Source organism: Anomaloglossus baeobatrachus, chromosome 3, assembly GCF_048569485.1.
Source record: "Anomaloglossus baeobatrachus isolate aAnoBae1 chromosome 3, aAnoBae1.hap1, whole genome shotgun sequence".
In the NCBI taxonomy this organism is placed as follows: Eukaryota; Metazoa; Chordata; class Amphibia; order Anura; family Aromobatidae; genus Anomaloglossus; species Anomaloglossus baeobatrachus.
Window position 1 is genome coordinate 568867335 of NC_134355.1, and position 72089 is coordinate 568939423.

A 72089-nucleotide genomic window follows, 5' to 3' on the forward strand; every position below is an offset into this window, starting at 1 on the left:
TACACTAGTTGGACTCTAGGCCCACCTCCCCCTACTCCCAGGGATGGAAGTGCCTCAAGAGGATATAACCTTGCATTTTAGGGGGGTGATTACCTACAGCAATAGAAATGTACACAGAAGTAGTTCAAATAAGACAATGAACCCAGCTTGAAATAGGAATCTGTACAGCATATACAGTGAGAGGGTAAATTACATCTTCACAATCCCTCCCCCTCCCAACTTGTGTACGTACTAGGGACCTCTACAGGTCACTGGTTAAGTACACACAGGCAGAGCGTTACTTACATGTGGCTTCATGCAGCCACGAATTGGCATCGTAGCTCTCCCACATCATTGCCCAGGAGAACAGCTGCAGGCAGACCACCCATCACCCCAACCACACATCGCCTGACCCCAAAACCAAAGCTCAGATCCACAGTGGCTGTGGGAATAGTCCTCCATTGTCCACCAGCCAGTTCAATGACAATCCCAGGTCCTCTATGGATTGCCTCAGGCCGAACCACTCGGGGATCAGCCAGTGTGAGGAAAGCACCCGAGTCACAAAATCCAACAAGTCTCTGTCCATCCAGCACAACCTCCTGCAAGTGCTTACCTCGATGAGCAGAAGTCGTCATAACTGCAGGTCGCACCCCGTAAACTCCTGGTGGTGCAACATGGGCTGAGTCACTAGGCCAGTCCTCACATAGCGGTGCCACATCTTCCTCCATGGCGCTGGGCTGTAAATAATTAACAATCCGATTGGGCGCAGGATCAGTCCTCATTTGAACAGCTGGGCAGGAGACTTGCCGATGCCCTGGCTGTCCACATTGATAGCATCTGAGCTGGGTCTCCCTCCATCCAAGGCGTCCTCTTGGGTAAGGGGTAGGGGAACTTGGAGGCCGGCTCCCACCTGAAGGTGCTGTAGGGGTTTGAGGATGATTCCTCCATGGCCTGGCTGGGCATGAGGCCTGCAAATGCCCGGGATGCCTACAAACATAACACCTGCGCTCTGTTACTTCCTCTCCCCGGCGTATTCCAGAAAGTGCAGTAGAAGCAACTGGAGGCACATTAACACGGGTATCAACATGTGGTGGCTTAGAGGAACGGGGAACAATGGGGACAGAATAACTGGGGGCATCCGGTGTTGTGGAGCTGTTAGGCGTCTCTCCATCCTCCAACAGAACCCTCCACTGAGGCTTGATGGTGAGCACCTCATCAGCTAGAGCAGCAGCTTCCTCCACTGTCGCTGGTTTTCTCTCACGCACCCATTCCCGGATCTCAGCGGGGCACTTGAAGTAAAACTGCTCTTTTAGGAGGACCTGGAGGACGGTCTCCAAGGTTAAGGCCTCCTCTGCCTCCAACCAACGATGCCACAGATGTTTGAGTTTGTGGGCATACATCTTGAAGGACACTTCCTCATCACATGCTAGAGTACGGAACTGAGTCCTGTAAGTGTCTGGCGTTACAGCATAATGTTCTAGAATAGTCTGTTTAATATCCGCATACTCACAGTTCCACCGATGGTCCATAGCTCTATAGGCTGCAGCAGCTCCACCCTCTAAGAGCCCAACCAGATGCCGGACGCGCTCCCTTTCTGGGACTTCCATTAATCGACACTGATGCTCAAAGTCCTGGAAGAAGCCCTCAATGTCACCAGCAGCCTCATTAAACTGCTTGAAGTCTTTGCGGGACACTCTGGGAAGTTCCCTCATGATGGGTGCTGGGGTTACAGTCTGTCTGGAACCTCTCGCGGCTTCCACAGCGAGCTGCTTATCCAGCAATGCCATCTCCTCCATCCTGCGCTCCTTCTCTTCAGCTCCACGCATGGCCTCCCTCTTATCTTCTATGGTGGCCTCATCTCCAAGCAGTGCCATCTTTTCCTTGTACCACACAACCCATTGACTTTTTTGGGTATTCACCTCCGGCTCCCGTCTTTGCTCCCCTTGCTGTGGAAATTGTTCCTCGGTGCCATCTTGCAGGCAAGCGTGTTCCAATGCCTCAATTAGTTGCTCCTTAGAGAGTCCTTTGTAGCCGACACCTAATTCACGGGCCTTTGTTTGTAGACTCGCCACAGTCCAGTTCCTGTATCCTGAGGTTCTGGTTTCAGACGTCGATTGGCTGTTGTCCTCCATTTCTTCTGCTCTGATCCCGCCGCTGCCAACCAGTTTGTGACGGGGGTGTACCACAGAGCAAAGGATGGACGAGGCCGAGCGACGATCCAACAGGTTTATTCACAAGAACACTGGAACAGCACACGATAAGTCCACGTAAAACAGATTCGGGGGCCCTTCCCGACAATCCTCGGACCGGATAACAAAGCAATCGTCCTTACAGTAGTCCAAAGAGTTCCACACAATCCCACGGGCCGCCACACAGGCCTAGCTCCGTCCGTGTCCACAGCCACCCAGGCTGGGGCTCCTGCTCTCTTCAAGTTTCAGCTCACTCTGCCTGAATCTCCCAGGTAAGCAGAGTTTACACTAGTTGGACTCTAGGCCCACCTCCCCCTACTCCCAGGGATGGAAGTGCCTCAAGAGGATATAACCTTGCATTTTAGGGGGGTGATTACCTACAACAATAGAAATGTACACAGAAGTAGTTCAAATAAGACAATGAACCCAGCTTGAAATAGGAATCTGTACAGCATATACAGTGAGAGGGTAAATTACATCTTCACAGAGGGATCGAGGAGAAGAGCTCAGGAAGTGACAGAGAGGAGTGTTGGGCAGTTTGAGCTGTAGTCAGTGGAGAGCTGACAAGAGGGAGTTGGAGCTCCCTGGAGAGAGTGGTAGTCGGGGTTGGAGCCCCGGACCACCGGACGACTGAACTAGCTGCGCACACTAGGTGGCAGTGAGGGCAACAGGCGACGGAGATCCGGTCGCAGGGAACCTGAGGTAGACCGGAGCAGGGTTGTAGCGCGCCGGTGCCGAGAGTGGGGATCCAGTCCAGAGGCCGTTTCAAGCGGACTAGTCCAGACAAGCGAGACAGACAGAAAGTGCAAAAGAAAAGGGCCCCTGGCTGTATATCTGTGTGTGGGACCAGAATGCAACCGCTGGAGGCTACCGCTCAAATTGGTTTACAATCCAGACTGTGTGTGTTTACTTACCGTCCAAATCAGCATCAGCTCATTCAGCACCACGACAACAAACTGTGAGTTGCCTGTTCCCTGCAATCCCTCACCATCCTCTGGGCCCCGAAACTACACCTCCCCTACCAGTGGAGGGGATCCCACCTTGCTGCCCTGCTCCATCAGCCCCGGGCACCCACATACAAGGCAGCGGCGGTGTCACCATCCCTCACCGCAACCCACAGGTGGCGTCACTGACAAAGACTTTATCCTCTGTAAATAACCCCTTTTCACTCGTGGGCGACGGACGGCTGCACGAGCCCGGATCCGGCTGCCACTCGAGCCACAGCCACTGCCCGTATCCGTTGGCCTCAATTGGCCCCCCCGGTTGTGTTTTGTCCCCTGCCCGTGACATTTTGGTGTCACGAACAGGATTCTTACCCCATCTACTAACCTCGGTGAAGTGCGCCTTTTTCTGAACTGTAAACCGTGAAACGCTCAAAATTTTTGGACTGCCGCCATTTTGCCCGCCATATTTGGCGCCAAAAACAACAACCTCACCATCTTCTTTCCCGAAAAGGGCACAGAGCTGAAGCCCGACCCCCTAAGAACGCGGTCGGAACCCGGTGATCCCCAGAGCAGGAAGTTGCAAAGGTGGGTCCCATGAGACTGCTGTCTAAAACCAAGGGGGTAGGTGGAGGATCGGTATGTAACCAGAACTGTAAAGTGCAAGGACACCAGGACTCTGCAGAAACCCGTTCCTGGACACCAACGTGGCAAGATGTCCCAGCAGCCTGGCAAGCAGAGTGCGGAGGAGGACCCAGTAACTGTAACCTCGGGCCTTGCACATACCACCGCCTCGGCACCCGTTTCGGGCCCAAGCCAGGCCGCAACCCCGATGACATCTCATCCGGCCCCGAGCCAGGCCGCAACCCCGATGACATCATCCCCGGCCCCGAGCCTGGCCGCACCTGTGATAACGTTGGCTCCGGCAGTCTGCCCAGCCGCAACGGAGGCGACACCCGACCTAAAGTCTATCCCAGCTGCAGCACCAACCGCTCCTAAGCACCCCGTCCCAGCTGTGGAGCAGCCGAAGTGCACCGGCAGAGAGGCGGAGCAGGCCACTGATCGGGGGGGTCCACGGCAGTATGTGAGGTCGGTCGTAGCCGGCGGCGAGGGCATCCGAGTGGGCCTGGTTCCTGAGCGGGAGGTGGAGCGCGGCACCCGTGCCCCATACTGGGAGCAGCAGCAGCGGCAGCTGCACAAGACGCTGCACTGGCAGCGGTTGTAAAATGTTGTTCTATGGACTGGGTAGTGGAGCTCAGCTACCTCTTTTCCTCAGGACAGTTTCATAACGTTAAAAATGTTTGGGTATTTTTATGATGTGCCTTCCCTCCGGGGAATGAAACGTTTTGAAATGGTTTACTTGTTATCTTTTTCAATTGCAGAAGCAGAAAAATAAACGTCAGTGGCCCGACAGCCCGAGGACGGGCTGTATTCTATCAAGGGGGAGTATGATGTCCTGGCAAAAAGAGGTTGTCACAGAGCCTGAACAAATCCACCAAAATGCAGGCCATCCTCCTCTTTGGCACCAACACAGTCCCCACACAGGGATACACCAGCCAATCAGGCCCTAGGACAATGGGAGGGATCGAGGAAAAGAGCTCAGGAAGTGACAGAGAGGAGTGTTTGGCAGTTTGAGCTGTAGTCAGTGGAGAGCTGACAGGAGGGAGTTGGAGCTCCCTGGAGAGGGTGGTAGTCAGGGTTGGAGCCCCGGACCACCAGACGACTGAACTAGCTATGCACACTAGGTGGCAGTGAGGGCCACAGGCGACGGAGATCCAGTCGCAGGGAACCTGAGGTAGACCAGGGCAGGGTTGTAGCCCGCCGGTGCTGAGAGCGGGGATCCAGTCCGGAGGCCGTTTCAAGCGGACTAGTCCAGACAAGAGAGACAGACAGTGCAGAAGAAAAGGGCCCCTGGCTGTATATCTGGGTGTGGGACCCGAATACAACCGTTGGAGGCTACCGGTCACTTGCAACTTGGTTTACAATCCAGACTGTGTGTGTTTACTGACCGTCCAAATAAGCATCAGCTCATCCAGCACTATGACAACAAACTGTGAGTTGCCTGTTCCCTTCAATCCTTCACCATCCTCTGGTTCCTGGGACTACACCTCCCCTAGCCCTGGAGGGGATCCCACCTTGCTGCCCTGCTCCATCAGCCCCGGGCACCCACATACAAGGCAGCGGCGGTGTCACCATCCCTCACCGCAACCCACGGGTGGTGTCACTGACAAAGACTCTATCCCCTGTAAATAACCCCTTTTCACTCATGGGCGACGGACGGCTGCACGAGCCCCGGATCCAGCTGCCACTCAAGCCACGGCCACTGCCTGGATCCGAGCGCTTCGAACGGCCCCCCGGTTGTGGTTTGTCCCTCGCCCGCAACATTTGTCAATCCAGACAGTCCGGTCCGATGAGCGTACTTGCTGTTGCATCTATCCCTCCTCTCCGCTGCTCATCGCTGTCCTCTTATTATGATTGACATGTTTGACGCCTCCTGCGACATCCACATAACTGGGTGAAATTTAACATCTGTGCAGAGCCAGAGCTTGCACACATGCACTAATGTATTACATTATCCCTCCCCACATTAGGACAGAGCAAAGTGTCACTGAGAGCTCTGCGCAGGCGCAAGGTTTTACCCGGCTATGTGGATGACGCAGGAACATAGAAACAAATAGAAGATATAAAGGTTTTGCAATGCAAAGTAGAAAAAGTATAGCACTCACCGGTTAAATTGCTGTGCAGAAAAACTGTTTATTTAAACAGCGGAGGTTACATGTGCGGAGAGGGCTGGTGGGGAGAGGGAGTGTGCGCTGTAGCAGACGACGGCCGTTTCGCACCTGTCCGGTGCTTCAGCTGGTCTGATTAGGTATGACATCATATCCTTTTTATCCACATCCAAAAAAAAAAAAATTTTTTTTTTTTTTTTTTTTTGTGGTTGATGTCAAATAATTAAAACATATGTTAAAAACAAAGAATATACATACAATACTTGAATTTCAGCAACAATTTTCAGCAAACATATATAAATATACATGGAAGAAGCCAAATGCCTCATAAATCAACCTAGAAACACACTAAGGTCATTTTTATCATTTAACCCTAGAGGGCCTGTTGCGTTGAATCTCATAATAAATTCAGCCTCTTTTCTTAATAGCATTTTATGCGTATCACCTCCCCTAGCGTTAGGCTCAACCAATTCTATCCCTGCAAAGGATAATACATTGCAATCAGAATTATGAAATTCTCTTATATGGTTGATTAACCTAGTTGCCCCTATTCCACTATGAATGGAGTTCCTATGCTCTCTAAATCTTACAAAGAGCTGCCGTATCGTCTTCCCAATGTAAAAATATTGGCACGGGCAAAAAATCACGTAAACGACCATTTTAGTCCTACAGGTTATCAAATGCCGCACATAATGTGAATGGCCACCAATTACAAAAGAATTGCCCGTCATATGAAAACTGCAAAATGAACAGTTTCCACATCTGTGATTACCTGTAGGACTCACCTGGTGTAGCCAGGTTTTAGGAGGTATATACCGTTTCTTGACTAAAATATCACCAATATTTTTACATCTTCTATGCGTTATTAGGGGTTTATTGAGGGCCATTTCCCTAAGTTCTGATACTCCTTCAATTATGTGCCAATTTTTATTTATGATTGTTTTGATCATCCGATCCATCGGGCCATATTTGAAGTTAAAGATGAATCGATTCATTTTTTTAACAGGTGTGATACCCCGATTTAAGCAGGAAATATTTTTCTCATGTTGAATCTTACTTTCAGCTTGTTTCTGCATTGAATTGATAAGATTAGAGGGATACCCCCTTTCTAAAAATCTTTGCTTGAGATCGTTCGTCTGTGTCACAAAAGCATCGGGATTATTCGTGATCCTATTCAGCCTTAAAAATTGACTGAAGGGAACAGATCTCAATACATGAGTCGGATGGGCACTATCAAAATGCAACAAAGCATTCACAGTAGTAGGTTTTCTATAAAGTTCCCGTATAATTCTCCCTTCCTGGGCCGTCAATTTAACATCAAGGAACTCCATAGTTTTATCACCAAAATGATGTGTGAACAGCATATTGTAGTTGTTATTATCATTCAGGTATGCCACAAAAGACTCAAATTGAGATCTGTCCCCATCCCAAACTATCAATACATCGTCCACAAAACGCATAAATTTCTTTATGCGTTTTATGAAAGGATTAGTAGGACTGTATATGAGATTATCTTCCATATGTGCAAGGAAGAGATTTGCAAAAAAAAAACAAATTTTTTTTTTTTGGATGTGGATAAAAAGGATATGATGTCATACCTAATCAGACCAGCTGAAGCACCGGACAGGTGCGAAACGGCCGTCGTCTGCTACAGCGCACACTCCCTCTCCCCACCAGCCCTCTCCGCACATGTAACCTCCGCTGTTTAAATAAACAGTTTTTCTGCACAGCAATTTAACCGGTGAGTGCTATACTTTTTCTACTTTACATTGCAAGATTTGTTATCTATTGATATAAGCACCCCGGTGTTTGCTTCCAGCCTCTGAATACAGGACTTTCTTTGTAATGGACAAATAGGCTTGTTGAATACTGAGTAGTGCCCTGGAATTCCTCCCTTTTTCTGAAGATATAAAGGTGTCAGTGGATTGAGCTTTCAAAGACATGCACATAGATTCCCTTTAATGACCTATACCAGGGATGGATTCTAAATATCCGATTGTTCGGGTCTGATACTTGGCATCTATCATCTGGATGTCTCATTGTGGCTGGATACTTAAGGGTGCTTTACGCGCTGCAACATCGCTAACGATATAACGTTGGGGTCACGTCATTAGTGATGCACATCCGACGCCATTAGCGACAGCAAGGAGTGACAATCAATGAGCGCAAAAACGTGAAAAATCGTTGCTTGTTGACGTGTCGCTCCTTTTCAAAATATCGTTGCTGCTGCAGGTACGCTATTGTTCGTCGTTCCTGCGGCAGCACACTTCGCTATGTGTGACACCGCAGGAACGACGAACATCTCCTTACCTGCGTCCACCGGCAAGGAGGAAGGAAGAAGGTGGGCAGCATGTTCCGGCCGTCCATCTCCACCCCTTCTCTACTATTCGACAGCTGCTGTGTGACGTCGCTGTGATGCCGAACGAACCACCCCCTTAGAAAGGAGGCGGTTCGCTGGCAACAGTGACGTCTCATGGGAAGGTAAGTCCGTGTGACGGGTGGAAGCGATGTTGTGCGCCTCGGCCATGTCACACAACCAACGGGGGCAAGTACGGTCGCTAGCTATATCAGTACCGATATCGCAGCATGTAAAGTACCCTTTAGTGTTCAGTGATTGCACCATTCCATGCACTGCAGTGGCTGTTCTCTATATTGATGACCTAAGGAGTGGTAATGAATATGTAATTACTCTACAATCGCATCAAATAATCAACAGGGCAATTTTTACTTGTATGTTGCAGATATAGTCAGTGGTCAGGTACAGGGCCGTCTTAACAGCATTATGGGCCTCTGGGCAAATCAGTGTGCTTGAGCCGCTACAACAACTACTCACAGGAATAAAAAGTAAATGGTGGATAATATTAAACATATTTATTTTATTGGCACTTCAACAAAACTGGTGTTAAAACATTAAAAGCAGCTGTACAGCTTGTGGGATGGAGGACGGTTGAAGCTAGAATCTTATCTGGCCTCTGTTAGATAAGATAAAAATCTCTTCTCTTTCAGGCCATATTTTGCTAGCTTTAAGGGTGAAGGAGGCAGCGCATTACCATGTCACCATCATGAAAAATGCTCAGTTAAAGGGAACCAACCATCTATATTTTCATAAAGTAAAGCGAGTGCTATACTGGCGCTAGGATGCTGAATGTAAACCTAGCTTTTATTCATATATTGAAGGTTTTATTTCAGAAATATGTGCAAGTAAAGTTCCAGAAATGCATTGCTAGTTGATTGACAGGTGCAAATTTTCATTAAACTTCTTGTTTTACTTTACTTAAATGAGTTATTCAAGCATAGTACAAAAGTTTGCCATTTCTCCGTGCGACTGCAGACTTGTGAATCGTCAAAGCGCGCAAGAGCTAGTCTCCGGGCCGGTCATGTGGCCACAAGTATGTGATATCAATACTCGCTGCCACACATTGACTAGCCATGCATGGCCTCGTTCAATATTAGTGAATTAAGGGAAATTGCACACATCGAGTGGGAATGTGGTCGAAAGTATGCATATTATATAGTTGTGGTTACATGACCGCCTGGTCTTGCTGCCTCCACTGGAAAAATTCTGACAGTGCACTCTGTATGTGCTGTGAGGATTCACAAGTCTACAGAGTAACTGCAGACTTTTAGGTAAAACCTGGACAACCCCTTTAAGTTTATTCCTTTATTCCTTTCTGTTTGAGAATTATGTAGCAGTTAGCACAAGTAATTTATTTTTATTTTATTATTTAATAGATTAAAAAAGACACTACGTTTTTTTTCCAGCTCTTATTTCTAAAAAAATAACAAAAAAAAACACATTTGACCATTCTTCTCCCCCAGGCGAGATTTGTTGCTTTTCCATTTTGTATCTTTTCCTTTGGAAAAGTGTAAACATTCTTGCTTAGTAATAAATCAGGCAAAAAAGCACAAAAAGCAAATGAAATACAGATGGATTGCATTTTTTCATCTATTTTTAATGGATCCCAATCTGTGTTGTGTACTTACTGTCCGTTTAAAGGAAAACAGATGCACAATAAAAGCTGATGAGTGAATATGCCATAAGATCAATGTCATTAACTATATATCAAAGGAAATGCATTGTGCCCCCTTCCCAAAAAATAACTTTTACGTCATCAGATAATGAGATAATTGGGTCCAAAAACATGATGTGATTTTAGCAAAAGAGGATGGTTATGCCAACTGAAAAGCAATGGTATTCCAGCTGCAGTTTGAGGTTGGGCCATTAAATATATATAGTGTTGAGCACGTAGGTAACTATTCGTACTCGCTATGCTGTTATCGAGTATTGTCCGCTACTCGCATATTCGTTACGAGTAGCGGGTGCAGTGTAAGTCAATGGGAAATACTCGCTAAGTAGCGAGTAACCCAAAAGCCGTACTTCTCGTGTGAGTAGCGAATAGCATGGCTTTCGGGTTACTCTTTACTTAACGAGTATTTCCCATTTACTTACATTGCGCCCGCTACTCGTAACAAATATGCGTGTAGTAGACAGTACTCGCTAACAGCATAACGAGTGCGAATAGTCAACTACACTAATTATATTCTGTGAATTTATCTTCTGCGTTTAGCTTCATATCAATGACTTTATGTTATGTGCTTGTTTCCAGCTTCCAATCTCGCCTCGTATCTGATTCATGGGTGAGTCACAAGTCAGTTGTGCAATCACACCGGTAGAGCTTCCAGCCCACAGCAAGTCTTTTCACGATTTCAGTTTAGAAGGAAAGAAAAAACTAAGCGCCGAGCTCTTTGCACAGGGGGTAGGTTTCAGAAATGCTAATATGTGAAATCTGAACTCTGTGCACTTCTGCAGATTTCAAGTCATACAGCTGTTCTGAATTTTCCTTCCACACAGACACACGGCTGAGATCTTCCTGGCCATTGCTGGATGTCGGAACAGACATGGACCGAAGGTGTGTAGACCGTACATAAAGCCAACGTTCTCTGCTTCTTATGTTTCAGAATGCTATGGATAACTTTTTGTAAATCTTTACAGAAACCCCCAAGTCAGTAACTCTATGGCTATGACCTCACAAGTGCTGTATCTTGTCTCATCTAACAATGGTAAGAGAAATCATATGTTACATGTAAAGAAAATGTCCAAATATTGCTCAATTCCTTGTAAATGTCTTACAAATTAATAGTTTGCGCTTGCAAATTAGTGCGGTTGAGCTCATCTTAACCACACCGACAAATCTTATGGAGCAACTATATAAATATTATGCTCAAATGTCACTTAATGGGAACCTGTCAGGTGCAATATGCACCCAGAACCACAAGAAATTCTAGGTGCATATTGCTAATCGCTGCCTAACGGTCCCTGTATCTAGTAGCATAGATAAAGAGATCTTTAGATAAAGTATTTCTAAAGTTCCTCTATGATATGCTAATGAGGCCAGGGACTAGTCCCCTGGGCATTAGTTCCTGCACTCATTCCGCCCTATTAGCATGTTAGAACGCCCACAGGGGCTAACATGGTATTCAATGCAGCATCACCTGTGGTAATGCGCGTACCTGTGTCCGCTGTCACCGCTCTTCTGAAAGCCGGGCATTTCTGGCCATGCACAGTACTAAGCCGAGTGTACGCGTCCCAGGCTTCAGAGAGGTCTAATGCGCATGACCTTAAGTGCCAGGACTTCAAATCAGTTGTGACAGCGGACACAGGTAAGCGTGTCACCACTGGTGATGCTGCATTGAGTAGCATGTTAGCATGCTCCTGTGGGCCCCTGTGGGTATACTAACCTGCTAAGAGGGCAGAATGAGCGCAGGTACTAACGCCCTTGCAACTAGTCCCTGCGCTCATTAGCATATCATAAAAGATCTTTAGAAATACTTTTTGTAAAGATCTCTTTATGTTTGCTACTATATACAGGGACAATTAGGCAGTTAGGTATAGGGATTAGTAATATGTACCCAGAACTGCTCGTGGTTTGGATGCATATTGCACCTGACAGGTTCCCTTTAAGGAGGAACTGTATAAATATTATGCTCAAATGTCCTTTAATCGTTTGCAACAAGGGCAAACATTTACCTTTCAAAATTATGTATGCTGAAGCTAATATTGTTTTCCACTCCCAAAAAAAAAAATCCCCATTGAATCTCAATCATACGGCTGAGACGAGCGCTGAACTTTTTGGACAAGGTGGCGCTAAGTGCACAGGTGTAGAAATGTCCTACCATTTACAGTATTAGTCTGATTCGTAAAGAACAAGATTTAGTGCATTCTGGGGATTTTTTTTTACATGTGGACCTGAAATGCAGTGAGGTATGTACACAGAGAGCACATGGACCCAAATGTCTAAGGCCACGTGCACACATTCATTATTTGGTCATTTACCTCAGTATTTGTAGCCAAAACCAGGAGTGGAACAATTAGAGTAAAAGTATAATAGAAATATGCCACCACTTCTGCATTTTTCACCAACTCCTGGTTTTGGCTTACAAATACTGAGGTAAAAAAGTCACCGATACTGAACGTGTGAACGTGGCCTAAAGCTCATATACTGCACCTTCTTATATGTGCTATATACAGGGAGAACAGATACTGTAAAATGGTTTATAGGTCAGAGTGATCAGTCATACAAACTGTATCTAGTTAAAGGGACTGTCCTTTGAAAACAAGCTGTCACCTATGATTTGAAAAAGTGATATCTTACTGACAGTGGGGAACCAGAACAGGGATTTTTTATCCCAGACAGGGCACTTTAATCTCCATTAAAAAAGGGTAGATGCCCACCCGACTGCTGCTCCATTCATTCTCTAGAAAAAGCTGAGCACAGCACATGGCACTCTCACATGAATGGAGTGGCATGCGAAATAATGCTCAATAACAACTCCCCATCCTGCTGATCTGTGCGGTTCTTAGGGGTTGGACCCCAACCTATCAATAATTTATGACCTTTAAATAAAAAATGACAACATTATTAAATAGAAGAATGATGAGCAGGCTTGAACATTATATAGATGACTTGTCTTACATACTGAGTATGTATTACTGCATACTTAACATTTCTGGGAATACTCATAACATCACTTTGAGGAAGATGAATAAAAAATCCAAGAAGAAGGCCGGAAATGAAATATTTTCTCTTGATTTGACTTACAAACTCTGTTTAGTATTGTTCAATCAATTTCATAACATTTTAAATCATTTTACTTTACCAAAGGTTAATATTTTATATAGTTTTTTTCTTTACGTCTTAAAAATATCAGACATTGTGAGAAACTTCTAAATGTTCGACTGATGTTGTCCATGCTAGTCTTAATTGAGGGATCACTGGAGTAAGATGTGCCTAATTTAATAAAAGGCACACACCTTAATGAATTATGCACATCTTACAACAGTTGTGTTCCTCCACCAGAAACTTTACTCCAGTCTCTTGTACATTTCTGGTGTAATTTATGCAACTAAAGAGGCATAAATTTTGATGAATTTTCAGGGTGGGCTTTGCCACGAGCTGTCCCATTTCAGTTTTGTCCACTTTGACGGAGCTGGCCAGAGCTGGGTTAAAAACTCCAAAAGTTGCAAAAGTTTTGAGCAACTTCAAGTTACAAAAAGGTTTCGTGAAATTTCAAGTGGTTTTACACCCGAAATATGGCAGTTTTTCATTAAAAAAGTCTGCTGGAATTTTTCACGCTTTTTGTAAACATCTATATAGGTTAGGTCTCCATACACACTAAAGTTGTTTGAAATTGCCGATAAAAGCAAGATCAAACTGGCATTTAATATGTATGGGGTCCTCTTGGCCTAATGCCGAGTGCTTTGTTGTGCAATCCTTTGTAGGGGGTAAGCTACAGTCCCTGACAAAAGTTCTGTCGCTTATCCATGTTATGTAAATAAAAGCTTATAACCTGACTTTAAATTCATCCATTGGTTTCATAAATTACTCTATTAAAAGCTGAAACCCTCGCAAATTTGGTTTAGGCTATGAAAATAAAGTTGCTGCAAAGCTGAAATATTGATCATTTAATGAACACAGAAAGGTCAGATTTTGGCAAGACAAAAGTTTTGTCGCTTACAGAAAGTAATGTGAAATTCAAACAAATAATTAACTTTTAATACAACGATATGTTGCATAACATTGGTGAATGAAGTTGTGGGGCTATTCAAGCCATATTTAATATTTTGTGTGACTTTCATGAGCTTGAAGGACTGCATCCCAGCAGTTCAACAATGTATTGATGAAGTCATCTGGAATAGCAAAGAATGCAGTCTTACATGCCTCCCAGAGTTCATCTAGATTCTTTGGTTTTGTCTTCCAAGCTTCCTCTTTCATCCTACCTCAAACATGCTCAATGATGTTCATGTCTGGTGACTGGGCTGGCTGGTCCTTGAGCACCTTGATCTTCTTTGCCAGGAGGAACTTTGTTGTAGAGATGGATGTATGAGATGGAGTACCATCCTGCTGCAGAATCTGACCCCTTTTATGATTGAGAATGTAAGAGGTAGCTAATACTTCTTGATATTTTAGGCTATTGATATTGCCTTCCACCTTGCAAATGTTTTAAAGGCCCCATACTGAATGTAACCCCAGACCATGATCTTTCCACGACCAAACTTTACTGTTTTCTGGATCCCTATGGGATCCAGTAGGTCTGCTGCAGTATTTGCGGTGGCTGGGGTGTAATTCAACTGAAGATTCATCAGAGAAATCCACCTTCTGCCACTTTTCCAGCGTCCATCTGTTTATCAGGCTGTGGGACTTGGCAAATGCCACACGGTTTTTTAATTGCCTTTTGTTTAGTGCTGGCTTCTGGGCACTGATTCGACCTTGGAGGCCATTTCGAGACAGAATCCTACAAACTGTTCTAGTTGACACAGGGACTTGAGGTGACCAGGCCTTTTGGAGCTCTGCTGCAGTGGAAGAGAGGATGGCTTTGGATTTTCTAACCAACAAATGCACCTGCTAAGCAGTTGTCTTACGGGGTCTGCCAGACCTGGGATTGTCAAAAACCTCTCCAGTCTCTTCAAATCTTTTTTTTAATTCTTTGTACTTGACGCTGAGATACATTAAAGGTGCCAGCCACCTCTGCAGTGGATCTGGTCGTTAGCCTCTTGATAATCAAGACTTTGGTCGCAGGGTCGATTTTTGGCTCAGAGGTCAAGTTGCAGTTCAAGTGAAGGTCTGGGGTGCTGGGTTTCTTTGTATATACACCCACTAATTAACCGATCATTTCCTGAGCACAGGTGAGGATGTAAACTAGTATTGGGTGCATTATATGACAAGGCGACAAAACTTCAGTCTTGCAAAAATCTGACCTTTCTGTGTTCATTAAATGATCAATTTTTCAGCTTTGCAGCAACTTTATTTTCATAACCTAAACCAAATTTGAGAGGGTTTTGGCTTTCAAAAGAGTAATTTATGAAACAAATGGATGAATTTAAAGTCAGGTTATAAGTTTTTATTTACATAATATGCATAAGTGACAGAGCCTTTTTCAGGGACTGTATCATTAATGTGACACAGTCTAGCAGCAGCTCACTCTATCCATGTACACATGATTTCTGAGCGCTCATGTTCATGGGTCATTTGTGGGAGAGAGCTTTCTAAGATGTGTGGGCACTAGAGATGGTGCATATTGATTTTAGGACCAGGTCTAATGGCCACATGAGTAACCTGAAAGTGCTGGACATGAGCCCAGCAAACCTCCTCCTGCTTGCCAGTATCCACGTCTCTTCTTTTGATTAGCTAGCCTGGTGCAACATCCCATGTATCATGCCAAAATGTTGACATTGGTCTGCTAATCAAAAGAGGAGCCAGGAATGCCATCAGGTAAGAAATGGTTTGCTGGACCCTCGTGGAAATTAAAGTGGTTATCCGGGACTATTATATTTTTTTGTCGTGGAGTTATGATCTGAGAGGTAGTTGCTAACTACCTGCCTGTTCTGCCCATCGTTGGCTAAGAGTTCTCAAACATCGGTTCACTCAGTGAATCTGCTGCTTCATTTCACCTTCACGTAAACAAAGCAGCTCTTTCTATTCCGGCTGCTCTGTCAACGGGGCATGACTGCCAATGTCCTGCTGATTGAAAGCTGTCTCTCCGCAGTTAGGCAGTGGGGAGCCGGCTGTCAATCAGCATGATATTAACACAGTAACGCAGGTCAACAGAATAGAGCAGAAGACAAACAGCTGCTCTTTCAACATGATGTCACTGAAGCCACAGAGTCGCCTGCCGTTGTGAGCCGGCAGAGATTGGTCCTGAGCAGAACAGGTAGGTAGTTACCAACCATCTCTAATTATCACCTTTAGAAATACAGTGTATTTGCTCATTGTGATACAAGTAATTTCAACACATTCAAAGATGATGAGTTTTGGAACCTGGTTGGTCTATTCATCTAAAAGCTTTACAAGTAGAGGTGAGCAAACCCGAACTTTAAAGTTCAGTGTTCGTACCACACACAGACTTTACAAAAAATCAGTGTTCAAGTTCAGAGTTTGGGTGATTTCCGTATGCTGACCACTTACTTGAGCAAGCATCGTTGTGCTCGGGTACGCTTGGTGCTCGGCCCAGTGCAAGCTGCTTTCAGTGTCTGAATGGCTCTCACTTGGGTAAAATCAACATTATTGGATGTAGTGTGCACAAAAAAAAGGAAAAAATTCCGCTCTGTGTTCTGTTTATGGCTGGCTGCCCAATCAGTGACTTCCAATGAGGTTCAGGTCAAGTACAGGTCCAGAACAGAACTTTATCTAATGTCCAGATGAACCCACTGAACCCAATCCGGATCTGCTCATCTCTATTTAGAAGTTTTTCTTTTTTGTTAAGTATATCTTGAGATTTTTTTTCTCACTTTAATGATTTCCAGGTAGTATTTCATAATGTATTGTACCAACAATTGTAAGTTTTCAAGAACAAACCCCAACATCAGATGTTATCAAACTCCAATCCCTTAAACTTGATTCAGTGATAGTTGTAGATATATTTGATATCTTCAATAGTTTTCATATTGTCTCCCGATCTTTACAAAGGTCACATATTTAGACTCATCAGTCCTCAAACTCTTGCTTCTCAGTGAAGAATTGCAGTTCTGTTTTAAATACCAATTTTCTTTTTTCGATAATGTCCACATTTCCTTCCAGACCTATAGCATTAGCTTCTTGCTTATAGAAAATCAGATGTTCTTGATGTTTTTCATTCATTTTTTTCGGGTGCTAAACATATAGGAGTCACATGCTTGCTGACAGTCAATGGAAGAATATAAACTTATCTACACACGATCGGCCACATTTAATAACAAAGGATTCATTTTTATCTATGTTTAAGTGAAATCCTGCCTAATTTGGAAATGTCCAGTATGTTGCAACTGATTTATGACTGCATTGGTTTCCTTTATAAATCCGTTGCAACACACATTACTACTACTATCTTTCTGCTTCCGCGCTGACTAAAATGACAACGCTTTTTTGACATCTCCTTCCGTTTTGAGTAAATATATTACTTTTCCTCATTTGCAACATTTAAAAAAAAAAAAAAAAAAATTACATTTCACAAATATGTCTAAATCCTAGCCCACTACAAGACACGTCCACTTTCCATTCCTGGAAAACCCCCAAAAAGACTATTCTAAAGTAAATATGCTAACAAGGTGCAAATACATTGATTAATGTGGGTCATTGTTATACAAAATGTAATGATGCTCTGGATATAGCGTTTTCCATTTGTAGACTTAGATTTTTTAACTTCACTTCAGTTCACTTTTCCTTTGTTACATTTTTTGAAAACAAAAAACAAATGTGAAGCTCAGGACTAGATGGATAACTAGAAACTTATCTACAGAAAAAATGGAAATAAAACTTTAACTAAAGTTAAATATCAAAGTTCAACTTTCAACTGCTCATAAATCAAATTAGATGAATGAAGAAGACAAGGGTTAAACATCCTGTGCTTAGAGGGATCTCACTGACCGATTCACTGTTATACAGTCTGCTATGTACATGGGTACGCCAAGACTGCAAAAAACAAATGAAGCAAAAACCCCCGATTAACGAGTGTTTTTTGGCTTTAAACCTCTTAAAATGTCCCCAAATGTTTGTGCAACTCATAGTCCACATTTTCCAAGTTATGATGTTTTTACGGTCGTCCAGGACTTCTCCACAAAATTGGGTGGATAAGGGCAGGTGGCTTTGCAAAGCCACCATCATACCTTTCACCAGATAGATTGTGTAAAATATGCCAAGAAATTTACTCTTGCCCTCGGCTGGAGTACCATTTCTGGCAGAGGCACATACCAATTGTATGATGTGCAAAATTTATCAAGAAATGTGCCTCTTAATGGATTGTGTGCACATTTCAGCGTCTAAATGAATTTGGGACAAAATGTTTAATGAAGTAGTGTTTCAAAAATGCTTCAGGAGGTGGTTCACTTCTCTGCAGTAGTGATCACATCTCTGTAAAACTGATAGGGGAGGCTTTTTGTAAATACCTTGTGTTGCCAATTCAGCCTCTGAGTGGCACTCTTCCCCATCGCTTGACCCCCAGGCTCCATGACCTCTGAGATCTGGTGATGTCAGGTCAACTTCCAGTTGACTTGACATCACTGCGGCCGGCCCCAGTCTTCCTGAGTCACGGGACTGTGGGCGGAGTTTCACCGCTCGTCACAGCCCAGCATCTTGCGTGCAATCTCTTTCACCGCAGAGTGCCGCAAGCAGGGAGTTGCTGGGCTGTGATGCTAGGCTGTGACTAGCAGTGAAACGGCGCCCACAGCCCAATCACTCACATGGAAGACTGTGGCCAGGCTCAGTGATATTGGGTCAACTAAAAGTTGACGTGACATCACCAGATCCCAGAAGTCACAGAGCCCAGGGGTCACGCGATAGGGAAGTGCGAACGGCGATAGCGCCACTCAGAGGCTGAATTGGCAAACCAAGGCATTTACAAAAAGCCTTCCCTATCAGTTTTACAGAGATGTGGTCACTACTGCAGACTAGTAAACCACCCCTTTCAGGCTCAATAAGCAAATTGTCTCTTCAGGGAGTAAGTAAACGAACTCTAGTGCCACCTATTTATGAGTTTTTCCAGATCAGAACATCAATTTGCAGATACGGTGTTTCGGAGTGATTGTCCCACATGAGTGCAAAGTATCAGATCTGATCTGGTGTTATGACAAGCTAAGGTGAGGTCTGAGGGTTAATCTTATCTCTTTGCAAGGACTGACAGAACGATCAGGCGGCATGCCATTAGTGAGAAGACTTATAGGCTCAATAATGCGTACATCTTAATAGCAAAAAAAGTTTACAATTTACTCATAAAATAACAGTAGAAGCAAAGATAAGTAACTGTAATATAACTAATTAGCAAAAATGCTTCTTTCTCCACTTAGTCATTTCTTCTCTGTACTAATATAATTAGAAGTCACTGATAAGTGGAGAAAGAAGTATTTTTTTTCTAATAATTATTCACTCTCCAACACTATTCAAGTCTATCTAGACTAAATTTAGAATCAGATTACTCTGGTTGTCTATAAAAGTGTATTGAAGAGCCACACACTAAAGGGTGCTTTACACGCTGCGACATCGCTAGCGATAGGTAGCGATGTCGCAAGCAATAGCACCCGCCCCTCTCGTTCGTGCGACATTTGGTGATCGCTGCCATATCGAACATTATCGCTACGGCAGCGTCACACGCACTTACCTTGTCAGCGGCGTCGCTGTGACCACCGAACAATCCCTCCTTCAAGGGGGAGGTGCGTTTGGCATCATAGCGACGTCACTGTGGCGTCACTAAGCGGCCGGCCAATAGAAGCGGAGGGGCGGAGATGAGCGGGACTTAACATCCCACCCACCTCCTTCCTTTCTCATTGCCGGTGAACGCAGGTAAGGAGATGTTCGTTGCTCCTGCGGTGTCACAAATAGCGATGTGTGATGCCGCAGGAACGACGAACAACATCGTACCTGTGGCAGCAGCGATATTAAGGAAAGTAGCGACGTGTCAACGATCACCGATTTTGCGATCGTTGATCATCGCTCCTTGGTGTCACACACTGCGATGTTGCTACTGGCACCCTATGTGCGTCACTAACGCCGTGACCCCGACGATATAGCGGTAGCGATGTCGCAGCGTGTAAAGCACCCTTTAGGCCTCTTTCACATGTCAGTGTAAAACATAGATGTTTTTCAGTGACGTGTTAAATGTGCGTATGTCCCTCCGTGTGCTGTGATTTTGGCATATGTGTGATCTCCGTGTGGTATCTGTGATAATACATGGAGATCTACTGACCTGTCCACACTACTGCTGTCTGTGGTGCTGATATCTTCCGCGATGCTGTGTCCGGCTGCAGTTTCGCTCACTGCTGCATCTATTTCCAGGTCGGCATAACTGCATATTCATGGAAATAATTAACCGGCCTGGAAGCAGGAGATAGCAGCAGCCGGAGACAGCATTGCTGGAGACGGGTGAGTTTAAAACGCTTTTTAATTTAAATGTATGTGATTTTTCTGGTACGTTTGTCATGGATCACACCATAGTGTGGTCTGTAAGACATCAGGGATGCCAGAAAAAAATGAACTTGTCTCCATGTGGAGCACACGGATACGCATGTGCGCCGCAGAGAAACATATCAGTGAAAAATCACTGATGTATGCGCAGAACCATTGATTTTAATGGGTCTGCATATGTCCGTGATTCTAGTACATGGAAAAACAGTGACATACGTACCAGAATCACTGATGTGTGAAGGGGGCCTAAAGCTTATAGCGCAGAGCAAAAACTGCTAAAAAAATATAATATACAAGTCATATAAAGGGTAGTAATAGTGTTATTTGTTACATACACAACAGCTTATTTAGAAATGTTACCTGGCATGCCATTATACTTCATCTAAAAAGAAATACCTTTAAGGTGTACATATTCTGTAATTAAAAAAATATACTGTATATCTTCATAAACAAACTGCAGAAAAAAATATTAGCTTTGGTTTCATTCCCAGTGCATGCTTTCATACCTATGTTTTTGTAAACTCCAAGCGAGTTAATATTGTATTAAAATTGAAGTAAAAAACCGGATGTTGGCAGTGAACCCACTTATGACCCAAATGTAGAAGAGTAAGGTACAAGTCTAAAAATGCAGAGGATCAATTAGGAAGAACTAACACATATCGACTGTTACTTTGAAAGCTACAAGAAAATAAGCAAAGAAAACACTCCAGCAGTTTAAAGGGAACCAATCACCAGGATTTTTGTATATAGCCTAAAGCCAGTGCTATACTGTTAGGACCAGGTGGACGGGTAGGTCCAGGAGGTGGATCCACTGGGCTGAACACCTCACCGAGGGCAAGGTGCCCGGTAGCCGGAGCCCTACGGGTAGAAGGACAGTCCGTTCAGAGGAGTGGGGTGAAGAAGTCCCTGGGACCACGGAGTCTCTGAAGGTAGTCCGGGTGACGGAGCTCAGGTTCGGAGGACGAGATGATGTTATGCAGAGTCCGGAACCAGCGAAGCGAGGAGGTGGGTCACCACACGGATCCAGGGATCGGAGATGGTAGGGACTGACGAGATGGCAGACAGTCACCGTTCGGGGTTCGGGAATCGTCAGGACCGGTTGGCGTGACAGGAGCGACTCTACAAGAGAGATAGGTAAGTATGGCACAAGACACAGGGAGACCTGACTCCTAGCTTAGCAAACACGAAGAACAGGCCCCGCCCACTTGGAAAGGATCCCCCTATATACCCTGATTCTTCAATATCCTGTTGGAGGACACTGGCCCTTTAAGAGAGGGTCAATGACCGCGCGTGCACCCTAATGCGCATGCGCGAGGCCCGGGTGCCAGAAGCCAGAGCAGGAAGTGGTGCACAGGAGGCAGGAGTGCCGGGCTGGGTCAGCATTGCCGATGGGCGCCGGGAGCGGGGACCGGGCTGCCTGGAGACCGCAGGTGATGGGGCATGAAGGCTGTGGAGCGGGGAACCGGGAAGCCTGGCACAGGAGCGGCGGAGCGTGACCTGAGAGTGGGGAAGCGTGGCAGGGGAGCCGGTGAGCAAGGCAGGGGAGCCGGGGAGCATGGCAGGGGAGCCGGGGAGCATGACCAGGGAGCCGGGGAGCGTGACAGTATCCCCTCCTCCATGCCCCCCTCCCCGCAACCGGGACAGGAAGGCACGTATCAGGGGAGTACCCACATTCTCCCGGGGTTCCCAGGACCTATCCTCAGGACCATACCCAGCCCAGTCCACCAGGAAGAACTGTCGGCCCCGCACGGTCTTCATGGCCACGATATCCCTTACCACATAGATGTCATCATCAGCAATAGGAGGAGGAGCAAAACCGGCAGCAGCCGAGAAGGGACCAAGGACAACCGGCTTGAGCAGGGAGACGTGGAAGAAGTTGGGGATTCTCATCGTGGCTGGGAGCTGCAGCTTGTAGGAGACCTCATTTATTTTGCCGATGACTTTAAACGGCCCGATGTAGCGAGGACCCAGCTTGGACGATGGTAGCTTCAATCGGACGTACTTGGAAGCAAGCCAGACCAGATCTCCTGGAGAGAAACACGGGGGATCCAGACGCCTCTTGTCTGCGTGTTTCTTCATCCGCAGGGAAGCACGTCCAAGGGACGTCTTGACAGAGTCCCAAATTGTTGTAAAGTCACGGACTACAGCATCAGCAGCAGGGACATCCAAGGAAGAAGATACAGGTAATGGGATGGAAGGCTGAAGTCCGTAAACGACATGGAAGGGAGAGCTGGAGGAGGATTCACTGACGTGGTGGTTATGGGAGAATTCAGCCCAAGGAAGTAGCGTGGACCAGTCATCGTGATGGGTATTAACGTAGTGACGCAAGAAGGAGGTCAGGATCTGATTGACTCGTTCCACTTGGCCATTCGACTGAGGATGGTAGGCTGAAGAAAAGTCCAGAGCCACCCCCAGATGTTTGCAGAGGGCCCTCCAGAAGCGGGAGGTAAACTGAGTTCCTGTGTCAGACACAATGTGTGATGGAAAGCCATGCAACCGGAAGATGTGCTGTATGTAGGCGTCAGCGAGTTCCTGGGCAGAGGGCAGTCCAGCCATAGGGACGAAATGAGCCATTTTGGAAAACCGATCCACCACGACCCATATGACTGTGTGTCCGGCGGACAAGGGCAAGTCTGTAATAAAGTCCATTGCAATGTGTTGCCACGGAACGGAGGGGATAGGCAGTGGCAGAAGGCGACCATATGGCAGGTGTTTGGGCGTCTTGTTCTGGGCACAAGAGGAGCAGGCTGAGACAAAAGACGCGACGTCCGTGCGAAGGGATGGCCACCAGTAGTGACGTACTATTGTACTCCATGTTCTCTTCTGACCAGCATGGCCGGCTATTTTCGAGGCATGGCCCCAATGCAACACTTTTTGTCTGTCAGTCTCAGAGACATAGGTCTTCCCGGGCGGTATCTGGGCCAGAGTGACAGGGGCCACCGGAATGATTTTACTTGGGCAAATGATGGGCTGGGATGTCTCCTCCTCCTGTTCCATGGGTACGAATGACCTGGACAAGGCATCTGCTCACACATTCTTATCCGCGGGCCGAAAATGGAGCTGAAAATCGAACCTGGCAAAGAACAAGGACCACCTGGCTTGTCGTGGGTTCAATCGCTGAGCAGACCGCAGGTATTCCAGGTTCTTGTGGTCCGTGTAAATGATCACGGGGTACACTGCTCCCTCCAGAAAGTAGCGCCATTCCTCCAGAGCCAGTTTGACTGCTAATAGCTCTCGGTCACCGATGGTGTAGTTGCGTTCAGGCGCTGAGAAGCTCTTGGAGTAGAAACCGCAAGTAACCATCTTCCCGGAGGAGGACTTCTGCATGAGCACTGCTCCGGCTCCCGAGGAGGAGGCATCCACCTCCAAGGTGAACTGGCGGTTTAACTCAGGACGGTGGAGCACAGGAGAGGAAGCAAATGCCTGTTTCAGGGAGCCAAACGCGGCGTCGGCCGCAGGTGACCAGTCCTTTGGATTAGCCCCCTTCTTGGTCAAGGCGGAGAGAGGTGCAGTCAGGGCAGAGAAGTGAGGGATGAACTGACGGTAATAGTTCGCAAATCCAAGAAACCGTTGGATTGCCTTCAGTCCGGAAGGAGGGGGCCAGTTGAGAATGGAAGAGACCTTCTCTGGGTCCATCTGCAGACCGGTATCGGAGATTATGTAACCCAGGAAGGGAAGAGAAGACTGCTCGAAGACACACTTCTCGTACTTGGCGTACAGACGGTTCTCTCTCAGTCTTTGTAGTACCAGCTGCACGTTCTCTCTGTGGGTCTGGAGGTCCGGAGAGAAGACCAGGATGTTATCCAGATATACCACCACACAGACGTAGAGAAGGTCCTGGAACACGTCGTTCACCAATTCTTGAAAGACTGCTGGTGCGTTACACAGGCCGAAGGGCATCACACAATACTCGTAGTGCCCATCGCGAGTATTGAATGCGGTCTTCCATTCGTCCCCAGAGCGGATGCGGACCAGGTTGTAGGCACCCTGAAGATCCAACTTGGTAAACACACGAGCTCCTCTAAGCCGATCAAACAATTCGGGGATGAGCGGCAGGGGGTATTTATTTTTTACGGTGATTTGGTTCAATCCCCGGTAGTCAATGCATGGGCGCAGGTCGCCTTCTTTCTTCTTAACGAAGAAGAAGCCTGCTCCAGCAGGAGAGGAGGATCTCCGGATGAATCCCCTTGCCAGGTTCTCAGTGATGTAGGCAGACATGGCCCTTGTTTCAGCAGGGGACAAAGGATATATCCGTCCTCGAGGTGGTGTAGTTCCCGGGAGTAGGTCGATGGCACAGTCGTAAGGACGATGTGGCGGCAGTACCTCTGACTCCTTTTTATCAAAGACGTCCTCGAAGGACCAATAGGCCGAAGGTAGTCCTGGTAGGGACTCCGGAACCGGAGGTCGTCGGATGGGCTGTATAGACTTCAGGCAGTTCTCGTGGCAAGAGGAGCCCCATCGGGTAATTTCACCAGTACACCAGCTGACCGACGGTTCGTGTGTCCGTAACCAGGGGAGTCCCAGCAGGATTTAATGAGACATGTGTGGGAGGACGTAGAGAGCGATTTTCTCGGTGTGCAGGGCACCGATACGTAGTTCTACTGGCTTGGTGATCCACGAGATGGTGTCAGAGAGGGGTCTCCCATCTACAGAGGCAATCACAAGGGGTTTGTCGAGTGGAGTAACCGGCACCTGGTACTTGTCCACCATGGCCTGCTGGATGAAATTGCCTGCTGCCCTGGATTCGAGGTACGCCTCGGCCGTGAACCGCGTCTCTCCCGTTGTCACTTGAACAGTCCACGTAACCGGGTCTGAGAGAGTCCCAGCACCTAGGGTGGCCTCTCCTACCAACCCTAGGCTTTGGAGTTTCCTGGCCTCTCTGGACAGGAACGTAGCAGGTGTCTGCCCTCTCCGCAGTAGAAGCAGAGACCCTTAGCGAGCCGTTCTGCTCGGCGTTGTTCGGACTGACTCAGACGGTCAATCTGCATGGGTTCGTGGGCAGGTACGCCAGACAATGCCGACTGAGGTACGACGGGCTTCTGCGGAGGAGAGGAATGCCGTATCGGACGTCTCTCGCGGGACACCTCTTTGGATCGTTCCTGGAATCTGAGGTCCACGCGGGTGGCTAGTGCAATTAGGGCATCCAGAGTGGAAGGAACATCGCGGCCTGCCAGCTCGTCCTTAATACGACTGGAGAGTCCTTCCCAGAAGGCGGCGGTGAGGGCTTCATTGTTCCACCCCAATTCTGAGGCCAAGGTGCGAAAGCAGATGGCATATTGCCCCACCATCATGGTCCCCTGACGTAGCCTGAGGAGTGATGAGGCGGACGTGGCGGCACGTCCGGGTTCGTCAAAGGTGGTTCTAAACGCCTGCAGGAAGTCCTGGATGTTAGCAGTTACAGGGTCCTCCCTCTCCCACAAGGGGTTCATCCAGGCCAGTGCCTCACCCTCCAGATGGGACATCACAAACGCCACCTTGGCTTGGTCGGAGGCAAACAGGTGCGTAAGCAGCTTAAAGTGGAGGGAGCACTGATTCAAGAATCCTCGGCAGGTCTTAGGATCTCCGGCATAGCGGGGTGGAGAGGCCAAGCGGAGTTTAGAAGCTTCCGAGGTAGCCGCCACGGGAACTGTGGCTGTGGGCCGTGCGGTAGAAGCCTGAGATGCCAGGGACGTGGCGGTTGCTTGCAGCGTGTTCAGGCGGCTATCCACCGAGGACATGAAGGCCAGCATGCGGGACTGGGTCTCGCGCTGTCGTCCGAGTTCCTGTTGCCCAGCTGGGCCGCTAGTGCTTCGGCGGGATCCATGGCCTGTTCTTACTGTTAGGACCAGGTGGACGGGTAGGCCCAGGAGGTGGATCCACTGGGCTGAACACCTCACCGAGGGCAAGGTGCCCGGTAGCCAGAGCACTACGGGTAGGAGGACAGTCCGTTCAGAGGAGTGGGGTGAAGAAGTCCCTGGGACCACGGAGTCTCTGAAGGTAGTCCGGGTGACGGAGCTCAAGTTCGGAGGCCGAGATGATGTTAGGCAGAGTCCGGAACCAGCGGAGCGAGGAGGTGGGTCACCACACGGATCCAGGGATCGGAGATGGTAGGGACTGACGAGATGGCAAACAGTCACCGTTCGGGGTTCGGGAATCGTCAGGACCGGTTGGCGTGACAGGAGCGACTCTACAAGAGAGATAGGTAGGTATGGCACAAGACACAGGGAGACCTGACTCCTAGCTTAGCAAACACGAAGAACAGGCCCCGCCCACTTGGAAAGGATCCCCCTATATACCCTGTACCTGATTCTTCAATATCCTGTTGGAGGACACTGGCCCTTTAAGAGAGGGTCAATGACCGCGCGCGCGCCCTAATGCGCATGCGCGAGGCCCGGGTGCCAGAAGCCAGAGCAGGAAGCGGTGCACAGGAGGCAGGAGTGCCGGGCTGGGTCAGCGTTGCCGATGGGCGCCGGGAGCGGGGACCGGGCTGCCTGGAGTCCGCAGGTGATGGGGCATGAAGGCTGTGGAGCGGGGAACCGGGAAGCCTGGCACGGGAGCGGCGGAGCGTGACCTGAGAGTGGGGAAGCGTGGCAGGGGAGCCAGTGAGCAAGGCAGGGGAGCCGGGGAGCACGGCAGGGGAGCCGGGGAGCATGGCCGGGGAGCGTGACATATACTGGCACTATCAGGCTGATTCTATACATATCTTTATAAAATTAGCTACTTGTTGAGTGACAGTTGCAATGGAGCAGATAATATATCCATAGTTATCCCCTCCCTCTGTTAGAATTAGCATAAGTATTATACAAACGATCAACTTTGTCTGTTGCAGGACCTGTGTGAGGTCATACCCATGTGACCTGGTATCTAGCTTTGTTGACTGAGTCCCCGCTCCTTCTGGTCACATGGGTATGTGACTCGCCCACCCCAGGGCTGTGGGACACCCAGTGCCGGGCCGGACTAGTCCGGTGGTAGTCAGTGGTGGCTGGGCCCGGCTCGTGGCCCTGGTGGGTGTCAGTAGAATATGTGGCTTGAATTAAAGTTTGTGTTCGTGACGCCACCTGTGGTCTGCGGCTATTAAGCCGCCGCTGCTGTGTGAGGCCTCCGGGGTGATGTTATGGCAGCAATGGTGGTACTGCTCCCCACAGGTGGAGCGGAACCCCGGGAACACTGTTAGTGCTCGTGAAAGTCTATGGTGTTGTGCGGCTAACACGGTGCAGGGCCGACAGGCAATGAAAGAACCAGGTACAAACAACAGTCTCTTTACCTTTTCCTCTTTTACTTTGGGAACAGTCCAGTCCTGGGAGACCGTTACAGGTGGTGATGGGGATCCGGTCGGCCTGGAAGTACTTGGGGTGATCTTTCTGGCCAGCTGAGTATGAGGCCTACTCCTGTGCTTTTCTTTGTTATGATAGGACCCTGCTTCTCTGAATCCAGCAATGGCCCTCTTTGCTGCTGGGACCGATGGTACGTCCCTTTCCCTCTGTAGTAGGCTGCGCAGGCCCTCTCTGGTGCTTCTCTGCTGGAGTCCACACCGGACCCTGATGCTGCAGCTGTACCTTCGGGATGTTTATGGGCCAGGTGCTTGCAGCTCTCCTGCCCTTCGGATTCGGCTACCAGGGAGTATTTTAAGCCCTGGTGGCCACAGACTCCGATGTCCGAGTCTCTTCGCTGCCGCTCTGCTACTCCTGCTTCCCTGGGCCAAGCTACTCTAGCTCTAGGCCCCAGATCCACAGGACAGCACACTCTGCGTCTGTTCACTGTCACTTCTCTCTACAGACTGACCTCTACTTCCTCCCTCAGGTCAGACTTGAGGAAGGCTCCCTGGAATTCCAGGTTCAGAGCTCCCCCTGCTGGCCGCAGGGAGAACTGCGGTGGATGTTAAACTTGCTGGCCAATGGACCTCCCCATTACCTCCAGGCTCAGCATTAACCCTTTGGAAGGGCAATGCTGTTGTGGCGACCAGGTCCTGGGGCGCCACACTCCCCCTTAGTTAAATTCAGTACTCCCGGACTGTAGAAACAAAACAAAACATGTTACAACCTTAAACAACTATAAGAGTCCAGCGTGGCTCCCTGCCGGGTGTCCATTACACTGCTCCATGGGGGACCTGCCGCGATAAAACCCCCAACGTAGGCTCTGGGCGTGCGTCAGAGCATTGATGACCCCACTCTATGCACGCCGGACGGGTTTTCCTTCAGGGGTGCTGAGCACACTGGTGCTAACTATGTACAGCTAGGTGTTGGCCACCCATAGTCCAGTGGCCCAATTGTCCATTTTCTCAATCAAAAGAGAAAAACATTTTATACACAACATTACAGACATTTCACATAACTATTTACATTCTAATAAGTACTCTTTCTTTTTACTCTCTATACCTTGGAGGGGGCTGTCCCCGAGTGCTGCGTTGAGACCTGCGTAGCTTTAGTGTTTGTCCCTGACTACTTGGTGTGTCTTCTACCTCAGCACTACAGGTAGGCCTAACCCTGATAGGTATGCGTGATGATTGCCTATGTGGTCTAAGAGTCGCCAAGGGTATGACAGGTTCACCACTGACAGGGGGTTGATTCTCCTGTTCCACTGCTGGCGTGTCATCTCGTGTTGGAGCGGACAGTTCTTTAGGTGGATCTGGAACCTCTTCTGTTTCTGGCTTGACCAACTGCGGGAACGTCAACACTGGTACCACTATGGCATTGTTTATTCGGGTCCAAGTTTTGGGGAATTTCCCAAGGATTGTTTGGATCATCTCTCCCTCTTTTTCTTGACTTTGGGGACTTTCTTGTACTTCTTCTACTTCTTTTTGGGTTCTGCACCGTTCGGGGCACGTTTTCAGGCGGTCTCGAGAAACTGCTTGATAGGTCTTGCCTTCATCTTTGCTTATGAGGCATACCTTACTATTGTCAAAGTTGGAGGGAATAATGGTGTAGGGTTCATTCTCCCACTGATCATCTAATTTATGCGCCCTCCGCTTTTTCTTGAGGACCTGTTCTCCAGGTGCTAAGGGAGTTGCTGGGGCTGTTTGATTGTAATGCTGCTCTTGTCTCGTTCTTGCTTGGGACAGGCTCCTTTCTACGCATTCCTGGACCTTGCGGTACTGCTGTTGTCGCTCTGTATCCCAATCTTCTATCTCCTGAACCGCTTCAGGTGACACAGTCCCCATCTCAAAGTCTACAGGTAACTTGCCAGGTCTTGCTCGCATCAGGTAAGCAGGGCTGCAGTTGGTCGAATTTACTGGGATATGGTTGTACAGGTCTACCAGATCTGGTAACTTCTCCGGCCATTGATTTTTTTCTTCCAGAGGTAGAGTCTTGAGCATATCAATGACCACATGGTTCATCTTCTCGCACAATCCATTGGTTTGGGGGTGGTACGGTGTTGTTCTGATTTTCTTACAACCGTACATGTTTCAGAACTCTTGGAACACTTCTGCCTCGAATGCAGGACCTTGATCAGTCAGTACCCTCTCAGGGTAACCGTGAGGTCGACAAAAGTATGCCTGAAATGCTCTAGCTGCTGTTCTGGCTGTCTGGTCCTTCACAGGCACTACTACCAGGAAACGAGAGTAATGGTCCACAATAGTGAGGGCGTACACATAGCCTGACCGGCTTGGTGTTAACTTCACGTGGTCCAGGGCCACCAACTCCAGGGGCTGCTTCGTGACAATTGGCTGTAGGGGAGACCTCTGGCTGGCATCATCTTTCCGCCTCAGGTTACACGGACCACAGTCTCGGCACCACTTCTCGACTGTCTTTCTCATGTGCACCCAGTAGAACCGATCGCGGAGTAGGGTCTCCAACTTCTTCCACCCGAAGTGTCCTGCGTTATCATGGTAAGCTGCTAGGACCATTGGAGCATCCCTCTGTGGGACCACTATCTGCCAGACGAGTTCATTCGTTCGCCAGTTGACATATCTCTTGCAGAGCTTGCCTTGGTATGTGAACAGTCGTCCCCTCTCCTTCCACAGCTGCTGGGCTTCTTCTGGAGCATCTGGGCCAAGATGGGTCTCAGCTTGTGCTAGCTTTTCTTTGACCAATCGCACGGCCGGGTCATCGTTCTGTGTCTCTTCCCAATTATGGTGGAGTAATGGGTTGACCGAGACCTCGTGCTGGCTTGAGCGCTTCACTCCTACAGCATGCTCACACTGGGAAACACCTTGGTGATGGAAAGCCGGTAACTCTATCTCTTCGAGTTCATCCAGGTCTTCTCCAGACTCGGGTAAGTGAGGCATTCTGGACAGCGCATCAGCATTGTTATTCTTCTTGCCAGCTCGGTACTTGATGGTAAAGTCAAAGTTAGACAGCCGCGGGCCATCCATCGCTGTTCCAACGCACTTAACTTGGCTGTTGCCAGATGTGTCAACGGATTGTTGTCCGTGAAGATGGTGAACTTGGCCGATGCCAGATAGTGCTTCAAGCGTTCAGTCACTGCCCAAACAATAGCGAGGAACTCCAGCTTGAAGGAACTGTAGTTTTCTGGATTCCTTTCTGTGGGCTGAAGCTTCCTACTGGCGTAAGCTATCACCTTCTCTCTGCCTCCCTGCACCTGGGACAGAACTGCTCCCAGTCCCACATTGCTGGCATCTGTATACAGTACAAACGGCTGGCTGTAGTCAGGGTAGGCCAGAATTTCTTCTCCCGTGAGAGCCCCTTTCAGCCGGACAAAGGATGTTTCTATTTGGCTGCTCCATTCAAATGGAGGGCTTTGCTTCTTGGCCTGCTTTGGCTGGCCCACCGGGAGATCTTGAAGGGGCGCTGCTATCTTTGTGAAACCATCAATGAACCTTCGGTAGTAGCCCACCAGCCCAAGGAACTGCCGCACCTCCTTTACCATGGTGGGTCTTGGCCAGTCCTTGATTACGGTGACTTTCTCCGGATCGGGTGCCACACCTTCTGCGCTGAACACATGACACAGGTACTGTACCTTTGGTTTCAAGAGGTGACATTTGGACGGCTTTATCTTCAGGCCATATTTCGACAAGGACTCAAACACTTCTGCTAAGTGTCTCAGGTGGTCTTCATAAGTCTTGGAGTAGACTATGACGTCATTCAGGTACAACAGCACGGTTTCAAAGTTGTGGTGGCCCAAGCAGCACTCCATCAACCTTTGGAATGTCCCTGGGGCATTGCAGAGCCCGAATGGCATACAGTTGAACTCGCAGAGGCCCATTGGTGTTGTGAATGCAGTCTTCTCCTTGTCCGCCTCTGCCACGGGAACCTGCCAATACCCATTGGTGAGATCCAAGGTGGAGAAATAGTTAGCTGACTTTAAGGCTGTTAGTGACTCCTCTATTCTGGGTAGTGGATAAGCATCTTTATGTGTAATGTGGTTAATTTGCCTGTAATCTACGCACATTCTCATTGTACCATCTTTTTTCTTTAGGAGCACTAGTGGAGCTGCCCAGGGGCTACAACTATCTCTGATAACCCCAGCCTCCTTCATTTCCCATAGCATTTCTTTGGCACGCTGATACTGTGCGGGGGGTACAGGGCGGTATCTCTCTTTAATGGGATGATGATCACCCATGGGGATTTGATGTTTAACCCCTTTTACCTGCCCAAAATCTAGGGGGTGTTTGCTGAAGACCCGCTCGTACTCCTGTACCACCCGGTAAACCCCATGCTTTTGGTGTGAGGGGGTGGAGTCGGTGCCCACATGTAATTTTTGGCACCAGTCCTCCAGCTGCCCCTTGGAGCCATTGTCTTCCGCCTGGTCGGACGGGATCAAGGGTTCCACTGCTTCGATGGTATTGTTGCTGACAGTGTACAGTTTTGCTACAGTGGCGTACCGGGGCAATTTGGTTTCCTCCTCCCCACATAGTTACATAGTTACTTAGGTTGAAAAAAGACCTAGGTCCATCTAGTTCAACCTTCCTCCACCAGTTCTACATTTAGTCACTAAGTCATTTATAACCAACAATGTTTTGTGTACTGAGGAAATCATCCAGCCCTTTTTTAAAAGCTGTTATAGTATCTGCCATTACTACCTCTTGTGGTAGGGCATTCCACAGTCTGACCGCTCTAACTGTAAAGAACCCTTTCCTATTTAGGTGTCGGAATCGCTTTTCTTCCACTCGCAGTGAGTGCCCCCTGGTCCTTAGTACTGTCTTTGGAAGAAATAAGTCATGTGCCAGTCCTTTATATTGACCACACATTTATTTATACATATAAATGAGATCTCCTCTGAGACGTCTTTTTTCTAAGCTAAACATATCTAACTTTTTCAATCTGCCATCATATGGGAGGCCTTCCATTCCTTGTAATAGTCTAGTTGCCCGCCTTTGAACTGACTCTAACTTCTGAATGTCCTTTTTAAAATGTGGAGCCCAAAACTGGATCCCGTATTCCAGATGTGGCCTTACAAGTGATTTATAGAGGGGTAATAATACGTTGGGATCACGGGATCTAATCTCTCTTTTTATACACCCTAGAATCTTGTTTGCTTTAGCAGCTGCTGCTTGACATTGAGTGCTGCTGCTCAGCTTACTTGTAATGAGAATACCCAAGTCCTTCTCCTGTTCTGTAGTCCCGAGTTTACTTCCATTTAATGTATACGCAGCTATAGGATTACTCCGTCCTAGGTGCATTACTTTACATTTATCAACATTAAATCTCATTTGCCAAGTATCTGCCCATTCTGACATCTTATCCAGATCTTTTTGTAATATTGTACTATCCAGGTCAGTTTTTAATATCCTACATAGTTTGGTGTCATCGGCAAAGACTGACACTGTACTATCAATCCCATCCACAAGGTCATTAATAGAGAGAGTAAAAAGAATTGGTCCAAGCACAGATCCCTGCGGCACCCCACTGCTGACTATAGCCCATTTAGAGAATGCACCATTTATGACTACTCTTTGTTTCCTATCTTTTAGCCAATTCCTTACCCAGTTGCATATTGTGTCCCCTAGTCCTTGCTTCTGGAGCTTTAGTATAAGGCTATTATGTGGTACAGTATCAAATGCCTTTGCAAAGTCCAAATAAATCACATCAGCTGCATTACCAATATCCAGGTTTGCACTTACCCCCTCATAGAACCCCAACAGGTTGGTTAGACACGACTTATCTTTCATGAATCCATGTTGTTTGTCAGTTATCATATTATTTTCTGCAATATATTTTTGCATGTCATCCCTTAAAATGCCCTCAAAAACTTTGCATACTACTGATGTCAGGCTTACTGGACGGTAGTTGCCTGGATCTACCCTCTTACCTTTCTTAAATATCGGTACCACATCAGCAATCCTCCAATCCTGAGGCACCAACCCTGTTACAAGTGAGTCTAAAAAGATGAGATACAGCGGTCTGTCGATTACGGAGCTCAATTCCCTCAATACGGAGCTCAATTCCCTCAATTCAGGACACGGACGGGCACTCTCCCCTTGCAAACGTCTGCTACCCCTCTGGCTATCAGGACTCCAGGCCTACTGTCTGAATACACCGGTTCTACCAAGGCATGGTAATCCTGACCCTTGAGGCCTATTGCTGCCCGACACCATATCAACATTTCACTTCTTGGGGGTATTGCAATGGGGAGGGGGTCACTTACCCTCACACTGCCAATTTCTCCTCCGGCCAGCTCTACCTGCTGCCTCCTCATCAGGGCTCTGATCTCCCTCTGTAGGGCACGCTGCTGCCCGGAGCTGGCAGTTTCAGACGCCTGTTGCAACAAAATTATCACTTCGGCAATACAATTTTCTATCACATTTGTACCAATGGTTAGCAGTGTGTCAGATTCTTTGCGATCAATATCTACAATTATCATCCCTTGACATGGCAATTCTACCCGCCCCACTTTAATGGTTACTTCTTTATACCCAATTTGAGGTAAGGGCTGACCATTACTGGCCACAATTGTTAAATCATCATCTGGGCCATGGTCAATGTCTGAATCAGCCCAATATCTTTTGTACAGTTTATAAGGGATGGTTGTTACCTGGGACCCCGTATCCAGGAGGGCATTCAACGGGATCCCATCCAGCACAATAGGAAGGACCGGGCGTCCTCCCACATACTTGCTGCGACTGGGGGTTGAGCCGGGCTTCCTTACACCTGGGGGTTGGCTCCTGGCCCCAGGCTTGGCCCATTTAAAGGACAGTGTCTTGCAATATGGCCCGCCTGACTGCAGCGGCGGCAGATCGGTTGTCCCGTTGAATCATACCGGTCTGTATCTTTTCCTCGGGTCGGCGGAATCCTCCTCTGTCTCATCCATGGGATGTCATCTGGGCTGGAGGCCAACTCGATTCTTGCAGGCGGTGGGGTCACTTGAAGAGACTGCACGGTCTTGGCAAGGGCAGCTACAGTCTTGGTCAGCTCCTGGACCTGCCGTCTGAGCTCTGCAGTGGGATCCTTATCCAGGGACTGCACCTCAGCCCCTGCAGCGGCTCGTGTTGCAGGCACCACCCCGGGGTACGTGATAGCAAGAGGCCGGAGGGGTACTGGGTCATTCGGTGTAGATTCTCTCAGTACCCAGATGGCCTGGTCCTTAAACTTTGCAAAGTCCAGAGCAGGGTTCTGCAGGACCATGATACGCAGCTGGGTCCTGTGAGCATCTGACAGGAGCCCCTCTATGAACTGCTCAGTTAGGAGTTTGTGTTCTTCACGTACACTCTCTGGGTCCACCTGTTTAACTGCTTTCAGGGCCTCCTGCAAGTTTAAGGCATAGTCCCTTATGCTGTCTGTGGCCCGTTGTTTGCACCCAAAGAATCTCATCTTTATTTCTGCTGCGGTGCGGGTGTCAAAAGTATTCTTTAGCTTGGCCAGTATCTGGGTTGCTGTCCCTTTATCTGTATCAGGCCAGGACTTCACTTCACGCTGGGCCGCGCCGGCTAGCTGCCCCATTAATATGCCCACCTTCTGGCTCTCAGTCAGCGGATACACCCGGAACAAGCTGTGCAGACTTTCTCTGAAGTCGCTCAAGGTATGGGACTCCCCGGAGTACTGCGGCAGCCATTCTGCTCCCGGGATGTACGGCATTGTGATCGGCATTACCGGCACTACAGTGGGGGCTGGGGCGACGGCGACTGGGATTGCTTCAGCTGGTGCCGCGGCGTCTCGGGCTATGGCAGCCACCTGCCCTCCCTCCGAGTCGGACATCTTCCTCCCCCTTAGTGAACCTTACCAGGCTCCGTTCACTTTTCAAATTCCCTTCTGGGTCGCGCGGGGTTAACGGCGCTCTGCTCTGATGGCGCACTCCCTTTGCGCTCTTTGTCAGGCACGCCCCCCCTTCTTCCTGCGCTCGGCGAGGCTAATGGCGGCGGCAGTTTGCAAACAGTAACACAGTCTTTTAAGCACAGTTTCTGCAGGCGCACAGTACCCGGTGGGACTGGGCACGAAATCCTGTTCGTGACGCCAAAAGTTGACTCGCCCACCCCAGGGCTGTGAGTCCCCGCTCCTTCTGGTCACATGGGTATGTGACTCGCCCACCCCAGGGCTGTGGGACACCCGGTGCCGGGCCGGACTAGTCCGGTGGTAGTCAGTGGTGGCTGGGCCCGGCTCGTGGCCCTGGTGGGTGTCAGTAGAATATGTGGCTTGAATTAAAGTTTGTGTTCGTGACGCCACCTGTGGTCTGCGGCTATTAAGCCGCCGCTGCTGTGTGAGGCCTCCGGGGTGATGTTATGGCAGCAATGGTGGTACTGCTCCCCACAGGTGGAGCGGAACCCCGGGAACACTGTTAGTGCTCGTGAAAGTCTATGGTGTTGTGCAGCTAACACGGTGCAGGGCCGACAGGCAATGAAAGAACCAGGTACAAACAACAGTCTCTTTACCTTTTCCTCTTTTACTTTGGGAACAGTCCAGTCCTGGGAGACCATTACAGGTGGTGATGGGGATCCGGTCGGCCTGGAAGTACTTGGGGTGATCTTTCTGGCCAGCTGAGTATGAGGCCTACTCCTGTGCTTTTCTTTGTTATGATAGGACCCTGCTTCTCTGAATCCAGCAATGGCCCTCTTTGCTGCTGGGACCGATGGTACGTCCCTTTCCCTCTGTAGTAGGCTGCGCAGGCCCTCTCTGGTGCTTCTCTGCTGGAGTCCACACCGGACCCTGATGCTGCAGCTGTACCTTCGGGATGTTTATGGGCCAGGTGCTTGCAGCTCTCCTGCCCTTCGGATTCGGCTACCAGGGAGTATTTTAAGCCCTGGTGGCCACAGACTCCGATGTCCGAGTCTCTTCGCTGCCGCTCTGCTACTCCTGCTTTCCTGGGCCAAGCTACTCTAGCTCTAGGCCCCAGATCCACAGGACAGCACACTCTGCGTCTGTTCACTGTCACTTCTCTCTACAGACTGACCTCTACTTCCTCCCTCAGGTCAGACTTGAGGAAGGCTCCCTGGAATTCCAGGTTCAGAGCTCCCCCTGCTGGCCGGAGGGAGAACTGCGGTGGATGTTAAACTTGCTGGCCAATGGACCTCCCCATTACCTCCAGGCTCAGCATTAACCCTTTGGAAGGGCAATGCTGTTGTGGCGACCAGGTCCTGTGGCGCCACATATGACCTCACACAGGTCCTGCAACAGACAAAGTGAATCATTTGTGTAATACGCATGCTAATTCTAACAGGGGGAGGGGATAACAATTAAGATATTATCTGATCCATTGCAACTGCCACTCAAGAAGCTGCTGCTCATTTTATAAACTTTACTTTCTTGGATTTCAAAACCTAAACATCCGAGCTGACCACTACAGGTATGTATAGAATCAGCCTGATAGTGCCAGTATAGCACTGGCTTTAGGTTATATACGAAAATCCTGGTGATTGGTTCCCTTTAAGTTACGAACAAGTAACATACAGTGGTGCTTTAAAGTTTGTGAACCCTGCATACATTTCCATATTTCTACATAAATTTGATCTAAATCCATGTCAGATAAGTCCAAAATATTAAAGTTTGTAATTTTTTTTTATTGAGGAAAATGATCCAGTATACAAAAGTCTGTGAATGGCAAAAGTATGTGAACCTTTAAGATTAGCAGGTAATTTAATAGTAATATTAGAGTGTAGTGTTTTCAATCAATGGGAAAACAATCCTGTATGAGTAGATGACCCAGAGAATCTGTCACCGGGTTTTTCGTCCTCATTTGAAAGCAGCATAATGTAGGGGCGGAGACCCTTATTCCAGTGATATAACACATAGTAAATTGGGTGCAGCAATTTTGATAAAATCATTGTTTCTCTGCTGCAGATCTAGCAGGATTCAAAAAGCTAATCTGTATATAATCCCGCCCACACCACTGATTTGCAGCTTTCTATGGACACTGCGCATTGACAGAAAGCTCCTGATCCATGGTTACACAGAGCAGCAGGTCTAGGAAGCACAAGGCAGCTAGTCCAATAATAGTTATCTCCTGCTGATAAAACACTGATTTTATTGAACCTACTGCAAATCAGTAAGTGACACATCCCTAGATTCAGGGTCTCTACTACTTCTTGATGTTCTAAGATTACAGAGCAAAAATCTGCTGACATAATGAATTTAAAGAACAGGGTTCTATCAAAGTCTAATCTGTTCAACATGTTTGTAAAAGTGTATCACAGCATCGACAAAATATATTTCTGAGGACCTAAGAAGAAGAGTTGATATCCTCATCAGATTAAAAAAATATTGAAAAACAATATCTAAAAACTGAACCAAAGCACAGTGAGATGGAGGAAATTTAAGACCAGGATTACCCTCCCCGACGAGTGGTGGACAGCAAAGATAATTCCAAAAGCAAGGCATAAAATAGTCCATGAGGTTAGAAAGGTACTCAAAGTAACCTCTAAGCAACTAAAGGCCTCTTTCACTCTAGCTATTTTTAATGTTCTGGCATTATACCATCATGAGGACACTGAACAACAATGGTGTGCATGGCAGGATTTCAAGGATTGCACTCTAGTGGCAATTACTGAAAGAAGCAATTCTAAAAGACAATATTGACCCTTTACAAGCCTTGCCACATTACTTATGAGAAAAGCCAAAGCATAATCTCTATTTGCAGATATCTGTGTCCTGGTTTTGCTGCTACTCGGTGCAAAGGAAAAGATCTGATTTGGCTGTATGAGAGGCCTCTGACTAGGATCTAAGGGGTCATGTCTCTCTTTGTGGATAATGACATGCCTGGAATGCCAGTGTAAGGAGACTTATAGGCCATGCAATGCTTCTCTAGGGAATTAAAATAGAATTAATTAGAATTATACCCGCATATTCTAATCAGTACATCTGTCTATGAGCTGAATCTCAAGCTATAGTGGGTGCAGTAGCGGTGTTCCTGCCTGACACCGGAAGTCACGTGATGTGATCACGTGGATCCGATGGTTGTCATGGTAGCACAGGGTCATGTGATGACTCCTGTAGCTCACATGACTCACTTCCTGTCTCACACGGCCGAGAGCTGGGTAAGAAAGGAGATGAGCATATCTGGTGTTCACAGCTATGTAGTTGTGATCAGCAGATTTGGAAGAGTGGTCAGACTGCTGATGATTATAGCCCTTTAGGGGACTAGTAAAATAAAAAACAAATTTTTTGAAAAATTAAAAAAAAAAAATAAAAAACCTAAAAGTTCAATTCACCCCCCTTTCGCCCCATTGAAAATTAAAGGGATAAAAAAAATATACACACATTTGGTATTGTCGTGTTCAGAAATGCCCGATCTATCAAAATATAAAACCAATTAACCTGATAGGTAAACGGTGTAGTGGCAAAAAAAAATCCAAATGCCAAAATTAGTTTTTTTTGGTTGCCACAACTTTTGCGCAAAATGCAATAACAGGCGATCAATATGTAGCATCTGCGCAAAAATGATACCATTAGAAACGTCAGCTTGAGATGCAAAAAATAACCCATCACTAAGCCATAGAGCCTGAAAAATAAGAACACTACAGGTCGCGGAAAATGGCGCAAAACGTACGCCACTTTTTTTGGAAAAACTTCTGATTTTTTTTAACCTTTTAGATAAAAGTAAACTTATTCATGTTTGGTGTTTACAAACTTGCACCGACATGAGGCATCACACCAACACGTCAGTTTTACCATATAGTAAACACAGTGAATAAAATATCTCAAAAACAATTGTGCAATCGCACTTTTTTTGCTATTTTTCTGCATTTGAATTTTTGTTGCCGTTTTCCAGTACACTATATGGTAAAACTCATGATTTCATTTAAAAATACAACTCGTTCCACAAAAATCGTGCCCTCACACGCCTATATTGACGGAAAAATAAAAATGTTATGGCTCTCGGAAGAAGGGTGGTAGAAAAAAAACCCGGAAAGTACAAAATTGGCCGGTCATGAAGGTGTTAAAGGGGTTGTCCTACAAAGTACGTTTTAATCAGTAGATCTTAAAATAATAATAGGTTCTATTATTGGGTGTGTTAAAAATGTTCCTGTGCTGAAATAATCTTATAAATGTGCCCCTGCTGTAATGGATGTGTCTGACCCGGCAGAAACATGGTCTGATCATACTCACAGCTCGTGAGCAGGGAAGGAAGCAAAAAAGTTTACAGACAGAACAGCACGGGATCACAGATGCTGGTTTTGTGAGGTAAAACATATTTAAAAAAAGGAAAAGAAATTGTGACGCCCCTGGACTATCAGGTCGTCACAGGGTACTGCACAAGCTGCCCTTCCGTGCGGTATTCCACCTTCCTCATGGTTCTGGGTCCCTATCTAAATGGTGTTGCCTCCAACAGCAAATCAAATCCTAGATACACCCTGCACCACACCCACAGACACACCAGTGGACGGCTTGAGTGGAATAGAGTCACCCACTTGGGAAAGTCAGGGGGGGAAGTGAGGAGTGTAGTCAGTTGGTCAGTCTGTGAGTAGAGAGAGAGTTAGGAAGTAGTCCTTGAGCGGTGAGGAGCTCAGAGGAAGTCGGGAGCGGTGGCTCCTGAAGGAACTGTCTAGGTTGCAGACGGAGGTCTGGGCCTAGAGGAGTCGGACCCCCGGTCGCAGGGGATTGTGGCGAGGTGCCTGGACCTGTCGAGGAGGACAGCCGGCAGCCTAGCACTGTCGGGAATAGCTTCAGGCAACTCGATAATTCACCTGAGGAGAACGGAGCCTTCATGATCCGTTCCCACCCGCTCCAGAATCAGGGCATTAGTTCAACGAGGGGAATAGGATTTTCCTATCCAAAACGGTCCAGAAAATACCAAGCTTGAGCCCTGAGAGCAAGCTCCCATACATAGTCATAGTAGGGAATGAGGCCTGGCTAGTTCCATGCTATCAGGCCACCAAGTTGAAGTAAAACTAAGTGCCAGGAGGCAGGTCACGAATCACCAGGCAGCACCATTGGAGACGGGACCCGGACGAGCTACCCTCAGTGGCAGTGGTTTTCAGAGACTTGGTTTACCCGGTTGTCAGCGTCTGCTTATGAACTGAGTGAGTACGAGAGTGACCCCTGCACTCCATGGCACCCCCTCACCGAGTCCCGGGGCATCCCCCCTACCCGTGGAGGGCTACAACACCTTGCTACCCAACTCCATCACCCCGGGTATTCCCAACCCCGGCAGCGGCGGTACTCCCAATTACCGCACACCACGGGTGGCGTCACAAACTACATATCAACTCCCCTGTAAATATCCCCTTTCATTTGAGTGGCCGCACGACCCCCAGGGCCGGAGACCCTCGAGCCACAGCAAACCCGGATCCTAGCAGCTCGGCGGCTTCCACGGGGGCGACACAAAATGTTTTACCTCTCAGAAAGAATCAGCTGTGATTCCGTGCTGTCTTGTCTGTATACTCTTTTACTTCTTCCCCTTTCTATGAGCTGTGGTATGATCAGACCAGGTCACTGTACGGTCAGACACGGCCATTACACAGTACATAGCAGGGACACATATATAAGATTATCTCAGCACAGGAACATTTCTTTTACACATCCAATTGTGGAACTTACTATTTTTTGAAGATCTATTGATTAAAGTGTACTTTGTTTATGGGAAACCCCTTTAAAGATTAGGTAAAAATCTGTAGAGAAAGAATGTAGAAATACTACTAGTTTAATTTGGAAAGTTTGACATCTACGCGTTTCTGAGTCAGACTGACACCTTCTTGAGGATCAAACCATCATCATACAAATAAGCTCTAAGCTATGATTTAAATACTAAAAATTGTGAAGTGGGGATATTGCTTCATGAGCGTCTACAATAAAAACTTCAAACATATTGCAAAAATTAATGTTAGTTTAAAATAATTAGAAAACTTGTTACAAAAATCTTAATACAGTGATTTAAAAAAATTAATAATATTAAAAATAAGGTTGAAAATCCGAGCTCTGGGAAGATGGGATGATTGAGGTGGGTGTATCCATAAGTATCTTTATTTGGACACAGTTGGTAGATATAGCTGCGTGCCGGATGGATGATTGTACGGGGCTCGAGCTGATACTGAGTGTCCAGTTACATAAACAATAACAGCAGGTGTTACATTATTGTAAGTGATGGGTTTCCATGGTAACCATGACGTTATATGAGGCACAAAAGCCGGGTTGTGGACATAATTGGTCAGTTTATGTTGACTTTCTTATAGTCTTTTGTGTATGTGTAATCTAATAGAGATCATTAGAGAAATTTGTTGGTAATGATTTTTAGAGACTAGTTGTCTGAGAGCTGGAGATTCAAGCTTAAGAGGGGAAAATGCTCATCAGGAAAACTAGTTATAAACATGGATATTTATATGGCTACTATTCTATGCAAGAACCTCATAGTGTCTGACACCTAGACTGATTGTAGCACTGGCATCCCTGCACTCCTCTGCTTCATCCCCAGCCACGGCCGGACTGCATTGCCCTGCTACGCCTCTCCACGGCCGTCCACATGTGAGTCTCTGTCTTTCTCCTACCCCCAGGGTCTGTGCATGTGACACAGGTCCCCTGGGAGCACGCATGCTCACTCTCTTAGCACACCTATTCTCATAAGTGCCTTTCCGCCTATGGCTGAGGGGCACTAGGTACTCAAGGCATCCTACCACTAGGGGAGGTGCCTGAGTAACAGGGTCAGTTAGTGCATGCCCATCTAGCTAGATAGTTGTCAGGTCCTGTTGCCCACTGTCTGTTACCTGTACCTGTGTCCACCTACCTGCACCTGTCATCCTTTTCTGGTCATACCCTCTATACCTGCCGGCTCTTGCTGTTTTATGTGCCTCAGCCATCCCGGCTGCACCTGTCTGTACTAGAGACTCTGCCTGTCCTTCCAGCCGTTCTGTATGCTTCAGCCATCCTGGCTACACTTGTCAGTACTAGTGACTGCCTTTCTGTACCTGTGCTCTTCCCTGTCCTGGGGGTCAGCTGCCACAGTCCTGAACACTGACCTTGTAATGGTATCTGGCATTTATCCAGTAGGTGCTTAGTTAAGCCCCTCCCATGACAGGGCAAACTTGGGTCCACTCCCGGTCATCGCCTTATCACCATCGGTGAGTGTAACACTGACGCAATGCATTTCACAGAAGGAATATACATTATTAAAGGTGTTAGATATTTATGGTAATAGCTAACATCTAGGTGTCTGCCTGCAGAAAGCATTTCCGTCCAAAAATGGTACAAGACAGAGTACACGGTGACTCCGTCTGCTCCATTATAGGCAGTGGCCCCGGCGGCGCATGTGTCTGAAACCCGTTTTTGCAAGGCGGGTTCGGATGGAAGCCCGGACGGGACCAGTAAAGGTAGGTAATATCCTAACCAATTTCCTCACTTTGCCAATCAGAGTTCCAGCATGTCCCTCTTTCAGACTATCTCTTATTGCCAGCTGCAGCGTGTGCACAACACAGCGCATGTGATAAATAGGAGAGAGATTTCAAGCAGCTTCAACAATATCTTCTACGTTATTCCTTTTATTTTGCTCCCTTATGTAGCGCTATTAATTCCTCAGCACTTTACAGATGTGATCATCACTGTCCCAACTAGGGCTCACAATCTAAATTCCCTATCTGTATGTCTTTGGAGTGGGGGAGGAAACTGGAGAACCTTGAGGAAACCCACGCAAACACGGGGAGAACATACAAACCCCTTGAAGATGTTGTCCGTGGTGGGATTTGAACTCAGGACCCCAGCGCTGCAAGACTGCAGTGCTAACCACTGAATTCTAAAGTATCATTTTGCTGTTCTTCTGTTGTAATATCTGTTTGTTTCTCAGTTACAGGAACAGCACTGTGGCCTTCTATCGGAAAGTTTTCTTCTAGCTTCTCTTCACCTTCAAGATTCTCATTCATCAATTTAATTCTACTTATGTTTGAAGCATTGTCAGCTACAATAGCAAGAACCTGTTCTAGCAGTTCTGAGATGAGTGCAAGCTTCCTTCCCAGTGTGTTTTTACCATTATCTGTAGAGGAGAAGCTTCACTACTTATCATGTGCATAAAGTGCAGCACAGATTCATCTCAACTAAAAGCCTAGATCATCAGATCAGGAATAGAACAGATATTTGAGATATTACCTAATTTTCACAAATTCTTATGAAAAAATATTCAGCAAACACTGCATTGAACTACTGTACCCAATTTATTATATATTTTAGGAGTTGGAGTCTGTCCATTTCATACTGACTCTGACTTTACCAAAATGGACACCGACTCCACAACTCCAACTCCACAGCCCTGGGAATAACTCTGACATATTTAATGCAACTTGCAAAATCATTACAATAAGCAATATGTGAGAGGTAAAATTATTTTTTTACTAAATATGCTATAAAATTAAAGCTGCAATATGTTTAAAAACGGTAATCAGGAAACCATAAAAGTGAGGTTTTTTATCACATCAAGAAATCACAGAATTTTGCATACCAAAGACTGATGTGCAAGATGAACCACGCCAAAAACAGTAGTCAGCAAGATGTGAAAATACCATAGTGTATATATAAATATAACAAGAAATATTCAGACTAATGCGACCTATGCATTCAGGTAAAAAATCAAATAAAATCATAAGTATATGGTGATTTTGACAATATTCAATTATCAACGAACTCAATTAAAATCCTTCACAAAATTAATTCATAGCAATCCAGATATATAAAAAACTGTTAAAGGGGTATTCCCATCTCCATGATCCCATCTCCTTATGTAGTGGGTGTAATGTAGTGTAGTTCTCCTGATATGGCCATGTCTCTTACCTCATGTGCAGGGCATTACAGCTGAGCTATCCCTGGTTATGTCTGGAGTTGAGCGTGGTTCTAGGTTCGTGGTTCTCCAGTTCGCGGCTCGAGTGATTTTGGGGGCTGTTCTAGATCGAACTAGAACTCGAGCTTTTTTGCAAAAGCTCGATAGTTCTAGATACGTTCGAGAACGGTTCTAGCAGCAAAAAAACAGCTAATTCCTAGCTGGCTTTCCGCTGTAATAGTGTAAGTCACTCTGTGACTCACACTATTATGAAATTTCAGTGTATAGTGTGCGGGAACAGCGCCTTCAGATCACTGCTGTATGGATAATGGCGATCGCCATTTTTTTTTTTTTCCTTGTCTTCCTTCCCTAAGCGCGCGCGTGTAGTGGGGAGGGCCAGCATGTCAGCCAATCCCAGACACACACACAGCTAAGTGGACTTTTAGCCAGAGAAGCAACGGCATGTGTGATAGGATGTCCATGTCACATGTCCCTGCATTATAAAACCGGATTTTCCTCCAGCACGCCATTATCTGCCTTCTGCGTCCTTGGTGTCAGACATCACTGGCGCAGCTCCGTCCTGAGTCCTATCGCCGATACTGCTGTATGCGCTCCATACACAGCGCTGGACAGCTTAGGGTGAGCACTTTCTATCAGTCCTTTTAAGGGCTCGTACCGGCAGGGTCAGAGCCATAGGTGACAGGTCCTGAAAACAGAGTTTAACAGCTACACAAGATGACAGCGTCTGTGTAGCTAAGGTCAGGGATTTCCTTGCTGCATTTCCCCATTAGGAGGGAATAGAAAGGCAGGCTTCCATTCCTCTACCCAGAGCCCCACAACCCTGGCACTGTACCCTCCTGTCCTCTGCACACTCCAACTCATTATAACTAAGCCATTATACTAGCAAACACTGAGTGTACCTAGTGGCATCCTAAACGTGGCTATTGGACTTCTGTATAGTCCCAGTAGTGCACAGATATTTGCAGCACCTCTGCCTGCATTGCACACTCAAACTCATTGTTACTAGGCCATTATACTAGCAAACACTGAGTGAACCTAGTGTCATCCTAAACGTGGCTGTTGGACTTCTGTATTGTCCCACTAGTGCAAAGATACTTGCAGCACGTCTGCCTGCATTGCACACTCAAACTTATTATAACTAAGCCATTATACTAGCAAACACTGAGTGTACCTAGTGGCATCCTAAACGTGGCTGTTGGACTTCTGTATTGTCCCACTAGTGCAAAGATATTTGCAGCACGTCTGCCTGCATTGCACACTCCAACTCATTATAACTAAGCCATTATACTAGCAAACACTGAGTGTACCTACTGGCATCCTAAACGTGGCTATTGGACTTCTGTATAGTCCCAGTAGTGCACAGATATTTGCAGCACGTCTGCCTGCATTGCACACTCCAACTCATTGTTACTAAGCCATTATACTAGCAAACACTGAGTGAAATTAGTGGCATCCTAAACGTGGCTGTTGTACTTCTGTATTGTCCCACTAGTGCAAAGATATTTGCAGCACGTCTGCCTGCATTGCACACTCAAACTCATTATAACTAAGCCATTATACTAGCAAACACTGAGTGTACCTAGTGGCATCCTAAACGTGGCTGTTGGACTTCTGTATAGTCCCAGTAGTGCACAGATATTTGCATCACGTCTGCCTGCATTGCACACTCAAACTGATAGTTACTAAGCCATTATACTAGCAAACACTGAGTGTACCTAGTGGCATCCTAAACGTGGCTATTGGACTTCTGTATAGTCCCAGTAGTGCACAGATATTTGCAGCACCTCTGCCTGCATTGCACACTCAAACTCATTATAACTAAACCATTATACTAGCAAACACTGAGTGTACCTAGTGGCATCCTAAACGTGGCTGTTGGACTTCTGTATAGTCCCAGTAGTGCACAGATATGTGCAGCATGTCTGCCTGCATTGCACACTCAAACTGATAGTTACTAAGCCATTATACTAGCAATTTATGCTGCCAGTTTAAGGGCCGTAGTTGCATTGTCAGGGATATTTATTCTTTATTATTCTGCTGTTAATAAAGCTAGACCACCGCTGCAATCTACACCACCTCTCAATTTTTACTACCACATTTTCAGTGCACAATCTTGTTGCAATCAACATGAATGGCAAAATGACAGATGCTGGTGGAAAGGGGAAGAGGCGTGCTGGAAAAGGAAAAAAAGGGTTTGTCCGTGGGGAAGGTGGCAAAGCTCCATTATCATCTGCTGAAGATAGACCATCTACCGGCAAAAGTAAGATGCCTACTACTTACCGTGGACAATCCGATGTGCTCCCTTTTTTACGGACACGAACAACAGGAACAAAAGTAGATGATGGCCAAAAAAGGAAAATGCTTGAATGGATCTCAAGTGGTCCAACAAGTGCCCTCTCAGCCACTTCAAGTACCGCATCCAAAAAACACCAGTCCTCTGAGTTGTCATCCCAATCAAACTTGCTTTCTCCCAGCTCTGAAGTCTCCATCAGCCCTGCACAGTATGGTGGAACTGAGATGGCTGAGTCTGCAGAGCTGTTCAGTCACACTATAGCCTGGGAATCAGAGGTCTGCTCCCAAGCTACAGTGAGTACAGACCAGGAAATGGTCTGCAGTGATGCCCAGAACCTTTGTGACTCTGATTCAGGCCGTGAGGACCAAGTTTCTGAGCATAATGTTGACCCTTTGTCACAAACTGTAACACCTGTGGTTATAGACAATGAGGAACATACTGATGAAGATGAGACGCAGATACCCGATTGGGATGACAACTTAAATATTCGGTCAGGGCAAGAAGAGGCTCGGTCTGAGGGGGAGGGGAGTGCAAACACAACAATTGATGATGAAGTTCTAGATCCCACCTACTGTCAACCCCCAGTCAGGCACTCGAGGAGGTCAACAGAGGCGGTGGAGGAGGATGCAACCGACGACGAAGTTACCTTGTGCCTTCCTGGACAGAGTCGGAGCACTGGTAGCACGTCTACAACTGCATCCTCAGCCACCACTCTGCCTCTGAGCACTAGTCGGGGGGGCTCAGCAGGTCGCATGCCCTCTAAGCCTTGCCTAGCCTGGTCCTTTTTTGACATAGAAAAAAATCGCCCAAATTATGTGATGTGTAAAATTTGTCGTGAGTCTGTTAGTAGAGGTCAAAACCTCAGCAGTTTGACAACTTCTTCCATGAATCGTCACATGAATAAATATCATAGGTCCAGGTGGGAAGCTCACTGTGCTGCAATGCGGCCTAGCGGAGCGAACCATCCACGGCCTGCCCCTTCCAGTGCATCCGCGCGCTCTTCATCTTCTAGGACTGTGGGGACAGCTGTCACACCTGGTTTTCCACGCACAACTTCCACCACTGTAACCGCAACAGGCACTTTGCTTGGTAGGTCGTCAGTTGGTTTGGAAGGGGAAACAAGTGAGTGTGAACAGCTCTCTCAGACATCGATAGCACCAACGTTGGATGAAGGCAACATCATGTCTCCGCCTGCACTTTCCTCACAAACCTGCATTTTTCCAGGGACACCCTACTCAACACCGTCTACACACAGCAGCCAGATCTCTGTCCCTCAGATGTGGTCAAATAAAAGGCCATTTGCTGCGACCCATGACAAAGCTAAGAGGTTTACTCTATCCCTCTGTAAGCTCTTGGCTACCGAAATGCTGCCTTTCCGCCTAGTGGACACACAGGATTTTAGAGACCTTATGTCTGTCGCTGTGCCCCAGTACCAGATGCCTAGTCGCCACTACTTCTCTAAGAAAGGTGTGCCCGCGCTACACCAGCATGTCGCACACAACATCACCGCTTCCTTGAGAAACTCTGTGTGTGAACGGGTGCATTTCACCACCGATACTTGGACCAGTAAGCATGGACAGGGACGTTACATGTCGCTGACTGGGCACTGGGTAACTATGGTGATAGATGGTGAAGGGTCTGCTGCACAAGTCTTGCCATCCCCATGACTTGTGTTTCAATCCTCTGTCTGTCCAAGTTCCGCCACTGCTTCTGCCTCCTCCACCTCATCTGGGTCCTCCACCTCCGCCCCAAGCCTGCCTGGTCAGGCCACTAGCGTTCTCACTGCGCAGAAGGAATCACGCACCCCTCATTACTATGCTGGCAGCAGAGCGCAATGGCATCAGGCGGTCTTTAGCTTGACATGTCTTGAGAATAGGAGTCACACAGCTGAGGAGTTGTGGTCAGCTCTGCGGTCAGAGTTTAATAAATGGTTGTCTCCACTCAACCTGCAGCCTGGTAAGGCCGTGTGCGACAATGCTGCAAACCTGGGTGCGGCCCTTCGCCTGGGCAAGGTGACACACGTGCCTTGTATGGCTCACGTGTTGAACCTTGTCGTCCAGCAATTCTTAACACACTATCCCGGCCTAGATGGCCTTCTGACCAGGGCACGAAAACTGTCTGCTCACTTCCACCGTTCAACCGCCGCAGCTGAGCGACTTGCATCTCTCCAGAAGTCTTTCGGCCTGCCGGTTCATCGCCTGAAATGCGATGTGGCGACACGCTGGAATTCGACTCTCCACATGTTACAGCGACTGTGGCAGCACCGCCGAGCCTTGGTGCAATACGTCATGACGTATAGCCTGGGCCAACGAGATGCAGAGGTGGGGCAGATCACCCTGATGGAGTGGTCTCAGATCAAGGACCTATGCACCCTTTTGCACAGTTTCGACATGGCGACGAATATGTTTAGCGCTGACAATGCCATTATCAGCATGACAATTCCAGTCATTTACATGCTGGAGCACACACTAAACACTATTCGGAGTCAGGGGGTGGGACAACAGGAAGGGGAGGAACTACAGGAGGATTCATATGCGCAAGGGACAACAACATCACCAAGGTCCAGACGTTCATCATCACCAACGCAGCAGGCATGGGACCATGGGGGACAGGGATCAACAAGGGCGCATAGTAGCAGGCGAAATGTTGAGGAAGGTGCAGGAGAACATGAAGAAATGGAGGACGAACTGTCCATGGACATGGAAGACTCAGCAGATGAGGGAGACCTTGGTCAAATTTCAGTTGAAAGAGGTTGGGGGGAGATGTCAGAGGAAGAAAGAACGGTTAGCACCTCTATGCCACAAACACAGCGTGGACGTGGTCCGCATGGCTGCGCAAGACACATGAGTGCCTTCTTGTTGCACTACCTCCAACATGACCCTCGTATTGTCAAAATTAGAAGTGATGATGACTACTGGATTGCCACACTATTAGATCCCCGGTACAAGTCCAAATTTTGTGACATAATTCCAGCCATAGAAAGGGACGCACGTATGCAGGAGTATCAGCAGACGCTGTTACTCGATCTTAGCTCGGCTTTTCCACCAAACAACCGTGCAGGTGCAGGGAGTGATTCTCCCAGTTGTAACTTGACAAACATGGGACGGTCTCGTCATCTTCAACAGTCTACCCGTACCAGTAGGACTGTATCTGGTGCTGGTAACAGCAATTTTATGGAATCTTTTCATAATTTTTTTAGACCCTCCTTTGCAAGGCCACCAGAGACAACAAGTCTGACACATAGTCAACGGCTGGAGAGGATGATACAGGAGTATCTCCAAATGAACATCGATGCCATGACTTTGCAAATGGAGCCTTGCTCCTTTTGGGCTTCAAATCTAGAAAAATGGCCAGAGCTCTCCAGTTACGCCTTGGAGATTTTGTCGTGTCCAGCTGCCAGCGTTGTCTCTGAACATGTCTTCAGTGCTGCTGGGTGTGTGCTGACAGATAAGCGCACGCGTCTGTCCAGTGACAATGTGGACAGACTGACGTTCATCAAAATAAACAAGTCATGGATCCACCAGAAATTTACTACCCCTGTGTCATCCTGGGGAGAGTAAATGCTTGTGGATTTGGAATGTGCTTGATGCAAATCAAAACATCCTGTTTGCAACTAGGGCACAAGTGCTGCCACTGATAAGGTGTCTGTGTGGCCCAATTTTTTGAAAAAAGGGAGACACCGCTTGGACTAACCCTTGCTTGCTGTGTTTTTTAAAAATGATCCAAGATGAACAGAGCTGGGATCAGGAAAGACTTTGCTACCTACCCCGGTGTCATCCTGGGGACGGTTAAGAATAGCGTATTTTTGAATGTGCTTGATGCAAATCAAAACATCCTGTTTGCAACTAGGGCACAAGTGCTGCTACTGATAAGGTGTCTGTGTGGCCCAATTTTTTGAAAAAAGGGAGACTCCGCTTGGAGTAACCCTTGCTTGCTGTGTTTTTTAAAAATGATCCAAGATGAACAGAGCTGGGATAAGGAAAGACTTTGCTACCTACCCCGGTGTCATCCTGGGGACGGTTAAGAATAGCATATATTTGAATGTGCTTGATGCAAATCAAAACATCCTGTTTGCAACTAGGGCACAACTGCTGCCACTGATAAGGTGTCTGTGTGGCCCAATTTTTTGAAAAAAGGGAGACTCCGCTTGGAGTAACCCTTGCTTGCTGTGTTTTTTAAAAATGATCCAAGATGAACAGAGCTGGGATCAGGAAAGACTTTGCTACCTACCCTGGAGTCATCCTGGGGACGGTTAAGAATAGCGTATTTTTAAATGTGCTTGATGCAAATCAAAACATCCTGTTTGCAACTAGGGCACAAGTGCTGCCACTGATAAGGTGTCTGTGTGGCCCAATTTTTTGAAAAAAGGGAGACTCCGCTTGGAGTAACCCTTGCTTGCTGTGTTTTTTAAAAATGATCCAGCATGAACAGAGCTGGGATCAGGAAAGACTTTGCTACCTACCCCGGAGTCATCCTGGGGACGGTTAAGTATGGCGTATTTTTGAATGTGCTTGATGCAAATCTAGTTGTGAAGTGTACAACTGAGGCACAAGTGCTGCCACTGAAGGGGTGTCTGTGTGGCCCAATTTATGGAAAAAAGGGAGACTCCGCTTGGAGTCACCTTGCGGTGTTTTACATGATTTTAGAAGGGCATGCCTTGCCTATATCTGTGTCTCGTCCTCTTTTTCCTCGTATCGCTGTTTTGTTTTCACATGAGAATTTGTTCTTGTCACTTTCCCATGTGTTTGTGTTGTGTTGTGAGTTGTTTGTCACCTTTTGGACACCTTTGAGGGTGCTTTCTAGGTGTTTTTATGTGTTTGTGATTGCCTGCCATTGTTTCCTATGCAGTTCGAGTTCGGTTCGTCGAACGTTCGACGAACCGAACTCGAACGGGAGCTCCGTTCGGTGAACCGACCTCTAGCCGAACCGCGACCGGTTCGCTCATCTCTAGTTATGTCCCCAAGCAACTAACTGTCACTACATTAGTGGATGTAACCATGGATACCTAAGCTGCAATGCTCTGCACATGAAGTAAGAACAGTTGCATGTGATGAAAGGTGCATAATTGCTCTACATTCCTTCTCCAGAGAAACTAAGTGTTTGTAAACTGCTTTTGGCTGGCTATACAACATGTACGGTTCTCTTCAGGTGAGCATCCACTACCCCACAGCTGGTCACCTTCGTAGGGATAGCAGATAGGCACACAACACTGGGGTTCTCTAGACAAAATAATTTTAAACACTTTATTACACCTTCCACCATCATGGCTGACATGGTCACGCTTCTACGGTCCTGCTGCTGCTTTCTCCAGGGGTACTCCATCTGGCCTATGCTGCTAACTGGGACCTAGTCCTCCAACTGCCAGGCATATGCCTCCGTTTACCCCCCTCTTCTCTCTTTGGCTACCCGTGGTTCTCTCACTGCTCCTGACGGCATCTAGTCACTTGATGTCCTTTGGTCCATATGAGATTCTATGCCCCACGGCCATTTAGTACCTGGATTCTTCTAAACCCGCCTAGAATGCAGAGAAGAAACAGTTATTTCAGCCGTGCTACCACCACTCGGAACGTATTAATAATTTATGTCTTTTATTTTGTATGCTCAGGTCAACATGTTTCAAGGGTCGCAGCCCCCTTTATGAGGACATCAAGCAAAGAACATAAATCTTTATGTTTAGGTTTATGTTCTTTGCTTGTTGTCCTGATGAAGGGGGCTGCGACCCCTGAAACGCGTTGACCTGAGCATACAGAATAAAAGACATTAATTATTAATACGTTCCGAGTGGTGGTAGCGCGGCTGAAATAACCGTTTCTTCTCTGAAATCTTCACATTCATCTTAGGACTGCAGCTGATACATCTAATCTCTAGGCCATTATAGAGGTTGTGACTGGCACAACAGCTATAGGTGAGTACCCTCACTTTCCTTTATCCTATTGTTACCTGGTAAGACCCTATTGTGCTTCTCCTCCACAGATTTTTCTTCCTATAAACCCGTCCAGAGGTGAGACGTAGGCTACGGACCCTTGGAGGATACCTCCAGGTTTCCCGACAGGCCGAAGTTGCAAAGCCACATCCTCACTCCAGGGACCCTACTGCAGAACTGGCACCTCACAAGGCCGGCTTGCTAACCAACCCACTGGCCATCTTTGACTCCTCTCACCTTCCTCTAAGCTTCTTTACAACCAGGAAGTGTCTAACGCTACTACATCTATAGAACCTATATTTCAGAGTATCTGGCCAACACATCTTGCAATACATAAACATTACATTGCATATACTTTGCATTAAGAGGTCTCGACGCTATGTGGCACCGGTCGCTACACACCTCCAGCTCTGCTGCATTCAGGAACCGTACTCACTAGCAGCAGCACATATCATCGCATACATTGTAATACTCAGCAGTGCATGTAACACACATGGCATAAAACGTACTCTTTATAAAACAGCAGAACAGCACCACACAGTAGGGGTGGGGATAGCATGAACCTCCTATACAGGCTCGCTCATCACTAGTGTCTACATGTCACCCAGTGGCTGTGACTAAGTTGCAGCCTGTATAGGGTTTTCTCAATACGCTGTGATCATTTTTTTTATTTGCTTCTCAATGGAAATTTACAAAAATGTCAGAATGCATATATTCGTATTTTGTCTTGTAGAAATGTCCTGTACCCAGAAGACAAAAAAGCTGTAACTGTAGAGAAAGAGAAAAGTCTCAGTCTTCAGAGACAGCTAATTATGTTTACCAAAACAGTTTTAAAGGCGTGAGATAGAAACACGAGGAAGTGGGTTTTTGCAGAAACAGGTGGTGGTTGAAGTAAGACCACATTTAAGTAAATATTTTTATTTCTTGTATAAATGTTGATTCAGTCTAATAACATTGGAAAAATATATAGAGATGATTGTTTTGTGCATTTTGAGTTTTTTGCTTTCTTCTCGATTAGTAGGAAAAGAAGTTCTAAGATTTCCTCCTAACCTTTGTTTTCCTCCTAATCTCTTCCCTTCACTAATTGAACTTGGTGGACAAATGTTTTCATCTGTACTAATTATGTATCTATGTTATATTGCAGCCACTTACAACAGCACAAACTGCTCGGATATCATGAAGGAAAGGAATCCAAAAGTAGAAATTTTCTTGATGACTCTACTTACATGTGTCTTTATTTTTGGGACAATATTCAACTCACTTGCTGTCTGGGTTTTCTGCTTTAAGATGAAGAAGTGGACTGAGACCAGGGTGTTCATGATGAACCTTCTTTTCAGTGATTGCTGCCTTCTCTTCACTCTCCCTTTCCGGATTTATACCACCCAACATTTATTTCCTTTTAACGAAACCTTTTGTAATGCTCTTCGCTTTTCTTATTTTTTGAACACATACTTGGGCATTGCAATTATCACTTTGATATCCATAGACAGATATGTGGCTATAAAGTTTCCGATGAGAGCAGGAACCCTACGTTCTCCAAAAAAGGCAGCCTTGGCTTGTGGGATTGTCTGGCTACTCTTTTTTGCAACACGTCTCTACCTAGAGCTTGGCACGGATCTACAGTTCAGAGATTCGTCCAGATGCTTCCGAAAAGTGACCACAAAACCTTTGAAGAGAGCCTTGTATTTTACTGTTTTTGGGTCATGTATCCCAATGGTTATACTAATCTTTTGCTCAACACAAATTATATGGACGCTAAAAAAGAAGGAGAAAATGAGCATAAATGAAGAAAAGAACATTGAGAAAACTATCAGCATAGTAAAAACTAATCTGGCAATCTTTTTGCTTTGCTTTTTGCCCCTTAGTATTGGAAATATTGTGAGGTTTGTCATTGAATCCATAAGTGTAAATTGCTACCTTTTGAAGGCAATTAATGACTTTGTCCATGTCGCACAAGGCCTTAGTGACCTAAATTGCTGTCTTGATAGCATTTGCTATTACTTTGTGGCAAAGGAGTTCTGGGAAAAAGCTTCACTGTTTCCAAGGTTTACAAAGCAACTAATCCAAGACCAAACAAATGAGTCTAGCATATAGATGTGGAAAACTGTGTCTGGAATGTTGAGAAAAGCTTATTAACTGAAAGGAAACCTATCAGGTCTCTTGGGCTGCACAAAACCGCTACCATTATATTACATAGCCACATTCCTGCATTTTACTAAAGGGCTTCATGTCCCAAATGAATGTTTACTTCTGTGCTATTTTTTTTTAATTGTACTGCTCGCCATATGCTAATTAGGTAGAACTAGTCCAGGTAGGTGTCACTTCATCCAGACCAGTTCACTTCAGATGATGAAATTGACTGTAGCCATGTCTTCCTGGCCATCGTTATGCCTTGGAAAGTGGAACAATGCTGTTCCTCAGATGACTCAGCCATTGGGGATGATGTAAATCACTCCTTGAAGACATGATTACAGCATCTGAAGCGGATTAGTGAAGAGCAGGGGCAGAATGATCATGGTCGCAAGGATCGCAACTGCGATCGGGCCTGGGGGTCCAGGGGACCTGCCAATCCCAGTCCCTGCTTCAGCTGGATGTGGGTCCAAGGTCACACGTCCAGCTGAAATGCATCGTTGTGTAGAGTCCTGTTGGGTCCCTGCACTGCGAGACACGCTGCCAGCCGAACAGAAGCCATCCCCATGACTGAGGTAGCGCATGACAATACCGTCATGAGTTGCCATAGCACGGACACCGATGATAGTGGAGGAGGACGCCGCGCGACGTGGGACCCAGGGAGGTGATGAGTACAGTATATACCAGGAGGGATCCAGGAGAGGAACATATATACCAGGAGAGGGAAAGTATATGCTAGGAGGGCACAGTATATACCAGGAGAAAAAATATATAACAGGAGAGGGACATGATTGGAGACATATACGCTAGAAGAGGTCCAGGATGTGGGACATATTTAATAAGATGAGGAAAATACCAGGATGAGGAACATATACACCAGGATAGGGGACAAATTAACCAGAATGTGTGACATTTACCAGAAAGTAGCCCAAGATGAGGGACATTTACCAGGATGGGGGACATATTTGCCAGGAAGTAGTCATGGATGGGGTACATTAGAACAGGATGGGAGACATTACTACATAATAATGGGAGGACAGCTCTTATGCCTTTATAGGATTTAGAATGCTAAATGTATAAATATGTATACATACATCTGACCAACATGCGGGGATGGGGGAGAGCCCAGGTCCAAATTTTGCCACGGGGCCCATCGAACCCTAGTTACGCCACTGGTGAAGAGATGCCCATCCACACTAGTCCTACCAGATTAGCATAGTAGTGATATATTAAGTTATTTTAGCACATGAATATATAATTATTTGAAACTTGACATGAAGGGCTTGATTAAAAAGCAGGAATCAGATTATGTGATATACTGCTGAAGGTTAGAGGATTTTAAGAGACTGGACAGGTAATCTTTCATGTTTCTTGGCCATCATCTACACACATCTCTGTGGACTTTTCAGTGATTAGTGGGGGTCTCAGGACCCGGCCCCCCATCGATCTGCAGGAAATTAAAGTACCTGCAAAATATAAGAAAAGGTTTAGTTGCTCTTTAAGTAACTGCAATATGTAAATATTTTGCTAAATTATTACAGTTTTTTGGTTATTTATTTCTATACAGTGTTTTCATTTCTAGTTTGTAATATATAGAATACATATATGGTTACATATAGATACAGTAGAATCTTTTATATGTATATAATGTGATATTGTAATTTGTATGCTGAGACCAAATGTGGTTGTTTACTTCATAGCAAAGTCAGCATTACCCAGCATCACCAGCTTCCTATCTTATCTGTTTGGGTCTCGAATTGTTACTGTCGTGGGACAGAAGAATCTGCCATTTTGTCTCTCAAACCTTTTGTTTGCACTGCAACTGTTAAATTTAACCAAGTAGTGGATTAACTATTACATTGTATTAAACTGTGGCAATAAACTTAAATCCAATATTGTCCACAGCCTGTGAATTGGTAATTCAGGTTTACAGATGTCATACATTTCAGAGGGTTTAACACTAGAACTACTGGACTCGTGACACCTATATAGAAATACATGGTGCAAAGTAGTCAAAATGATTACCTCAGTAGTTCTAGTGTTAAGAAAAGGTAAGATCCCTTTTTTAATGTAGGACCAAGTTTTTCAACAGTATTTACATAAGTAACAAGTATATAATAATAGATAGTGTACTAATATACCTTATTAGATAGAGAGATTATGAACCAAAGTTTCACATTGCAGATCTATTGATGATCTATTGATGTGATAAGTTAAAGGGTTATTACCAAATTGGCATCTTAAAATACTATTAAACCTCATTATATTGGATATGCACAGTATGTGTACACCCACTGACATCTAAAAGGGAACCTGTCAGGTAATTTATGTGATCTAACCTTGTAGCAGTGTGATGTGTGTGCTAGTATCCCCTTCCTACCCATCCCTGTGTTGTAATATTGTGTAATGTGAATGTATAAAGATATGTTTTATTTCTTACGTGTACCCTATGCAAATGAGCAGGGGCTCTACCCCATGGGTGTTGAATCACCCTGTGGGCATTTGCATGTTTTCCATGGTATCACTCCATGTGGGCATGATACCATGGATTTACATGAGCGATGTCCCGTCACTCCTTGAGATTCCACGCATGTGCACTTACCATTCCCGCAGCCTTGTTTGTCAGCCGGTGCTTGCTTCTCGTCTTCTGAAGCGCACTGTGCAAGACCGGAACCGCAGGAGTCTATTGAGCATGCGCAGTGCGCATCTGAAGACAAGAAAAAAGCACCCGGATACCAAGGCTGCAGGAATGGTAAGTGCGCACTCGCGGGATCTCAAGGCGTGACGGGACATCACTCATGTAAGTCCATGGTATCACGCCCACAGGGGCGTGATACTATGGAAAACATACAAACGCCCACAGGGCGATGCGGCGCCCATGGGGCTAGAGCCCCTGCTCATTTACATAGGGTACACATTGTTGTACAGCTTCTAGTTTCCCAGGTGTAGAAGAAAGTTCACAGAGCAGATTACATGGGATAACAAGCTCTTTACTTCTTGGAGCATGAGGTAATAAAATGCAGTCATACAGCATTGCATCAGGAAGAGAAAATGAAACCAGGAAGAAAACAAAAGACTTTTTACAAATACACAACATTGCCATCTACTGTTAGATCAGCACAAAGTCCTCCTTCACATATACAAAGAAGTCCTCATCTGCTGCATATACCAACACCATTTCTCAACAGTGAGGACTTATTGAGTTAAGCCTAATTTCTTCATTAGTCTCTGATGTCTTTCAGCATTCAATGCCTTTGTGAAAATATCTGCTGTCATATCTTCAGTTGGACAATATTCTAATTTCAGGATTCCTTGTTCATGGTGATCCCTCAAGAAATGATACTTCAAATTTCCCAAGTCTTTGATCTCGAAATGTTGATTCAGAATTCTTAGTATGTCCTATTTGTCCCTTTCTTTTTCAAAACAAACTAAAATATCATCAACATATATAAGTACATAGATCCATCTGTCCATCAGTCTTTTTGTGTATAGGCAAGGATCAGCTTTGCTTCTTTGAAATTTTTCATTTGTGAGCACTTCTGTGATTTTATCATTTCACGCTTTAGCAGCTTGTTTTAAACCGTACATACTTTTCTGTAGTTTACAAACCATGTACAGGTTACTTTTATCTTTGAAACCTGGAGGTTGTTCCATGTAAATATCTTCTGTTAAATCTCCATTCAAAAATTCTGTTGTTACGTCCAGATGCTTCAACTCCATTTGTTTCATTGCTGCAACTGCAAATAAAGTTCTTATTGTAGTATGTTTGACAACTGGAACAAATGTTTCATCATAGTCTTCATATTTTTGAGAAAAACATTTAGCTACGTGTCTTGCTCGGTATCGTTAAGCTGTGCCATCTGTTTGGTATTTTACTTTAAAAACCCATTTACATCCTATAGTTTTTCTTCCTTCTGGTAATTCTGTCAGTGTCCATGTCATTGAGTCATGCATGGATTTTACTTCTGTTTATGTTGCCTTTATCCATTTATTAGCTTCTTCTTCAGGAAGTTGAGATATGTCTTCCCAAGAGGTAGGTTCATAAATTTTGCTTGTACTTGCCTTGTATGAAATATGTATTGGTGGTTTTCCGTTGTTTACTCGTATTGAACGTCTTGGTTCTGTGTCTGTTTGTAGTTGTAGCCCTTAATTTTCAGTATTCTGTTTTTCATCAATTTCAACTTCTTTTTCATCCCATGTTCTTTCAGCTATATCACTGCTGTTTTTCTCATTTTTTGTTTCCAGTGAAATCATAGTGTCTTCATTTAGATCCTGAATGAATGTCACACTGTTAAGGCCCCGTTACACGCATCGATTTATCTGGCGATATGTTATCGGGGTCACGGATTCCGTGACGCACATCCGGCATCATTCTCGACGTTGTTGCGTGTGACACCTACGAGCGACTCTGAACGATCGCAAATAGGATGAACATTGCGGATCGTTGACACATCGTTCATTTTTAAAAAATTGGTCGTTTTGGGGAAGTGGCCGACATATTGCTCCGTTTGACACCCTGCCAACGTCGAACAACATTCAAATGATCGCCTGGGTCCAACAATATATCGTTGATTGCTGATGCGTCGATTTTGAGATCGTTACGTGTGACAGCAAATAAATGACCAATAAGCGATACCGGCAAATCGTAAATACGATCTGAGCGTGTCACGTCGCACATGCGATTGCCCGATAAATCGACGCGTGTAAAGCGGTCTTAACTCACCGTAACTCTGTCTGTTTTGAGATTTAGGATTCTATATCCTTTGCATTTTTCACTATATCCAACAAATATTCCTTCTATGGATCTGTTTTGAAGTTTGGAACGTTTTTCTGTTGGAATTAATACAAAAACTTTACATCCAAAAACTCTTAAATGATTCACACTTGGTTTGTTACTCTGCCACAGTTCATATGGCGTTTTTTTCAGTTTTGTAGAAAAAAGTTGGTTTTGTAGGCAAGTAGCTGTCATTGCTGCTTCACCCCAATATTTCTCTGGTAGTTTGGAATCTGTTAGCATACATCTTATCATTTCTGTTACAGTTCTGTTTTTTCTTTCTGCTACTCCATTTTGTTGAGGTGTGTATGGAACAGTCTTTTTTAAACCATACATTTTTATTGAATTATAACAGTAAAAATTGAACATACAAATTATGGGTAGTATTCTTTCTTTTGTCCAGTCGGTTATCCTTAATACTAAGTAATTATCCATATCCTAACTTCCATTTTCCAAACTTTAACAGTCAATATGTAACATCAAAACCCAATGATTATACCTCTACTTCAGCACCAGATGGACACGAGCACCAGCATTCCCCTTTTCCTATTCTCGCCTGGAATCGGACTAATCTATCCCCTTCCCCCATGTGACTTCAAACTTGAACCCTCTATTGTTACTAATTGCTATCATCCTCTCCATGCTACAATTGTGTCGCATCTTGGCCCTTATTTCTTGAGAAGTCGGAACCTGCGATGTTTTCCATTTACTCGCAATGCACACTCTTACCACTGTCAGAAATTGTACGATTATTATTACATCGTTGTAGTCCATGTCTTCCAGACCTATGGACAACAGGGCAGTCTCGGGCCCCAGCTCCATGTTGTAACCCAGTATTGAGCTTAAGCACTGTTGTGTCTCTGTCCAAACTGGTTGAATCAACTCACACTCCCACCAGATGTGAAGCAATGAGCCCGGCTGTTTGCTACACCTCCAACATGTGCCTGGGATCTGAGGATATATTTTCTGTAGGCGTGCTGGTGTATAGTACCATCTATATAGAATTTTCCTTGATATTTCTAAATGGTTGATACAGTGAGACATTTTTTTTGTGTATTTGGAAGGAGTAATCCCACTGTTCTTCCCGGAATTGGGTTTTCAAGTCAGTTTCCCATTTCTCTACAAAGGGTAAGGAGTGCGACCTGTGTGTGTCATTCAAGGCCTCATACGCCTTTGATATCCCCACTTTTGTGTCTTTGTTAACCTCAAAAAAAATGTTCATATGGTGAGACCAACTCTTGTTCTATTTTCACACTTGATAATAAGTGTCTAATTTGGAGGTATTTGTAAAAGTCCCTCTTGTTTACCCCAAATATGCTAACAAGATCACCAAACGGTCTAAGTTCCAAGTTGTTCATAATGTCTCCTACCTTAATTATCCCTTTTGATATCCAATCCCCTAGATCTATATTTTGGATCAAATTACCAATAATAGTTATTGGGAGCTTATGTGTTTTTGTGGGGAGTAATCTCCGCCCTATTGTCTGCAATAACCAAGTGTTTGCGCTCGCTCGTATTGTGGGGTGTCCTGGTAATTGCTCTTTTTGACCAAACAGAGGTGCCACATATCATAGTATCATAGTATCATAGTTTTTAAGGTTGAAGGGAGACTCTAAGTCCATCTAGTTCAACCCGTAGCCTAACATGTTGATCCAGAGGAAGGCAAAAAAAAACCCAATGTGTCAAACAAGTTCCAATGGGGAAAAAATTTCCTTCCTGACTCCACATCCGGCAATCAGACTAGTTCCCTGGATCAATACCATGTCATAAAATCTAATATACATAACTGGTAATATTAAATTTTTCAAGAAAGGCATCCAGGCTCTGCTTAAATGTTAGTAGTGAATCACTCATTACAACATCATGCGGCAGAGAGTTCCATAGTCTCACTGCTCGTACAGTAAAGAATCCTCGTCTGTGATTATGATTAAACCTTCTTTCCTCAAGACGTAGCGGATGCCCCCGTGTTCCAGTCGCAGGCCTAGGTGTAAAAAGATCTTTGGAAAGGTCTCTGTACTGTTCCCTCATATATTTATACATTGTGATTAGATCCCCCCTAAGCCTTAGTTTTTCCAAACTAAATAACCCCAGGTTTAATAACCTGTCTTGGTATTGCAGCCCACCCATTCCTCTAATAATCTTGGTCGCTCTTCTCTGCACCCTCTCCAGTTCAGCTATGTCCTTCTTATATATCGGTGACCAGAATTGTACACAGTATTCTAAGTGCGGTCGCACTAGTGACTTGTACAGAGGTAGAACTATATTTTTTTCATGAACACTTATACCTCTTTTAATACATCCCATTATTTTATTAGCCCTGGCAGCAGCTGCCTGACACTGTCCACTAAAGTGAAGTTTACCATCCACCCGTACACCCAAGTCTTTTTCTGTGTCTGTTTTACCCAGTGTTCTACAATTAAGTACATAGTCATAAATGTTATTTCCTCTACCCAAGTGCATGACCTTACATTTATCTACATTAAACTTCAATTGCCACTTCTCAGCCCAATCCTCCAATTTACATAAATCTCCCTGTAATATAAAATTATCCTCCTCTGGTTTCAATATTTTTATTATTACATATTAGAACATTTATATATTACATTAGTTTAGTGGAACAAAGTAGAAACATTAGACAATTTCTTTGTAAACAGTTCAAACATTTGCGTTTTTTGTTTGAGGGGAGGTAAGCCGGGGAAGGAAGGTGGAAGGAGAGATCTTTATTGGGGAAACCGGGAAAAGAAAGGTGAAATGGCATTCGGAAAATGGTTAGAAGGAGAACTACCATGCATAATAATCATTTGCAAAGACTTCTGTACAACATATATATAGCTTAGTTTAGTTATATCTTCTTTGCAAATATTGAGAATCATTACTTTTAAGAAATATGTACAAGAAAGAGGAAAAAAGAGGAAAAGGAAAGAAGAGAAAGAGGAAGGAAGGGAGAAAGAAAGGAGAAAATTGATTGGGATTTGTCAGAGGACTATTTGTGTTTTTAGCTTCAAAATTTCTACTATATAAGCTTATGGTTTGGATTGCTCGATGTAGGATAGCCAGGTACCCCATCTCTTTTGATAGGGTTGGAACAGGTTATTGTATATCGCGTGTTTATTTTCAAATTCGTGGTGCAAGGATAACATCTTGATTACTTCAGAAATATTTGGAACAGTATCACTTTTCCATTTGGCCAATAAAAGTTGTTTGGTGATCAAAATAATGTGAATCACAATCGGGATCTGCATTTGGTCTAGTTTTTCCATATCCTCCTCTGTATTGATTACCCTGCAGAGTTTAGTATCATCTGCAAATATTGAAATTCTACTCCGCATGCCCTCAACAAGGTCATTTATAAATATGTTGAAAAGAAGCGGGCCCAATACTGACCCCTGTGGTACCCCACTATGAACTGAGACCCAGTCCGAGTACGTACCATTAATAACCACCCTTTGTTTCCTATCACTGAGCCAGTTTTTAACCCAGTTACACATATTTTCCCCTATCCCCATTATTCTCATTTTATGTACCAACCTTTTGTGTGGCACCGTATCAAAAGCTTTTGAAAAGTCCATATACACAACATCCACTGCATTTCCCTGGTCCAGACTTGAACTTACCTCTTCATAGAAGCTGATCAAATTAGTTTGACAGGATCGATCCCTCATAAACCCATGTTGATACTCTGTCATAAGGTTATTTTTCTTGAGATACTCCAGTATAGCATCTCTCAAGAAACCCTCAAGGATTTTACCAACTGTAGAGGTTAAACTTACCGGCGTATAATTTCCCGGCTCAGTTTTTGTCCCCTTTTTGAATATTGGCACCACATTTGCTATGCGCCAGTCCTGCGGTACCGACCCTGTTATTAAGAAATCTGAGAAGATTAAAAATAATGGTCTATCTATCACAGAACTCAATTCCTGTAGTACTCTGGGGTGTATGCCATCCGGGCTCGGAGATTTGTCAACCTTAGTGATTTCGAGGCGGCGGCGTACTTCCTGCTGGGTTAAGCAGGTAATATTCAAGGGTGAATTTATGGTATCACTGGTCATGTCATCTGCCATGGCATTTTCTTGTATAAAAACCGTAGAAAAAAAGTAATTCAGCAGGTTGGCTTTACCCTCATCCCCTTCCACCATTTCACCAAGACTATTTTTAAGGGGGCCAACACTATCGCTTTTCAGTTTTTTACTGTTTATGTAGTTAAAGAATATTTTAGGATTATTTTTACTTTCTCTCGCAATGAGTCTCTCTGTCTCAAACTTAGCTAACTTAATTTGCTTTTTACATATTTTATTTAATTTTCTATAATTATATAATGCCTCATCACTACCTACCCTCTTTAATTCTTTTAAGGCTTTCTGTTTTTCTTTTATTGCTTCCCTTACAGCTCTATTTAGCCATAGGGGTTTCCTCCTATTTCTAGCATGTTTGTTCCCATAGGGTATATTTTCTGCACAAGCCCTATTCAGGATGCTCATAAAAGTCTCCCATTTGCTTTGTGTACTTTTATTACTTAGTACATCAGCCCAGTTTATTGCACTAAGATCATCTCTCAACCGTTTAAAATTTGCTTTCCTGAAGTTTAGTGTCCTTGTAGCCCCTCTACTAGACATCTTACTAAAGAATACATGAAAACTTATTATTTTGTGATCACTATTCCCCAAGTAACCCCCAACTTGTATATTTGATATGCGGTCTGGCCTATTGGTTAGTACAAGGTCTAGTAGTGCTCCCCCTCTTGTGGGGTCCTGTACCATTTGTGAAAGGTAATTATCTTTCATTGTTATCAAAAATCTATTTCCTTTGCTGGAACTGCAAGTTTCTGTTCCCCAATTTATATCAGGATAGTTAAAGTCCCCCATAATAATTACCTCTCCGAGACTCGCTGCTTTATCAATTTGCTTTATGAGGAGATTCTCTACCTCTTCCATAATATTCGGCATCTTATAACACACCCCTATCAGTATTTTATTATTCATTCTCCCCCCCTTATCTCCACCCATAGGGACTCTACATTCTCAGTACCCTCACATATGTTGTCACGCAGGATGGGTTTTAAGGATGATTTTACATATAGACACACACCTCCCCCTCGCTTATTTGTACGGTCATTCCTGAATAGGCTATAACCCTGTAAATTAACAGCCCAGTCATAGCTCTCATCCAGCCATGTCTCTGATATCCCCACTATATCATAATTTTCTTCCAACAATATTAATTCTTATTCCTCCACCTTATTTGTGAGGCTTCGGGCATTAGTGTACATGCACGTTACGTATGACTCTGTACCTGTATTCCTGCTTACTGTATTAACTGTCCTAACCCTTCCCCCCGTACCACCCCCAATTTCATTACTTGTGCCCTGGTCACTATCTGCACTACATTCCCCTTCTATAAAGTGAATACCCTCGCCCCCCATTCCTAGTTTAAACACTCCTCCAACCTTCTAGCCATTTTCTGCCCCAGCAGAGCTGCACCTTCCCCATTAAGATGCAGCCCATCCCTAGCATAGAATCTGTAGCCAACTGAAAAGTCGGCCCAATTCTCCAGGAACCCAAAATCCTCTTTCCTACACCAATTCCTGAGCCACCTGTTAACCTCCCTGATCTCTCTTTGCCTCTCTGGTGTGGCTCGTGGCACAGGTAGTATTTCCGAAAATACCACCTTTGAGGTCCATGCTTTAAGCTTACAACCTAATTCCCTGAAATCATCTTTAAGGACCTTCCACCTACCTCTAACTTTGTCATTTGTGCCAATGTGTACAATGACCGCTGGGTCCTCCCCAGCCCCTCCCAGTAATCTGTCAACCCGATCAGCGATATATATGAGGCCATAGAGGGGTGACCCACTATTTGCACTTAAAATTTTACCCAAGCTTTTGGGGAGTTCCCATCCCACCAATATCTCAGTTGATCTAGCATCATGGCTCGGTAGTATGCGCGTACACACGGGCATCCCAGCCCCCCAGATTTAATTGGCACGAACAGAAATTTTGCTGATACTCTCGCTTTTTGTTGGTTCCATATGTAATTCATTAAAGCTGACTGGAGCTTATTGAGGGTGTGCAGTGGTATTTGGATAGGCAGGTTGCGAAAGTAATATAAGATTTGGGGTAGTACCATAATTTTTACCACTGATATCCGGCCTAACCAGGATATCATTGCTTTGGGGAATGATTGTATTTCCTTATGGATATTTTGCCATAGATGTGCATAATTTATTTTCCCCAGGTTTTTGATCAGATAAGTTAATTGAATCCCTAGGTATGGAATTTTGTCAGCCTTCCAAGTCAGTAGGTACTGTTCCATTAGTTTCTGTTTTGTGGCCTGTGGGATGCCCATATCAAGGATTAAGCATTTACTTAAATTAATTTTATAATAGCTAGCTTGCCTGAATTGGGTAATTATTCTAAATATATGGGGCAGGGAGACCTCAGGGTTCGTGATGCACAGTATGATGTCATCAGCGAATAGGCCTATCTTGCTCTCCAAGGCACCCATGCTGATCCCAGAAATTTCTTTCTCCATTCTTATCGCCTGGGCAAACGGTTCCATCAATAGAACGAATATCAGTGGGGAGAGAGGGCACCCTGCCTCGTTCCATTTGTGATTTTAAAACCCGGGGACAGGTACCCGTTTGTATATACCTGGGCTGAGGGCCTAGAGTATAGTGCCATAATGGAAGATAGGATGGGTCCCCCAAAGCCTCTAAGCGTCCTTTCCATGAATCCCCATTGGATTCTGTCAAACGCCTTCTCCTCGTCCAATGATAGGAGCAGAGAAGGCGTTCGACTCCCCTCCACCTCAGCGATGAAGTCGATAAGGCGTCTGGTTCCATCACTGGTTTGTCTATTTTTGACAAATCCGACTTGGTCCCAGTGGATTAGCTCAGGAAGGATGTGCAAGAGCCTCAGAGACAATGTTTTAGCATATAATTTGACGTCCGTGGATTCAATAGCGAAATTGGCAGAAAGTTTGCTGGGGTGTTCGGGTCCTTTCCTGGCTTGGGCAAGATAATAATATGAGCGTTCAACATTTCTACTGGGAAGGAACTGTTCTTGGTGGCCTCGTTGAACACTCTCACCAAGTAAGGGGAAATTACTGAGTTTTTATAGTAGTCGTTTGGAATGCCGTCTGGTCCTGGAACCTTATGTAATTTCAGGATATCTATAGCTCTATGGATTTCCAATGTTGTGAGTGTCTGGGATAGCGTTTCCTTCTGTATGGGTGATAATGTTGGTAACCTTACTGAATCTAAGAATGTCCCTATTTCTGCGTCGCTTGGTTGGTGGGTTTGATTGTCTCCTTTCAAGTTGTATAGGGTTTCATAATATTTAGCAAATTAATTTGCAATTCGCTGAGGGGCCATTATTTTTTTCCTTGTTGGGGTCAGTTAAGTATGGGATACGGGATTTTGCTGCACGTAATTTCACCTGTTTACCCAACAGTTCCCCGGATTTATTTCCTTGCCAATGATATTTCATTTGAGTTTTTTGAGGGCCTTCTCGTATGTGTGTAAATTAAGTTCATGTAGCTGTTTGTGTAGATCTGAGATCTCCGCCGCTGTAGTGGGTGAGTAGGATTGTTTATTCAGTCTATGTAAATTCCCCAGCTTGGTTTGGATATCATTTACTGCCGTTTGTGTAGTTTTTTTATTGAATGTTCTCAGTGAGAGGAACAAAATTATAATCTTGTGATACCTTTTAATAGCTAACTAAAATGTAGTTTTTTTTATAATGAGAGGCCTGTTTTATAAAATGTCCCCTCATGACCGCCTTGTGTGCACACCATAGGGTTGTGTCCGATACTTCACTATTGTCATTTTGTGTAAAATAATCGTGGATGGTTTTCTGCGTTTGTGGTGCATAAGTAGGGTGGTTCAGGATATACCGTATTTTTTGCTTTATAAGATGCACCTGATTATAAGACGCACCCCCAAATTTGGTGAAGGAAAAGGGAATTTTTTTTTAATGTTAAATGGGGTCCATCTTATAATGCCAGTGTCTGTCTAACAAATCATATAGGGTATATGTCCCTCATAGCCCCCCATCCTAAAATTAGCCCCCTTAATCTGGATATGGCCCCCTTATATTAAATATAGCCCCCTTGTGCTGGCACACGTTCCCCTGTGCTGCCTATGGCCCCCTATGGATTGCACACATTCCCCTGTGCTGCCTATGGCCCCCTATGGATTGCACACGTTCTCCTGTGCTGCCTATGGCCCCCTATGCATTGCACACATTCCAGTGTGCTGCCTATGGCCCCCTATGGATTGCACACATTCCCCTGTGCTGCCTATGGCCCCCTATGGATTGCACACATTCCTCTGTGCTGCCTATGGCCCCCTATGGATTGCACACATTCCTCTGTGCTGCCTATGGCCCCCTATGGATTGCACATGTTCCCCTGTACTGCCTATGGCCCCTATGGATTGCACACATTCCCCTGTGCTGCCTATGGCCCCCTATGGATTGTACACATTCCAGTGTGCTGCCTATGGCCCCCTATGGATTGCACACATTCCCCTGTGCTGCCTATGGCCCCCTATGGATTGCACACATTCCTCTGTGCTGCCTATGGCCCCCTATGGATTGCACATGTTCCCCTGTACTGCCTATGGCCCCCTATAGATTGCACACATTCCCCTGTGCTGCCTATGGTCCCCTATGCATTGTACACAGTCCCCTGTGCTGCCTATGGCCCCCTATGGATTGCATATGTTCCCCTGTGCTGCCTATGGCCCCCTATGGATTGCACACATTCCCCTGTGTTAGATATCGCCCCCATGCTGCTGCCCATAGTAAAATAAAACACTCTTTCCTTACCTCTTCCACCGCTGATCTCCCTCCTGTCTCCCTCCGTGCTTCTGTTCCTCCACTTCCTGGTTCTTGGTGCCGGTCATGTGATCGGCACAGCAGAGTGACTTCATCTCTGCGTGCCTGATCACAGTGGAAGCAGGGACACCGGGGAGAAACACTGGAGGAGGTAAGTAAAGCTTTTTTATTTTAAGATGAGCAGCAGCATGGGGGCCATATCTAACACAGGGGGGGCATGTGCCATCACAGGGGGGCGCAGGCTCATATAATATGCACTGCTCCCCCAGCCTGTCACTGCGGTGCGGTTTCAGCACCACGGTGATGGACAGCGGCTGTGCATATTATATGAGCGGGAGCAGGAGATCTAACGATGCCGCCCGCAGCGTTCACCTGCCCCCAGCAGCGCTCCAGAGTGGACCCTGCAGTGTATATATTTATACACCCCCCTCCCCCCCGTATATTCGGCTTATAAGATGCACCCCCTACTTTCCCCCAAAATTTGGGGGAACAAAAATGCGTCTTATAAAGTGAAAAATGCGGTAAGTGTTAAGCCTCCAAATTGGAGATCTATCTGTTTCATGCTTCTCCTCTATTTCTAGTGTGATGGGAGCGTGGTCGCTCCAAGTAATATTTCCTATATTGGCAGTTAATACTCGTAGGATTACTGTTTTATCGACTAGAAAAAAAATCAATTCTCGTGTAAGTATTGTGCGGGTGTGAGAGACACGTGTAATCTCTTGTGGATGGGTTCTTTAGTCTCCAAATGTCGTATAATTCTTGTATGAGAAACAGTTTTGAAAGGCTGCTTTCACACATCCGGCTTCAGCTCTGTGGCTCAATCCGGCTGTGCAAGCTTTGCAACGGATGCGGTGAAAACACCGCATCCTTTGCATAAGTTTTTCCCATGCAGCTCGTTCGGTTTTTGCCGCTTGCGGCATGCTACTGAGCATGCGCAGTGGCAAAAACCGCATGTGGCGGCCGGATGTGTTTTTTGCCGCATCGCGCCGCATCCGGCCGCCATAGGCATGCATTGAAAAATGCGCCACATCGGCCGAATGCGGCGCGATGCGTTTTTTTTTGCCGCACGAAAAAACGTGCCAGGCAACGTTCCATCCGGCCGCCGCATCGGCTAAATCTGCCTCATGCGGCAAAATCCAGATGGAACGCAAGGCTTTGCGACACAATGGAAGGCAAAAAAAACCCCAATGTGTCAAACAAGTTCCAATGGGGAAAAAATTTCCTTCCTGACTCCACATCCGGCAATCAGACTAGTTCCCTGGATCAATACCATGTCATAAAATCTAATATACATAACTGGTAATATTAAATTTTTCAAGAAAGGCATCCAGGCTCTGCTTAAATGTTAGTAGTGAATCACTCATTACAACATCATGCGGCAGAGAGTTCCATAGTCTCACTGCTCGTACAGTAAAGAATCCTCGTCTGTGATTATGATTAAACCTTCTTTCCTCAAGACGTAGCGGATGCCCCCGTGTTCCAGTCGCAGGCCTAGGTGTAAAAAGATCTTTGGAAAGGTCTCTGTACTGTTCCCTCATATATTTATACATTGTGATTAGATCCCCCCTAAGCCTTAGTTTTTCCAAACTAAATAACCCCAGGTTTAATAACCTGTCTTGGTATTGCAGCCCACCCATTCCTCTAATAATCTTGGTGGCTCTTCTCTGCACCCTCTCCAGTTCAGCTATGTCCTTCTTATATATCGGTGACCAGAATTGTACACAGTATTCTAAGTGCGGTCGCACTAGTGACTTGTACAGAGGTAGAACTATATTTTTTTCATGAACACTTATACCTCTTTTAATACATCCCATTATTTTATTAGCCCTGGCAGCAGCTGCCTGACACTGTCCACTAAAGTGAAGTTTACCATCCACCCGTACACCCAAGTCTTTTTCTGTGTCTGTTTTACCCAGTGTTCTACAATTAAGTACATAGTCATAAATGTTATTTCCTCTACCCAAGTGCATGACCTTACATTTATCTACATTAAACTTCAATTGCCACTTCTCAGCCCAATCCTCCAATTTACATAAATCTCCCTGTAATATAAAATTATCCTCCTCTGGTTTCAATATTTTTATTATTACATATTAGAACATTTATATATTACATTAGTTTAGTGGAACAAAGTAGAAACATTAGACAATTTCTTTGTAAACAGTTCAAACATTTGCGTTTTTTGTTTGAGGGGAGGTAAGCCGGGGAAGGAAGGTGGAAGGAGAGATCTTTATTGGGGAAACCGGGAAAAGAAAGGTGAAATGGCATTCGGAAAATGGTTAGAAGGAGAACTACCATGCATAATAATCATTTGCAAAGACTTCTGTACAACATATATATAGCTTAGTTTAGTTATATCTTCTTTGCAAATATTGAGAATCATTACTTTTAAGAAATATGTACAAGAAAGAGGAAAAAAGAGGAAAAGGAAAGAAGAGAAAGAGGAAGGAAGGGAGAAAGAAAGGAGAAAATTGATTGGGATTTGTCAGAGGACTATTTGTGTTTTTAGCTTCAAAATTTCTACTATATAAGCTTATGGTTTGGATTGCTCGATGTAGGATAGCCAGGTACCCCATCTCTTTTGATAGGGTTGGAACAGGTTATTGTATATCGCGTGTTTATTTTCAAATTCGTGGTGCAAGGATAACATCTTGATTACTTCAGAAATATTTGGAACAGTATCACTTTTCCATTTGGCCAATAAAAGTTGTTTGGTGATCAAAAAAATGTGAATCACAATCGGGATCTGCATTTGGTCTAGTTTTTCCATATCCTCCTCTGTATTGATTACCCTGCAGAGTTTAGTATCATCTGCAAATATTGAAATTCTACTCCGCATGCCCTCAACAAGGTCATTTATAAATATGTTGAAAAGAAGCGGGCCCAATACTGACCCCTGTGGTACCCCACTATGAACTGAGACCCAGTCCGAGTACGTACCATTAATAACCACCCTTTGTTTCCTATCACTGAGCCAGTTTTTAACCCAGTTACACATATTTTCCCCTATCCCCATTATTCTCATTTTATGTACCAACCTTTTGTGTGGCACCGTATCAAAAGCTTTTGAAAAGTCCATATACACAACATCCACTGCATTTCCCTGGTCCAGACTTGAACTTACCTCTTCATAGAAGCTGATCAAATTAGTTTGACAGGATCGATCCCTCATAAACCCATGTTGATACTCTGTCATAAGGTTATTTTTCTTGAGATACTCCAGTATAGCATCTCTCAAGAAACCCTCAAGGATTTTACCAACTGTAGAGGTTAAACTTACCGGCGTATAATTTCCCGGCTCAGTTTTTGTCCCCTTTTTGAATATTGGCACCACATTTGCTATGCGCCAGTCCTGCGGTACCGACCCTGTTATTAAGAAATCTGAGAAGATTAAAAATAATGGTCTATCTATCACAGAACTCAATTCCTGTAGTACTCTGGGGTGTATGCCATCCGGGCCCGGAGATTTGTCAACCTTAGTGATTTCGAGGCGGCGGCGTACTTCCTGCTGGGTTAAGCAGGTAATATTCAAGGGTGAATTTATGGTATCACTGGTCATGTCATCTGCCATGGCATTTTCTTGTATAAAAACCGTAGAAAAAAAGTAATTCAGCAGGTTGGCTTTACCCTCATCCCCTTCCACCATTTCACCAAGACTATTTTTAAGGGGGCCAACACTATCGCTTTTCAGTTTTTTACTGTTTATGTAGTTAAAGAATATTTTAGGATTATTTTTACTTTCTCTCGCAATGAGTCTCTCTGTCTCAAACTTAGCTAACTTAATTTGCTTTTTACATATTTTATTTAAT

The 72089-nt window shown here is 45.6% G+C and overlaps 1 protein-coding gene across 1 annotated transcript; it reads left to right on the forward strand.

Moving 5' to 3' along the window:
- Nucleotides 1-10517: 10517 nt before the first annotated feature.
- On the forward strand, nucleotides 10518-57114 carry LOC142295564 (G-protein coupled receptor 35-like). Its single transcript, XM_075338673.1, has 4 exons — nucleotides 10518-10595; nucleotides 10691-10748; nucleotides 10832-10899; nucleotides 53688-57114. The coding sequence occupies exons 2-4, from the start codon at nucleotides 10738-10740 to the stop codon at nucleotides 54635-54637; spliced, it is 1029 nt and encodes a 342-aa protein (XP_075194788.1). The 5' UTR covers nucleotides 10518-10595; nucleotides 10691-10737; the 3' UTR covers nucleotides 54638-57114.
- The last annotated feature ends 14975 nt before the right edge of the window (nucleotides 57115-72089 follow it).

Coding starts and splice junctions, on each gene's coding strand:
- LOC142295564 (XM_075338673.1), top strand. Junction 10,900..53,687: donor TCTTGTCTCATCTAACAATG/GTAAGAGAAATC, acceptor GTTATATTGCAG/CCACTTACAACAGCACAAAC.